The following is a 72,089-nucleotide window of genomic DNA, read 5'->3' as shown; positions in this document are numbered from 1 at the left end:
TTCCCTAGTAAGAAAAATAAAAGTGATTTATTAAACAGGGATGGGAAAGCTCTGGCCTTTCAGGTGCTGACAAAATCCAACTCCCCTCAGCAACTGGGACGATAAGAACTGTAGTATCACAACAACTGGAAGATCACAGGTTTTCCATCCCTGTTTAAAACACTGAGTGATGTGACCAGCAAGAGAGACAGAGACAGGGACAAACAGACACTGAGGATCTACACTTTAACATTTCACCTCTAAGTTATAATGACTCGGGACATGTGTCCCATAATAGTGGACCATGCATTGGAGACCAGCTTGTGTTCTTCATATTTCCAGCCTCCAGCCACTGCCTAGAGAAGTGAATGCCCACCCGGAATACATAATTTGGCCAAAAGAAATCTGCCTCAAAATTAAAGCTTTGGCACCAGAAGGGCAAAATAAATCCATACATCAGAAAACAGCCAGCCAGCCAACTTTACCTCCATTAATCCTGTTCGGTTGTGGCTCAAGAGGATTTTGGGCTTGAGGAGAGTAACACTGTTGCTGCGGATAATTGTTTGAGGGGAAATATGGGGAAGTCGGGCTTCTCCTGCAGTCCCGTATACTGGAAAAAGTCTGTGAATGGGGAATTCCTCTTTGGAAAGGGGAGCAGCGGGTCAACCGAGGCTGCGGAGGGGGCAGGTGGTCAAATTCTTCCTCTTCGTCCTCAAGGCTGTAGCGATCAAATTCCTGGTCGCTGCTTGTCCCTTTCTTGCTCGAATGGAGAGAGACGCTGGAGCTGTTTCTCGATACAGATGCTGAAGTAGACGCATAATCTTGTCTCAGACCTGTTAAGTGTAAGGAAAAGGCGAGGTGAGAGCCCCAAATGGCCAACATTTGTAATGAACATCACCCCTTCTGCAAGAGTCTGTTTTCGTATGGAAGGCATGGGTTCTGCAACTTACTCCCATGTCTACAAGATGCATGAAAACATAAGGCAAAATGTAAATGCATGCAAGTGGGAAGGAAAACTACGGAACACCAACTAGACATAGACTGATTTTCACATCCTATTCCAAAGAGGGGAATGAATATGAAGTTTTTAATGAAGGCAGAGCACTATATTTGAAGTGCATTATGAAGAGAGGCGGTCCTCAGACAGGCTGATTAAGCAAAGAACTAGCTCTGTGTGAAGATACAACGTAATTCAACATAGTCCTGTGAAATGCATTAATATGAGGGATAGACCAAAAACATTCTTCACACACCCGACATTCCTAGGCTCCCCCGCTGTGACACCCAGACTATGGAACTCCCTGCACTGAAAATCCTATATTCCAGAAGCAGGGAATCTCCAGACATCAAAGTGTTAGACTACAGCTTCTATCTTCCCTACCCATTAGCCATGCCGGCTGTTGCAGATGGTTGCAAAGAGCATACATATCTATTCTCTGCAAACAGCTCACTCAAAGCCATGTGCAAACTATGTCATAGTGAAAAGCTGCAGAAAATAAATCTAAAGAGCATCATTTGAAATTCTCCAGATGATCTGGTATTCTCGTTGTACCTTCTATCTATCTAAAGCCTGCAGGATACCTTAGTTAGTCAATAGAGGATGAGACTCTTAATCTCAAGGTTGTGAGTTTAAGCAAAAAGATTCCTGCATTGCGGGGGGTTTAACTAAATGACCCTTGTGGTTCCTCTCTACAATTCTATTAATCCAACCTCCTTGAAATCTCTCCCCCCCCTATTGCTCTGCTGCCTCCTCCTTAATGTCATTGGCTGATCTGCTGTGATGTCACAGCAAGCCTTTACAGACACGGGTATAGGTGTGATTCCTGCATTGAGGGGGCTGGGCTAGAAGACCCCTGAGGTCCCTTCCAACTCTACAGATATAGGATTGTGTGAAGGATCCCTCTGTAACCATCACCCCCTTACATGCCCTAATGTCACAGAAGACCTAGACAGCCTTGAGCAAAGTTGGTGAATTCTGAGGGGGAAACAGGAAAGCTTTGAATTCTGAGATTTTTAACAGCTTGTGCCAAATTAACCCCCTTCGTGTGTTTCCGTATGGCATGGGATTCTGAATGACAACTCCTTGACGCAGATCAGAGCCTTTCAAAGAAAATAAGATTTTCTCTTTGTGAACACAATTACCCCATAGCCCACTTAGCTCCCCCTCAAAAAAATAAATAAAAATTAGGCTCCTTTTCTTCACAATACTAAACATGATACATTACATTACTCAACTACATTTAAGACTTATTCATACTAGGAAATTTTTTTTGGAGGGGGAACATTCAAGTATAATAACTTGAAAGCCAAACCAAAACACCAACATGGTGTTGTTGTTGTTTTTAAAAATCCCATACAATAGCTTAGACATGCCTACAATCAAGTATTTTCCCTGAGGCATTAACATGCAGCTTTTAAAAGAAGTGGGGTGGGGGTGTGCGGGGGGCAGAGCAGAGGGAGAGGAAGGACAGCTAATGGCCTACTCTCTTCTTGCAGCCGAGCCATGATCTGGACGTCTGTGAGGTCTTGCAGTTTATATCCCATGGAGATGGAATCGTCTTCTAGTTCTGAGGTGCTCAGTTCACTGTCTATGGATGACTGGGGGCTGAGAGGGGAACTTCTAGAAACACAACCTGTAGAACAACAACACAGCAAACCCCTTAACTTCAAGCGACGTGCAAAAGCATCTACTTTTCAAGCAACGTTTCAAGTTTATATATTCAGCACTGCATATATAAACAGAACAGGCTTCATCAACTGGCACGATGCTACATTCCGTTATTTACTTTTACATTGTGAGGTTCTTTAAGTCTATTTAAAATGGTACTGTACTTTGGTGTTCCTGTTAGTATGGAAAAGAAGCAATTCTGCAGCATGAATCTACAGTAGAGGGAAGACTAGTGGGCTCAAGTGTACGATAACAAACATTAATAAACAAAAGTCTCAATGCAAATTCTGGTGTGTGAATTTGGAATTCCTGGAAGGAATTCACACACCAGATTATTATTTTTCCAATGCTTTTAGCCCTTATGTAGGTAAATCTGTAACGCACCCCCTAACCCGTGGATTTGCGCACCCTAACCCTAACCCCCAGATGTTGCGGCCGGTGCGGCCGGCCCCCCCTGCGCCCCCCACGCTACACCACTGAGGAATAGTAAGAATTTCCCTGTTACTTGGGAAACAACATGAAGACAAAAGTAAGAGGATGAAAGCAAATGTATCCACGAAGCAGAATTTTAAGTCTAGGTCATGGCATTGGCCCCAGTCCTGTAGGACCAAACTAGATGCAATGGGGACAACCATATAATAATAATATAATAATAATAATTTATATGAATTTAATAATAATAATGAGTTCATACTCATGTTTCCCTCATTCAGATACACCGTAAAGGAATGGGTAATTTTTTTTCTGAATGTGAAAAGCAGTGCATGCACGAAGGCAGCTAAATCCTTTCACTCTCCTTCCTTACTTCAATATTCTCCACCCCGCCCCCCGTATTTCCACCTGCCCCCCAATGTCTGCATTCAGAGCTGGGATGGGCAAAAAGCTGCTTCGAATCAAGGCAGGCTGTAGGTGGAGAGGTTGCAGAGTGCTATCCGATGTCCCAACCCATCAGTGGCATAGGCTAGCCAAGGTATTTGCAAGCCATTTTGGTTCCCCCAACAAAGAGGCACTGGGGAGGGATGTCAAAATAGCGGCTTCCTACCCACCTACCGCTGTTGCTCCATAAATCTGAGTCAAGATCAGGGGCAAGTAGGGAGGACCAACTCAAGTAATTGGAGGCCTTTCCCAGAGGCTCTTGACCAGTGTTTCCTAAACTTGGGTCTCCAGCTGTTGTGGGACTACAATCCCCATCATCCCTGACCACTGGTCCTGCTGGGGATGATGGGAGTTGTAGTCCAAAAACTGCCAGAGACCCAAGTTTGGGAAAACCTGCTCTCGACCTTCAGTGGTTGCCTCTCCATTCTTAGTATTGCCAGGAGCCCTGTTTCAAGCAGTGGAGCACAGAGAAGAAGGGCAGCAAATGTATATTCCATAGCTCCCCCTGTCATGCTTAGTTTGGCCTCTCAAAGCTACATATCTCAACACTGAACCAAAGTCAACAGGAACTGGTTAGGCCTTATTACAGTGCTATGTTAGTAAGAAAGCAAGCATTACCTGTTCTTTCAGGTGTTAATATTGCTTTATTGAAGGTTTTAGAGAAGGCAGGAGTGTTAAAGCCATTGCTATATGGAGTGAGCCTTGCAACAGGGCTATAGGGGAAAGCCAAGGAGACAGACGTAGAGAAGAGGCTCCGCCATCGACTAGCTGTTAACAGACATGGTAAAGGAAAAGATGAGGTTATATTTGGAGCAGACTCTTATCCATTAGGAAGTTAGGCATAAAAAGCTTAACAGCACAAATCTACACACATCTGCTCAGAAGCTAAGTCCTATTAAACACAACTTAGCCCCAGGTAAGTGTAGATATGATTGCAGTTTCAGCTGCAGTAGACGAGAGAGAGAAAACAGCAGGTGTTCAAAGACAAAATAAATAAAGGTTATTAAAGACAGGATGTGAATCTCCAGAAACAGATTTAGAGCGCTATGCTTCTAACTTTTCGCCTTTCCCAGTACACAGCACTATTGATTATGTCAGCTATCTCAAGGCTTAAGAGACAAGATTTCAAGTATTTCAAACACTAAAAAAATTCTAATGCAAGTTTGTATATAAAGAAAGTAAGAGGTTGTGAAAAGATTTTGATAATGGACAAAATCATGTTATTGTACATAGTAGAGCCAGAAATGGACAAAATTGGCACGCAATTAATTACAAATTGGAACTGCTCTTTTCCTTACTGAAATAGTAAATGCTACAGAACAGATGCTGAGCTCACTGTATTTGTTTCTAGAATCTTGACAAGGTATTGTTGTAGAACAGATTTTAACTCAATATTTCATTAAACTGCTTTAATATTGCATTTTAAATTGTTGTAGCCCACCCTGGCACCTTGGTTGAAAGAAGAGTAATAAATTGAATTAGTAAAGCTGGATCATTGTCTTGATTTTCTTTAAGTATATGGTGTAACAGATAATACATATGACATTTATTTGTACAAAATATTACTGGGTGTGGTTAATTGGGACATAACTGAACTGAGAGTTAAGCTACAGGGCACACAGTAAAGTACAGACTCCCTCATCAAGTGCTAAAAACAAACTTAATCCCCTTCATAAGCTTTTAAGCCATCAGACACAAATATTTCTTCCTTTTAACAACATGAAATTCCAAGTTACATAAGCATGAATATATTTAATGCATATCTGCACACTCTGAAGTAGACATCTCTCCCATATCTATCAAATATGCAACATCAGAAAGCCTCAGTAATCTCGCAGCCACATCCAGGGCGAAGCTTAAGGAATTTTTACATATACAGAAAATGATATTCAGAATAGGTTTCTTAAAAGTAGAATAAGATTTCTCTATGTATCTAAGAAAGCTACTAGTGTGGTGTAATGGGTACAGTGTCAGGCTAGGACCAGGGAGACAAGGGTTCAAGAACCAGGTATACCACTCTGGGGAGGAACAGCGAGATTAAAATGTAACAAAATAAAGGAAAGAAGAGCAGGGCAACATCTGTATTCTCTATGCCTCCAGACACTATCCTATAAGTTCAAAATGTCATACAAATCATGTCCCCCTTCGCAAGCAATCATGCTCTGCGACAGCATTACCACAACCTGCCATTAACTGAATCACAGCTGTTGTTGAGCAACAAAATATTAATATGAAATCCAAAGAGAGATGTAACATTCCAGGTGTGAGAATCCAAGTCTTACAACTTTTTTTTTAAAAAATATGTATCTTCTGTATTAGTGAACCTGATAGCACTTCTTCAAGCAAAATTTGGCAGGGCCACAGGGTTCAGATTTACAAGTAGTTGAATGTACTATTAATACCACCTATTATTAAAACAATAGGGTCAACCCCATGCATCAAATGTCAACATGCTATAAAAGACTCCTAGGACTTGCCACTGAAAGTTAAGTGATGTCCAAGAGTGTCAATCTCATATCATTTGGGTACCAATATTTTAAATGGGCATGCTTTCCTTTAAGTCCCACCTCATTCCAGGGCAGCAGACATCCCAGAATACACTGAGCATTCCCACTGTCAATACATTGCACTCAATGAACCATAGACAATGCAGATCTATGGAGTTCCTTGTTTTTTAAGCTTTGATGCGGCAATCCTGTAAATGAGACACATGATCAGTATAGCATTGGGCGCCACTTAGGTCTGCAATCTACGCATGTCAAGTCCCATCATGCTGAACAAAGCACATTAGCAATGAACAGCATCCAGCCAGGCCTGTTTTGAGGACTTGATCACAAGTTACAGAGGCCTCCTTTGCCAAAATCAAGCCCGGTCTATTAATTCATGAGCTTTAATGACTAAATGAATTTTCCATAAATGCAAAATATATTTTGGGAACAAGCAGACAGCTGCCACCTTAGAAGAAAGCTACAGTATACCTGTGATTTTAAAACCACTGGCAACATTTTGTACTTCTCATTATAAACCAGCAAAAGGAGGCAGACGTTAAAAGGCCTTTGTGATTCTCCTTTTAAACACAAGACAGTTTTGTAACAGCGTGGTCATTTGCCAGGGCCAATTAATGGTCTGCATGCTCTCACCCACAGATGCAGTCAACAACGCAAGTGTAAGCCGCATTCATTATTTTGCACAATAACTCCTGTGACAAGACTTGTCCTGAACAAAGCTACTGTTATTGCAGCTGTGACTCTTAAGAACCACATGAAGAACACAACGTTTGTCACTAAGGAAATGGATGAGAGAGGTGAAAATATATTCTACAGCCACCAGCTGTTCTTCAGAGAGGGGCAAGACCCATCCTTCCGTGGCACAGAAAGTGGGGAAAGAGTGCTCACCTCTTCTCATCCTTATAAATGCAACTGGAATAATTTGGCGGACTGTCAGCTCAGAAACACAGAGGCACACACATGCCAGATCACTAGCTTTACATGATAAGAGGTTTGCAGCCCCAAACAATTAGATTGGCCCATGTACTAGATATCTATGCCGAAAGGTGCCAACCTCTCTGCTTTGATAACAAGGATCCCTCTGTTCACCAATGCTACTCAAGTTCTTAGAAACTTCCCTGGGGATTGTTATATGGTGCAGTTAATCACCGCCAGATCCTGCATGTGTTTTGCAGGCCTCAAGACATGCCCACTGCCCCATACGTCAGTGGAGGCACCTGTCTCAGACTCAGTTCAGCACGTAACCCCAACTTTAACCACCTAAGAATCCTGGGCACTGCAGTTTGCGAAGGGTGCTGTGAGCTTTCTGAGAGACTCCTATTCCCCTCACAGAACTACAATTCCCAGAGTACCCTGGGGAAGAGGGATTAACTGTTAAACCACTCTGCAAATTGTAGCTCTGAGAGTGGAATAGTGGGCCACATAGCAATTCTCAGCACCCTTATAGTTATAACTACAGTTCCCAAGATTCTTTGGGGGAAGACAAGATTGTTTAAATGTGCAAATGGAGCCTGGAAATGAAGTGGCCTGAAATGCTACACAAGGGCAGGTTTTTTCTCCTGCCGAAATTCCTGGGCCGAAATTCCAACAGCTGCCCAGATCATATGAAGTCGTGGAGCATGGACCTCCCAGAAATCCCGAGATCTCCAGGTGCTTGTGATAGAATGGTTCTTTGCTCGCTCCACACTTTTGGGCAGGGCCTGATTGGCTAAAGAGGTGTGGCAGACAAGGTGAACCAGCTATGTGCTTTATACCTGATTGATCAATGGGTTGCCCAGAACAGCTATTGGTGAAATGATGGACATTCACAAGTGTTTTTTTCCCATGGAAACACTGAGTTGCTGAGATGCAGATGTCCCATTTGTGGGGTGCAGAGAAAATAACAAGGTGTGAAACTGTAAGCACTGAGTAATAAAGGTTGTGCTCTGGACTACGTTGCACTGTTGACTTTTTTCCAGGTAAAGATAGTGAAACTATCACTTCAGTTCCTCTGCATCACTTCCTTTTTTGCAAGCTAGTCTAGGAGCAAGGCAGGCTGCCCATGGATTTCACAAGGAGATGGGCAGGGAAATGAGGTTGTGTCCAGGAAGACTTAAGGCAGGAGGGACAGGCACACAGACACGGGAGAGAGTTCAATATGGAGCTGCTTCATCCTCCCATTTTTGTAGCCACACACAATAATGATCCTGCCATCATGATTTCAGAGTTTGGAAGTATACACAGGCCTCACTATGCGTTTCCAGGAAAACTTCCGTAAGGTTCGCATATCAAGGTGATGATTGCTATGATTTCCTGTAGGAACATATTTAATCCATCCTTTCTCCTTCCATGCTTTCTGGCTCAAACAGCTAAAGCCAATCACCAAACAAAGGAAAAATGGATTTGTCCAATCTCTCTCCCTCCCTCTATGGTTTTTGCCCTAAATAAACAGCCAGAGCTTGCCTGTTTGAATCATCCATTTGTGTAGCAAGGTTTGGTAAACCCAGCCAGATGGGTATAAATAATAAATTATTATCATTTGTGTTTGGATAACTGAGATTTCAGATAATGAGAGTTCCGATACTGGGACTTGTATGGGAAGCCACTGTTTGCAAACAGTATTTTGTACTAACTTCAAACCATGGTTTCACATCCTGGTTTTTAGGCCTCAAACAAACCATGGTTTGTAGGCAAGCTTGGGTTCAATCATGGGTTAGCTAAGCTAGGGATGAAGAACATGTAGCTGTCCAAATGTTGTTGGATTCCAAAGAGGGGTAATGGGACTTGGAGATCAACAACCCCTGCAAGACCACAAGTTCCTCAGTCCAAAACAAAAAAACCCATGCTTTCAAGTGACATTTTAACTGGGTCACAGTACGCCACAACCAGGGGTTTTAGACTACTTGCCATGGTTTTACGCCAAAGTGTGTTCTGCACTTATAAGGAAGATGCCCATTATCTAAACCCGGCTTCCTCAAACTCGGCCCTCCAGATGTTCTGACACTACAATTCCCATCACCCCTGACCACTGGTCCTGCTAGCTAGGGATCATGGGAGTTGTACGCCGAAAAGCATCTGGAGGGCCGAGTTTGAGGAAGCCTGATCTAAACCTTTCAGAATATGAACCATTTCTTCCTTGCAAGAACAAAATATAAGGGTTAAAGGCAAAACCATATTTCCACAATGTGTCATCCCCCCCCACACACATATACAGCAAAAGCGCAAATGCAGAAACAACAATTCCCCTCCAAGAGTAAGCACTGTTCAAGATGCACAGAAAACCCTGCTGCACCAACTTCTACCAAGTCAACATTTGATGAGAAGTGATGGTGCAGCTCAAGCGTGGAGGCTTAAAAAATGAAAATATAACTTACAGAGGCACTCGGGCCAGACAGAAACAAGAGAAAACAGATCAAGAGCCTTTCCTACTGTGTCTGGTATGATCTAGCTCTCATAGAAGAGTCGTTTCTCAAAGGAAGCACAAGTCACATGATTCCCTAAAGCACGTATGCATGTCACATAAGAACGTAAGGAGAGTATCAGGCCAATGGCCCATATAGTCCAACGTCCTGTTTTCATGGTGGCCAAACAGATGCCTATGGGACGCCTGCAAGCAGGGCGCAAGCACAAAAGCACCCACAGTCTCCAACAACTGTATGCTCTTTCTGTATGTGTGTATGTGCTATACTTTCCTTTAAAAAAGAACGAATTATGGGTTCTTGTTTGAAAATGGAAACCTATATAAGGATATTTTATTTTCCTTCCACTTGTCCTAGAATTTCAAATCCCTCTGAGTTGCTCAAATTGTTAGGCAATTGGGCAATTTTTTTTTTTTATACCCCTTCACTGATCAACTAAATTATATATATATTTCTTGTGAACTGCCCTGAGATCTTTTGATGAAGGGTGGTATATAAATCATCAGCACAAGCATTACTGCCTCCGAATGTGGAGGAAGAGCATGGCCTTCATGGCAAGTCGTGACCGATAGCATCATCCTCCATGACCAAATCCTCTTTTAAAGTCTTCCCAGTTGGTTGCCATTGCTGCTTCCTGCAGAAGTGAGTTCCCTAGTTTAACTAGGTGTGACATAGTGATTTATTTTACCTGTTCTGAATCTTCCAACATTCAGCTTCACAGAATGTTCACAAGCTCTAGTGTTCCAAGAGAGATCCCCTCCCATCCACTTTCTCCATTCAGTCAATCACGATATTTGGATGAACTGTGTCTGGACCTCCTCTGAACAAGAGTCCAGATGGTGGGACGACAAAGGACAGGGCAATAACTTCACACAAATAAGCAACCTCACAACAGCTGGAATTTACTATATGTCAGACCCATCCTACTATGATTAGGGGCCAGCAATCTGGCCTCCACAGAAGGACTACTCTTTTCTTCTGTTGCCAGTCCAGCAGATGGAAAAGGTGTGCGGAAAGCACAATCTGGGGAACATGACTTGCAGAATTTATTCCACCTCCCCCTCCTGATAAAATTAGCACTGACTTGTCAAGGGCAAGTTAGTCCCTAGGGCTGTTTCTTACTGGCACTTTCCTGGGTGCATCTTTTGAATGAGGAAGCAGAAGAGAAACAGCAAGCCATACCCAAGAGCAATTAGAGACAGTGATATATAGAAAGAGACTGTAAATGCGTGTGAAGCAGCTGAAATATGGATTTGTGCTGATGGCTTGTTGTTGTTGCTAGCGAGACAGCTGATGAAACCACTGCCATGGTTATGAAACCTCTGCACAAAAACTCAGTGAAACACAGTAAGAATGTGAATCACAGATTTGAGAAGTTGGAACGGACCCCTAGTCCAACCCTGCTATGCAGGAATAATGAAATAAACTTTCAATCAGTAAAAATAAGTCACAGAATAGGAATGGAAACATGTCCTTATAATCGTAAGAACATTAGACTACTGCCTCACCTACAGGTCCGCCTATTTGTCTGTCTTGACCCACTACTGTCCACTCAGCTAAGAAAAAATCCTTCAGGATGTCCAGAAGTCTCTTCCATCATCTACTACCTGCTCATTATGTGGAGACACCAGATATTGAACTCGGAACCTTGCATGTGTTCTACCACTGAGCTACAGCACCTCCATTTGTTTCTGCACTGCGTTTGGTTCTCCAAGAACTGTAGTTTCAGACAGAAGGTGCAGAAAGAAGAGTCTAGGTAGGCTGATGCAAACCATCAACTAACGACGACCGAGAGGACTTCCAAATATGCCCGGTAAGTTCCTTCATGATACTTTCCTTCACCAACTTTTGCTGTTTGCTTAGTGTGGCCAAAAATGCCCGCGTTATGTAACCTCATAGCTGCCTTTTCCAAAGAACATTTTTGTCAGAGGAACCAAATGCAGCAGAGACCTGCAGCCAAATGTCTTGGTGATTATTTCAAATCAATATGTTGAAATGCCGTACCTCCAGAGCTTGCATGACTCTTCAATCTTCCCCCCACCCCCAGACAGTACATGGTGTTTCTTCTCACTAGCTTGCCATTCTGCTTCTCAGTTATCTACTTCCTATAGGCCTTTATTTCTCAGTACTGTACTGCTCAATCTGTTCTGCTGCAGCTGCCCTGGAGGTCCTTATTCCTGAAACTTCCAACTCTGGGACCCTCTCCCCACTTGTACCCTTCTGCACATAGCAGTCAACCTTTCCCAGGGCTAGACCCCCGTGTGAGGTTTTAAACCTACACACTATAGCGTACCTCAAAGCAGACACATACTGTCAGCTCACTCACTGCTTAGAAAGAAAGGGTGGCTGGCAGGTACCAGACAAGATATTGTCTTGCTACGGATAGATACACAAAGGACAGGGTGCGCTTTCAAAGGACATGGAGCTGCGACCCAAGAGATCCTGAAATGGCTCAACAATTGCCATGTGCGACAGATATCACAGGGAAAACGACACTCTCACAAACACTGTAGTGGTACATGCTTGTTGCTTATAGCTACCTCCAGACTGTCAGTATTTTTGCAAGAGGGATTCAATCAACATAACAGAAATGTAGGTTTGTGCAATGAAAGCAACAGGCATTCCTTTTTATTCATTATCATTTGTGCTCATGATGGTGTTGGAGCTGTGCTGTGCAATCCTGCTTTCGATTCTGTTCCATGCCTGCTGCAGGTTTGGGGCAGACGTACGGCTTTGTTTCCAAATTGGGGCACATCCTGTCGATTCCTGTTAAAATTCTGTACTGTTTCAGACCATAAATGTCCAGGATGGGGCCGGGGTGTATGCATTGTTCTCCTTTCATTGCACATTATAGCAAAACAGTGCCCCACCAGAGGCATTAGGGAAGCACTGTAGAACAACTAAGAGAATGCAGTATAAAACCACTACGAATGCAGTATTATTTTATGAATGACACACTGCAGAATATATTGGCAAAAAAAGAAAGAAAAGAAAAGTCACCAGTCTGAAGGAGCCCAGACTCCTCCATGTGCTCAGTTCATTGGACCATTGCAGAATAAAATTAAGATACTATCATGCTCTCACACACAAAGCCACGTATTTGGCAAGTTTCATGCCAGAATATACTTTCAGTAACAAAAGCAAGCACTTGAATGGAGCATTTCCCCCTTTCTTAAAAACAAGTTCTCCAGAGATTAACATGTCCTCATCCCTCATTTGCTTCTGAAACCTCAGCATCCTGAGGCCAAAGTAAAACATAGACTGTGGAAATAAACATGACAGGGGAAACAGAAACTCGTAAGTGTTATTAACGCATATAATAGGTTTGGAACAGTTCTTTCAGATGCTGCAGAAAAACAAAGGAAACGCTAAACGAGAGATCAACTTTCACAGGGAATTTTGAAAGTGAACTGATCTCCAATTCATTGTAAAGATTCTTTCTGTCGGGAAATCTGGCCAGTTTTACTTAATGAACTCTTGTTTTATGAAGAGTTATGGCTATAAATTTGTTTAGCTCTTTTAGTGTTGCATGTGACTACAGTTGCAATCCTGTGTACACTTACCTGTGAATAAGTCTTACTTAACTCAGTGAGGCTTACTTCTGAGCAGATATGTATAGGCTGTAAAGAATAGGGTTTTGCAGTTTTCATTTTTAAAACAACCACCACCACCACAAAACTAATAATAAACCCACTGACATTTTCGGTACCAGCATTTCCTCATGATGGTGACACATGATCACACACAAAGACACACACATACTAGGGATATTCTGATATGCCAGCATGTGTATTTATTTTTATTAAAATTATCTATATTCTACTTTTTAGGGTAATTTACCACCCGCACCAAAGAAACCCTTTATTTAAAAAACAAATACCAATTCAATAAGGGGAATCAGATTAAAACATACACAAAGTCAGCAGTAAAAAAAAAATCAATACAATGTTGTAGCTTTGTCAGTGCAGATATGATAAACCCACCTTCTCCCTAATTTACTTTCAGTGAGGCAGGGGTGTCTGGGTGGTGGGCAGCTGGTATCTGAACCCAGACACTCATGTACAAGCTCATTGAGGGTATAAGAACAGAGGTGTACATGCAAATGTACATCACACTGAAAGCAAAGAAGCACATCCTTATTTAGATGTGAATCTGATTTTAGGACATAAATCCTCAAACAAAGAAATCTGGGACACTGCAGAGCTCCCATAAATATTTGAGACTGTGGGGCAGAAAGCCCTGAAGAAAAACAGCACTTGGTTTCAAACATCCCTACTTCAGCAGTTTTCAATGTGTAGGCCACAGAAATACAGAACACCTTGAACACAGACAACTCAACTGGACTAGCCTAAAACCAGTAGGAACAGATTCTCTGAGAAAGCAATGGAAACACAATGAATAAAAAACCCAAAGCTACCTTGTTCCAACCTGAAGCAGAGAGAGCGTTTTGCAGCTTCCATCTCAGGGCTTGGATTATCTAGAACATGGCGACACCACTGCAAAGGGGTCAGTGATTTTTCTTGGGGTACGATGCTCTTTGTTGGTGCAACATACAACCTAAATAGAATCAAAGAAAAGCTTTAGCACAACACATAAATTTGATGCTTCTAACGGAAGATGTACAGAACTACAAAAGCAGAGACGGTGGCATATCTCAAATTGAGATTAATAATAAATAATAATAATAATAAAATGTATTCTCATTCTAATTGGTTTATAATTACTATGTTTGGAGTGCACAGCCTTGAAGGCAAGCCTCAAACAGGTCCGGAACTGTATCTAAAATAAATAGCTTTCAGAACAAACTACAGTCCTATTTAGTGGTCACATACATAAAGTTAAACAACCCTTCCCCAACATGGTACCTTCCAGATGTTGTTAGAATTCCCATCATCTCCAACCATTGGCCATGCTGTCTGAGGCTGTCTGAGAGTGGAGTACAATGTCATCTAGAGGGCACCAGGGTTGGGAAGGAAGGTTGAGCCACAGTGAAATCCAGTTTTCGGCTAAGCACATAAAACATGTTGGTATGAACTCTCAGATTATAGCTCGTCTAGTCATATTCTTCTGAGTGAAGAGTTCCTTGTTAAGGATTTCAACATAGGTAAGCAGACAGAAGCTTTTTAATACCTTGGGTGCCATCCAGAGAAAGTTAAGCACTCTTAACTCAGACAAAAACAAGTTAAGCACTCATCAAGAGTCTTTGTACAGATTACCACATGGCCATAAGCCCAGGTTCATGTCCAAGAATATACTAGACAGGGAGCTGCAGCCAATCTTAACTCAGAGAGGTTAAAGAATCACATGGCTAGAAGGGAAAGGTCATCTAATTTAACCCCCATGCAGGGAATTCCACTTCTACAGCACCCCTGTCAGAGGCCAAGGCCTCTACTTCAAAAACCTCTAATGTGTAAGAGTCTACCATCTTCTGAAGACAGTCTGTTCCATGTTGAACAACTTGTAGCCCAGGAAGTTTCTGCTAACATTTGGTGGAAATCCTCTTTCCTTGTAAATTGGACCTGTTGGTTTGGGTCCTACTTTCTGAAGCAACACACACACACACACACACACACACACTCCATCCATGTGAAAGCCCATCAAATATCACATCACCCCTCAATTGAATCGTGATTTTGCCACCCTAGATTAAAGTCAACTTCATCCTGCCATCTTTTTGTAGGGTGGTTTTGGGATAGGTGGGTGGGTTCAGAGGAAGATTCCCCTCTTCCATGAACCATACAACTGGGTGTTACAAACAATGAAGGAAAGGGCTTCAGTTAAGAAAACTAACGCTTTAAGAATGAAGGTAAAAAGTGGCCCTCCAGGAATCTCTGTCCTAACTCCTGCCTGGCGCTGTTTTGCACACTCCTTGAGCGTTTTTGCCAGGCTAGAACGCACGTTGGAACTCCACTGGCAGCTGTCATAAGGATATTTGGAATGAGGCATCAGTAATATGTGGATGACACCCAGCTGTCTCTCCAATCCATTGGAATAAGGAGAGGAGGTTGAAGTGCTAGACTGCTCCTTACAGGCAGTAATGGGCCGGGTACAGGCCAATGAACTGAAGGGGAATCTTGAAGAGGCAGAGGGGTTCTGCGTTCCAAGTTCTTGAGTCCAGGAGGAAGATGGCTTCTCCTGGGCAGGTTACACTCCCCTGGATGGAGCAGGTTCATAGCTTGGGGTGCTTCTGGATCCAACCTGTTGCTGGAGACTGGGCAGGCTCAGTGGCTAAGCACACCTGTTTCCATCTCCAGCTGGTTTGCCAGCTACAGAGATTGTCACTGTTCTCCATGCTCTGATAATCTACAGACTGGACTATTACAATGCAATTGGACCTCCAAGGACGTACTCTACAGGGAGCTGACTTCAGGAACCAGGTTCATTGGCAGACCAACTGTGTTGCAACATTAATATTGCAATGTGGGAATCCTTTGCAGATGACTGTAGTGCCTGGAGACAACCAGTTAGGTTGTGTATCTGTGAGCAGAGGAGGAATGACTGTTGGGAGGAGCACAGCAAGAATAAATGTCATGGTACATCTGTAGCAGCAAAACTAGACATCTTCATTTGCCCCAGATGCAACAAAACATGTCTCTCCCATAGCAGTCTTTACAGCCACAGCTGGTGCTGAAACTCAACAATGGTTTGACTTCACCCCTGAAGCCACACTCTTCCGCTGTCTCCTGAGGCAAACGGATGTCAACCATTAACCCCAAGGTTCATTCCCCCATGGCTATCCCTCCACTCCCCACAGACACTGCCCACCCCCCACAGCAATTTGAAAGGCCAAATGTTAAACAGAAAAAGTGATGCAAAACTAACCATATTATCTATTTTACATAAATCATTTTTAAGAAATCAACCACATACACAGCTTGGCTTTTCTTTTTTAAGATGAATGCACAAAGCCCAAAGAAATCAGAAATAATTGTTGTTTAGTCGTGTCCGACTCTTCGTGACCCCATGGACCAGAATACGCCAGGCACTCCTGTCTTCCACTGCCTCCCACAGTTTCGTCAAACTCATGCTGGTAGCTTCGACAAACTGTCCAACCATATCATCCTCTGTCGTCCCCTTCTCCCCAGACAAATGCCCCACATTGAGAAGGTTATTATGTGGGAGGGAAAGGAAGGGGCAGGCTACCTTGGGAGATTAATAGTAAACTTCAGCTGCAGCCACAGGATGGAAGTCCATAGGTTTTGAATGTCTGATGTTCTATTGTGTTTCTATATTTTGCTGGAAGCTGCCCTGAGTGTCTAGGGCAACCCAGTCAGATGGGTGGCTAATAATAATAATAATAATAATAATAATAATAATAATAATAATAATAATGGCTTGCACCAACTTAGCATCCACTAGGCTCAGATCAGTAAGGTGGGTCCTGGGCTGAGCCAGAATGGGAGAGCATATCTCCAGCAAAGCCAAGGATGTGGGAGTTAAGCTGGCCTGGCTGTGCCAGGAACCTTCTGGCTTAGCTGGAGATCCACTGGATCCTAATCCACTCACCCCAGCAGAGCTTGCTACAGAATTGCTCTCTAAACAATGCAGCCTTTGATTTATCTCAGAAAAAAAACCTGATCTATTCTACTGCAAGCCTCGCTGAAATCTACAGGCCAGTTGCCAGTACAGTCTAGAGTCCTTTGTAGACATCTCTGTGCTTCAGTCTTCAAACGAAGAAATACAGATATGTTTTCTGGACAAACAGTTAGCGATATGCAACTGCCAACAAGTCTTCAAGATCAAAGTTTTAATGCCAAGAGCTAAAGGCAGAACCCGACCGGAATTCGGAATAGCAGCCCTTGGAGACTATTTTTAAGCAAAACAGGAGTTTCACAGTATGAGCCTATGCATGATTACTGAGAAGCAAGTCTCACTTAGTTCAATAGGACTTATTACCTAGCCAAGGTCTAGCCTAGCAATATAGCAAAGACAGCTCTCCTGTGGCAGAGAATCCTCCTTATTCAACACTTTCTCAAGTCTAGAACAATTTGCAATTAACACCTGTTCACCCTCCAGCTCCATGAGAGAGAACGGGTGATGGTTACAAGTTATTATTTGTAATAACCTTGAAATATGCCTACTATTAAGTATGAGCTGGTGTTTGCATAGTTATTTCCAGAATCTCATAAAAGTTAACCGACCTCACTGCTAATTACGTTGTAAAAAAAGGACATCTATATACCAATACTGATTTGAGTCTTTCTGTGCACATACCACTTTACTGATGCATTAGAGATACAGGCAGACTTTAGGATTAACAATACCCCTTAAGAACACATTCCACCAATACTCAATGGCATGGAGCCATCAAGGGACTGAGGTCAGAGAAAAATAGATACGCAAGTTCAGAAAGAACCAGTTCCTGATCTGGATAGATCACATCCTTGTGAACACTTAGGAGCTGGTTTTTCCCCCAGTGTCCCCAGGGGCTGAGGGGAGAGCTGTCCGTACACATCAGTAGAAAAAATTAATAGAGAACGAGTGCAGCACCTCACTGCTCTGCCATCCATGAACGAGAATGGAGAGTTGTGAATCTACAAATAGCCCACCTGAGGACTGAGCCAGGGGCTAGTCTTAATATTAAGCAGAATACGTCGGCAATCTCAATTAGCTGGCTTTGAGTGCCACAAAAGGGAAGCAAACTGGTAATTGTTTAAGTAAGTAAACAACTATTATTCCAACTTTTCTCTTGGGAAGTGGTACCTGCAGGATTTTTCTGCCTTCAGTGCCAAAACAACTCGGCTGGCCTCTGACACAATGCACTTTGTCTGGTGGAGGTGGGTCAGAGATGCCAGGAAGCCAAAGGTCCCAGGCCAGTTCTGGTCCGAGCAGAACAGTTGGAAGAGAGAGAACTGAATGCCTGTTAAGGTAAGGTTACCAGATTTTTTCCAATGAATCCGGGGACACTTTTCAACTTCAATGGATTTTGTATGGGGATTTGTAAATCCGGGGACTGTCCCTGGGAAACGGGGACGTCCAGTTATGTTAAGGTGGGGTGTGGAGGAGAGTGAGAAAGATGGAAGAAAAACCAGGAGAGGAAGTGCAAACTGAGAAAAAGTTCCCGAACAGAAGCACTCCACAAGGCAACGTCTTGTTGCGGGACCCCAGCTGCTGACCTTTAATTGTCACTGTACTCTTGTTTTCCTCCATATAGTAAAAGTAAAAACTGACTATATAACCACAGTTACAGCCCAATCCAGGGTATGTGTATTAATAAGGAATGCCCTTTGACATCAGCTGCTACAACCCTCACTCATCCTGGCTAGGACAAAAGGTGGAGAGGCAGTAGAAAAGACAACTTAGAGCTGGCATATCAGATCGGAATTGAGCCCCATGTCATCAACTGATGTCAGAGGGGGCAGTTCAGGATCCAGCAGATCCCAGGCTAGCTCAACCCCTTCCCATCCCACCACCAAAACACCAGGGAAGCCCACCAGCAAGAAGAATGGTATCTTTATTCTTTCTCCTCTGGAACTTGGATCATTGCCCCATTTAATTCCTGACCGGTAGCAGTTCTGCGGGGTCTTTGCCAGTTCTGTTATCTGAAATTTGTTAACTGGAATGATTGATCCCGGTGCCTTCCGCATGCAATGTGTCAGCCACCTGAAAGTCATCTCTGGAAAATCACCAGGGGGTGAGGAAGAACCACCAATTACCTTCAAATTTCAAAATATTTGCTGCCTGCTCGCCAGGGGTGATTATTACTTACTGCAGGCAACCAGGGGCACAGCCCCACATGCCTATTTACAAAGAGTAAACTATGATTACTTGGTGGTGAGAAAAATACACTCTGTATATGTTCAGATGTGCTTCACATTTTCCATGACTGAGCCTTGATTTTTATTTTTATGTGCATCTGAGCTCTCCCTAGTTACCACTAACTCAAGTCCATTTGCAGGTCAGTTACCGCTGTGGGTTAAAGCCTCAGCGCCTAGGACTTGCTGATCGAAAGGTCGGCGGTTCGAATCCCTGCTGCGGGGTGCGCTCCCGCTGCTCGGTCCCAGCGCCTGCCAACCTAGCAGTTCGAAAGCACCTCCGGGTGCAAGTAGATAAATAGGGACCGCTTACCAGCGGGAAGGTAGCCAGATGCAGCTTTGTCACACTGGCCATGTGACCCGGAAGTGTCTCCGGACAGCGCTGGCCCCTGGTCTCTTAAGTGAGATGGGCGCACAACCCCAGAGTCTGTCAAGACTGGCCCGTACGGGCAGGGGTACCTTTACCTTTACCTTTTTTTACCTTAGAAATGCAGCCTTAAATCAAGGCACTTTGCAGCACGGAAAGCACACACCCCATTGAATTTTGGGGAATGCTCCTTTCTGTCTTCATATATAACTGCAACTAGTTAATTTCCACCAGTCCTATTGCCAGTTACAGTTACTCTACAAAATTGTATGTAGCCCCCTGGAATTAAAAATCATGAATGCATCTATTAACCACACTGGATGTGAGCCAGTTAGAATTAAATACATGTAAATGCCACTGATTATAATGGGGCAGAGAGAGAATGAGGCAACTGCTGCCTCATTCTCTCCTATCAAAATCAGTAGGATTTAAATGTGTTCAGCTTCATGTGGATTGACATCCATTCACAAGAGCAGATGTGTGTTTTGTGCGTGTGCAAACAGAAATCATTTGCATTGACATATATTCTATACTATATACTTTGAAAAAAATGAGGCACATCAAGCTTGGGACAATTATGAAGTATTATTCTCCGTACTTTGAAAAAGTGGTATAGAATTTAATTTAATTTTTTTTAAAAAAAGAAAAGAAAATGTAACATTAACACAATTCCTTCCTACAATGCATCAGTCTTCAACTGGTGGGTTGAAATGTGATGTACAACTATGTCACAACTAGAGTCAAGGTGACTAACATTTTGGGTTTTTTTGAATTTTTAAGAAAAGGAGCAGGAAACTGATAGGGAGAGCACAGAATGACCAGAGTAGAAGAGAAAGACAGATTACCAGAAAGGGCTATATTATACGTGAATGTATTTAAACCCTAACAGCTGCTTCTTCTAGCAGAAAAGAGGATTTGGAAGGAGGCAATTTTGAGTGAATAAGCTGTTTTGCACCTGTGATTGAGCATGCATGTTCACACTTAGCCCTTCTTCCACCTGACACTTTGTTCGCAGCTCTCCCCACCCCACTCCTGCAAGGGTTCCAGACGCATTTTTGAGAAGCAAACATGCATTACAGAACCCACTGGGGAGGCGGCATCTTGGGGTGAGGGGAAATTGTGGTGGTAGGAAACTGGCGAAGGAAGGAATACTCAAGCATTCCTCCCCCCACGCTTCCCTGGAAGAAGCAGCCATCAAGATTTGAATATACAAACATTTTTGTTTAGCATATAGCTTGCCCCAGAGAGAAATGAGAAACAGAGATATTGAAGAATCCACAACAAGAAATAAAATGAGAGTGGATTTCTGTTGCAGACAGGAATTAAAACAAGGGTCTGAAAAGACGGAAGGTTGCTGCTACCATCTCTGCAGTATTTTTTTAACAATGGGAGGGGGCGGTTTGCAGGCTACTTCGACTGTCACACTTTACACAGTTTGCTGCAGCTGTATAAATCACTGGTGCTACCTCCATTTTCATTCTGCTTCCAGAGCTACTCGCAGCTTCGCTTCACAAAGCATCCATTCAGGAGCAAGCAGCAGCCCTCGCCGATAAGGGTTGCTGACCACAGTCCTGAAATCCCTTGTGATCTTTTCAAAGCAATGGGATCTCAAGCTTCCACAGAGGCATCAGTACTAACGAAGCGTCGTTTTCAAGGCATTCCCCATTATCTTCATTGCCATTTATGACATGCATAAAATGCTAATTCATAAGATGCATCAAATAAGCCCCACTGATTGCCTTTGGGGGTTAACTAATTGGATGCAAGCTTTGAACAAAACCACATTTTTTGCATGTCAGGTTTCCCTCCCCCTCCAAACTGGCAGAGCGGCGTTTAAATGTAGTATCTCAGCAGCACTGCTCAACAAACGCTAAGGTGCTCAACCAAGAAAAAAAGGAGAAAAGAATGAAAAACATGTTCAGTTCAAGCCACTGACTCCATTCTGACTTCCTTTTCAGACTATAAACTATTACTTGGCTGCTGCCCCCACCCGTTTTCAGCGATAATCCTGGAATTCTATATTAAATGAACATCAAAAAGGCTTGTGGTAGCCAAGAATTTTCCGTGGGTGCAATGAAAGCTTATAACCATTCTAAAATTTGCTCAGGTGTCAGAAGACCTCGGTTTGGTTTTGCTGCAACCAACGGCTTACCCCTCTGGAAATCACATTAAATGAGAACATGCCATTGCCTTTGAGTGTGATCTACTTGATCAGCTCAATGCAAGAAGACAACAACTCCATTCTTAACACCCGAGTCATTAGGCCGAAGCGTTTCTGAAGGATTCGGGGTGGGGTGGGACCCCATAAATTTAAGCATGCAGCAAGGGCAGGATATTCCTAAACAAGCAGGATCAAGGAGGCAAACCCTGGGCTTGTGGGAAGCAGAAAGCGACAATACGAGTCCCCCTTGGCGGGGGAAGGAGTTAATAATGATGACCGAGGAGACGTTAAGGGGGTGAAAAAGGCTGATTTAAATCGCTGCGAAACAGGATCAAGGGGGATTGCGGAGCTAATGCTAATAAGGCAGCCTTGAAAAGCGCCAGCTGGGGAGAGAGGAGGGGGCTTTCCTTGGAAGGGCCCCGGGCGATGAGCAGGGGAGGGAGGGGGAACCCTTTCCTTCGGTGAGGATGGAAGCAATAATATTTTTATTATTATTTATATGCCGCCCATCTGGGCTGCCCCACTCTGGCTGGGGGGGGGGGGTCTGGATCTGGAGCCTGCCTAGAAATGCACCCACCACGTCTCGTCGTCGTCGTCGTCCTCCGGATCGCAGCACTCGACCCCCTGCAGATCCAGCACCTCCACTTCATCCAGGACGGTGTCGGCTGGGGGAGAGGCTTCGGGGCCTCCGGGGCGGCAGCTTCCTCCTGCCTCTCCTCCTCCTCCGGGGGGCGACGGCTTGAAGTAGACGAAGGGCTCGGCTTGGCACAGGAGCGCGGGCACCGGGCTGGGCATGCAGGCCGTCGGGGAGGCGCTGGGGGTGGCGGCGGGGAGCAGCAGGAGCGCGCCGGCGGCGGCGCTTCCCGGCGAGGCGGGCGAGGTGGCGGCCGCCCGGCTGCGCAGCTGCTCGTTCTGCTTCTCCAGCTTGCGCACCAGCTCCTGCAGCTTCTTCACCTCCAGCTCGGCGCTGACGGCGCCCGGCTTCACCTCGGCCACCAGGGGCTTCAGCACAGCAGCCTCCATCCCTCCGCCGAGGCGGCTGCCTGCCTGCCTGCCTGCCGCCTCCGAGACGCGCCTGGCCGGAGACGCGCCTGGCGCGCAGCGGCTGCGGCGCTCGCTCGCTCGCCTCCCCGCCCTCCGCCGGGCCGAGCGAGGCGCACAATGGGAACAAAGCAGGGCGGGGAGAGGCTAATGAGCGGCGCGCGGGGCTCTGGGCCTGCGCGGAGGGAAGGGGAGCGCGCGCGCGCGCGAGGAGCTGGGAAGGGGGGCGGGGGGACGGGCAGACGCCGCCCCCGTGGAGGGAAATGGTTCCCCCCACGTCTACATTCGCTCCATTAGGAAAGGGGTCGTGGAAGTCCGGCTGAGAGGGGTGGGTGCCGAGGCACGTTCACACGTCCAGTTCTAAGAAGAGAATGGGCGGGAAGGGGCACGTGCTGAGGGCGAGTTAGTTCTAATGGCGACGTTTCCTAGCAGGGGGGACACGGCAAAGTTTGTGGGAAGAAATGCCGTTTTTTTATTTTGAGGTATTTTTTAAGGCGCCAGCTTGTTGGGGAAATATGATAGCGGTCATTTTTAAATTACATTTCTATTCCACCCAAAGCTGTGCGGGATTTAGGGCAGTGCGGGTGATTCCCTCACAGAGGGCGCTGAATTGAAGAGGTGCATAATAATAATAATAATAATAATAATAATAATAATACCTATATTTATCTGTATAAAGTTCCATTAAAAAAGCAATGCCAAAAGGAATCATTGTGAAACCAAGGGTTATAGGGCAGTATATAAATTCAGTTAATAATAATAATAATGAGGGGGGAGGACAAATTTTGTCCTCTCTCAAGGTGCCATGTTACCAAAGTCTGCCCCCACCCAAAGGAGTCCATGGTGGAAAATATATTAAGCAATAAAATAATTGAAACATCTAAGATCTTTAATACACTCATAAAATATGAGGTAGCTGACCAACACTGAATCAAACTGGATTATCTGAAAACACTTGGATATTATTAGTGATTGTTTAACCCACGCTGTACAGGAGGGTAATGGACTGTGGCTGAAATCTCAGGGAAACAAATGGGGTGGAGGTAAATTTTATGCGGTGGGGATTGCAAGCCCTGGCTAACCCTTGGCATTGTCCCTGCTTCTCAGCAGACCTGTGAGCCTCCTGAGGCAAGAAAGCTGCTCATCCGCTGAGCCACTGTTTGGAAATGGCCTTAAAGCAGGACGGGGTGTCAGTTGTGCACCTCTAGCCAAGCAGCACACCATGCTCTCTGGCAACTGAATGGAGCAGTAATTCTGGGCTCGGTGTGCATCGTGATCACCTTCCTACTACACAGTAAGTGCCCTTGACGTGGAAGGTTGGCAACTCTCCCTGCCACCAACAGCGATCTTTGGGCTGCTCACCACAGCCTGGTATTCTGATGTTGAGAACAGGCAAAGTGGTTCCTAGCATGGAGATCAAGTGATGGGGGAAGCAGCCTGTGCTTAATGCCTGTATGCTGAAATTGCAGAAGCAGGGTCTCTGCAAAAGCAAAGTGACCCAACATCATCATCATCAACCTTTTATTCGACCGTCAGTCAGAAAAAAAAATACATTTGTCAATATACAGTTAAACATCCAGGAAGATTTTTGAGCTTAGCCAACACTAAAAAGGGCTAAAAAGATAGCCCCATATCAATACAGTCAATTATAGTCTTGTGACGCTTAAAGGCTAAAAAAAGAAATTTGGCCACCAAGGAAGGTATAGCTCTAGTGACATTATTCAGCAAGTATAAAACCTGGTTTTCTCCGGGTAGGAAGCTAAATTGACATAGGAGTGGGTCTATAAAATTTTGTCTAAGCTCTGCATAAAAAGGGCAAGTCAGGAGAATGTGTTTGGTGGACCCAAAAGTTTAGATTAGGTTGCAACTTTAGTTGATATCCAGTGCTAGTTATCTACAGAGCAGGACCCAATGAAATTCATTGATTCCAGTGAATCTGCTTGGCTAGCTTATGCCCACTTGCCACCTGGGAGTAAGCCCCAGCTGAGCTCAATGACTTTGAGTAGCCATGTCTAGGATTTGCACGTCGTTTCTGGTGAAATATGATAGCTGTGACTAACTCATCCCACTGATTTCAGCTGGAATGAACTGTTACTTAGGCTGCAATCCTGTACAACCTTACCTGGGAACAAGCACCATCTCACTCTCAAAGGCACATACTTCTGAGTAGACATTATAGGATTGTGCCTTTAGTCTGGATACAACCCACAGTAAAATCAGAGTTCAGAAATTATCCCATTCACAAGTGTTTCTAACAATCATTTGGTAGCAAGGTATACTGGCATAAAACTGTGGGAAGCTGGGATGTTGAGTTTTCTTTGCTTAGTCTCTGGGACAAGACTTACTCAGATGTATGGAAGCTTTGGCCCTCAATATGCTGCTAAACTACAGTACCCATCACCCCTGGCCATGCTTGGTGGGGCTGAAGGGAGTTGTTGTTCAGCAACATCATGAAGGCCTAAGGTGCCCCATGCCTGGACTGGATGGCCTTCAGAAACAGTACTGAAAACTATTGATCCAAATGCACCACAAAAATGTAGGCTTATATCCATTGCTGAATTAGGAAGCTCCCAGAATTACGTTCCTTCAAAAAGGGGGAGAAAAGATAACAAACCATATAATTAGAAGCTGAAACTGCTAATTTCAGGGTTGTAATTATGCAAATGTAACATTGCTGAAACACAAATCACCAATATAGGTTGATTGTTTTAAACGACTGGTAACCTAAAGGGAAGCTGCACGTGTGCTTTCTATACCCAATCATTTGGAGGGAAGAGGTCCTCTTAATTCATATGTATTAACATGCAATGATTCCATTGTAGATGCACTGTAGACAAAGAAACACTGGAAAGATAAAAGTTTCATGTTCTAAGACTTCGTTTTCATGAGCAAAACGCTAACATTGGGAATAGAATGAACATTGTTAGGATGGTAATTAAATTGCATTTACAAAATGCTTTTTTGTTTAAAAATACACAAAACATACAATAAATCAAATAAAGGATTTGATTTCTATAGAGCTAACTCAACCAAATGTATCTTTCTTATAAATGAATAGTTTTGCACCACGATTGCAATTTACTCAGAACTGTTCATTGGAGTTGTCCTGAGGGTTATGAAGTCCGGGTCATCCAGACTCAGTGGACATCATGCTGTAATTTATTTTCACAGTACAGTTGTACCTCGTGTTACATACGCTTTAGGTTACAGACTCCACTAACCCAGAAATAGTGCTTCAGGTTAAGAACTTTGCTTCAGGATAAGAACAGAAATCGGGCTCCGGCGGCGCAGCAGCAGCAGGAAGCCCCATTAGCTAAACTGGTGCTTCAGGTTAAGAACAGTTTCAGGTTAAGAACGGACCTCCACTGTACAGTACTTTGCAGATAAAATTGCACGCCTCCACCTCAGTCTGAAAGCCAGCTTTGTTGCAACTAAGTTGCTGGCTACTACTCTGAAGGCATCTTGTTTGCGTTCAGCGGATCAAGATACTGTTTTTAATCCTGTAACAGGCCCTGGGACCTTATGGTGAAGGGCGGAAAATCAATCAAATCATGTCCATAAAGTGCATGTTTATCATTCTTTGCTGGGGGAAGATGTCCATATAGGTCTGGAAGTTACTAATGCCTCTTTAAGAGATAAGATGGTCCCAGCTGCTTGGACCACTCCACAAGAAATTCTCTGAAAACCTGAAAGTTGTTCTAATTGTTGGCTAGTCTCAACTCTCCACATTTTGGTTAAAAGTTCCCAGACACTTTTGAAGGACACATTATGTGGATCCATTTCAGTCTGGCATCTGGCCTGGGTTTAGTCCTGAAACTACATTGGGAGAAAAAGGAGAACCATGGTGACCTTACTAATTCCTCTGGGCATCTCAGTGGTTTTCGATATCATGGGCCAAGGTATCTTTCTGGACTGTCTAGGTTAGCGATTGGGAGTATAGAAAGCACCCGTGCAGCATACAGATGTGAAGCTATGGGCAATCCTAACTTGTTGGATAACTTTGGCTCAACCCAGGAGGAAAATACGCACACAACTTTTGTGGTAGCAAATACCAGAAGACACGCAAGAGCTGTGCGCCATGGCATTTATGCTATGCAATACAGAAGGACCAAATATTGTCTTCTGTGCTATTTCACATCTACCTCATGGTTGGGGAACCTTCAACCCATGAGCCAAAGTTATCCAACGAGTTCAGATTGCCCATAGCTAGACCTTTGTATGCATTCACTCTAGTCTTTTCCTTTTCTATCCTATCTGGGATCAGTTCTCATAGGGCAGAAGAATCTATTCAGCATATCCTGAGAGGTGTGGTGGCAATGGTGGGACTCAAATGTTCTCATTATTTCAATATTTATTATTACCATGTCCATAATAAAACCAACCCGTATGTTACGCCGTATTTAAATAATGCATTATCTTGCATTCTTGCTATTCGATTATTGCGAATGTATCTGTCATTATGGACACTTATGTGTTGCTTAATGGGTAGTTTGGGATTTGACAGGATAACTCCATAATGTCCCTTTAATGACTGTTTGTTTCCTCCGTGAGTTGGTTTGCTTTATTGTCTTGATTAGCCGTTTGAGCTTCAGGAGTAAGTGCTGGCAGTATGGGGGCTGAAGGCTGATATTCCTGCCAGAAGTAGCACAGCTGCAGAAATTATTAACCATGCTGGCCCCTATTAGCTATTACACCTGGCAGGTGATATAACATCCTTCACACCCTCCCAATAACTGATGGAACAGGTGTGAGGCATTTGGTCTAAGGTATACACAGTTCCCTGATGGGGCCTGACCTTCTGACATAACAGGAGGGGGAAGCAATTTATCTTGCTTGTGCTATGTTATTCTGCTTAACGACTGCTCCACTGCTTTTTATTATGTATTCAAGCCTGCTACTTAATAAAAGCACTGAACTTCTTTCCGCTAGAGGCGTTATTGTACCCAAATCCAAAAGAACTATTGCATTTGGCAAAACAACATCTTGTTCTGCCTCAGGTCTCTTGGCCTCAGTCAGGTTGTGAAGCTCACTGGGTGACCTTAGCTAGTCACTGTTTCTCAGCATCTACTGTCTCACTGGATTTGTGAGAGGACAGAATTTGGTTTAGTCTGACATATACCAGCCTGAGCTCTTCCAAAGCAAATGGAATAAAAGACAGACACACCCAACGTACGAAGCACAAAATGCCACAATGGGCCAAACATGCAACACGTAAAACCTAGCATATAGAATAACTTCATCACCAACACCAGCTTCACAAATGAGTGCGTTAGTAGTGTAGAACCATGCTCTGCTTTTTTTAAGTTAGGACCATCCTCTCTCCACACAGGAAAAACCCAGGCAGGGGAGAGAGTGGCAAAATGAATGGCCTTTTTTCTGTTCTGATTGATTCCTTTCCTTTTGGAATTGTGCCTTGATTAGTAAAATAAAGAAGTAGTTTCATTATGTGAATGGGAAAATGGACTTGATGAGTCACAGATATCCCTATAATTTATGAGAGCATTCTTCAATGTGGCTAATTTAATCTGTTATTGAAGAAAAACCATTCGTTAAAACAGCTGCCAGCAAACCATTCCTTTGAGGACTCCATCATAAAAACATCCAAAGAAAAATGAAAGCCTCAAGGCAAGTGATATGTAAAACAGATGTAAAAAGAACTCCTGGGTTGTGGGGTTTTTTTACATCAGCATTGAAATGGTACCCCCCCCATTTTTATTTTTATTTTAAATAAGAGATTGTGTACATCCTATATATGTGTATATATGTGTATATATACACATTCCAGAATATATATATGTGTATATATACACATTCCAGAATCCATTAAAGCACCCTTTATTTCATGGCTCAGTTATTAGATAACCTATAATAAGAGCAATAAAACACAACATGGTGCAGTTACCACAGCTGCTTAGCAAGGATTCGTAAGTGTGAACCAGCCCTTATTGTTCATGCCTTGCTGTGTTCTTGTGAAAAAATAAGCCATAGCCGGCTTATGGTGTCAATGGTCTTTGATCAAAACCTTGCAGAACAGATGCTCCCAAACAAATTTAATTTTTGAATCACTGGAAGGGCAAAAGAGCTCACGTTCTTTCTCAATGGCCTAGTGAAAACACTGGATGCAGTTCTCCTCCAAAGCCTACATTCACCAAGGATGCCAAAATAAAATGTCATCCAGTTGAGATCAGGCTTTAGAGAGAGATTTTTATTGCTAGGGGGAGAAAGGCTTACAGTGTGTTAGGTCCTACACAGTATGTGATTTTGACGTAACCAATTAGCCATGCTTAGAAGCCGTGCAACGTAGAATCAGTTAGAAAAGGTGCTTGTGTAGATTGCATGTAAGAGGCTACACACATTGAAGGGGCTGCTCTCCCTGACATCCACACACTGGACAGGGAACATGCATAGTCTTCCACAATAACTAGAACTCCAATGGCACAGATTTCCAGCTTGCACGGAAAGTCTACAGGCATTGAGATTTGAATGCATGGGGTTTCCATACATGGTCTGTGGACATCTGTGTTGCAGTTCAGTGAAGTGCTGGGGGCAGCCCAGCAATGCAGCCCTGCTGTGGCCTAAGTTGTCCAGAAATGGCTGTGGTCCTGAGGAATGACAACATTTCTTAAATACAGAGGCAGGGAAATCTCTGAAAAGGTATCTCTGCCTGACAGAACACAATGCATGCCTGGTTGACTGTGTGCAGCAAAGTACATATAATAAAATATCACCTTCTGATGTGGTTTTCGTTATTCTGACTATTTTTACCCATCCTTGTTGAATTATGTTTCACTTTTAAAAGAGCTTCTAATTGGCTTTCCTCCTTCCCCACTGCTGAGAAATCTCCCCAGAGCAGTCTGTTATGTACATACTTTGAAATTCGGCGCTTCCTTTGAAAAATATATTATTCCCTAGTCACACTTGATCTTTAGTAATCTTTATTGGAAAGATTCAGGGGAAAATCAATTTCAAACAACATTGATATGAGAGACAAGTAACAAATAAAATAACTGTACAACCACTTCTTTTTCCAGTGTCACTGAAACACTATTCTATATGGATTATTTTTAGGATTGTATATGAACTAATAGGTTTTACTATGCACTAAATTGTAATTTTAATGGCTGCATCGCAATAAACCTCAAGCTCACACACTTCCACCCCCAGAACAATCATGGAGAAACTGGAAAACTTTACTTCCATTTTTGGAACCACCAGGGTTTAGCATTCTTTCCAAACCCTAAACTTTGGTTAATTTTAACTATGGCCTGTGAAGGAAAGCCAGTTCCATAGCCCATGCTATTAATTTGGCTTGTTTCAAACAAACAATAGTTTGGGTTCATGGCAATTTGTCTGGTTCACATGAAACAAGCTGCACTTAATCAAAAATGGAAGCAAGAGCATACAGTCTCCTTTGTTCTAATCACAACCATGGTTTATCTTAGAATGTCTGAATTCAACCAGGATCTTATTTTTAAAATCTTTTATATCTTTAATTTAATAAGTTCTACATAACTGAACTTTCTCTACTCTTTATCACTAGTGGATTTAAGCTGTTTGCATGCACTAAGACTGACGAAAGGAAGAGCGAGAGAAAAGAATTCATGTTTACAATTCTATACAATTGTAAATCCATGAGTTTTAAATAAAACACAGTGCAAGCTGAGTCCCAATCCTTAGAATATTTATCTCTCATATGTGGAGGATGAGTGTTTGCAGGATCATTGTATCGGCAGTAGATTTTAATGGAGATGGGCTGAAACTTTCCAAGCCAAATATATGTATGTATCCACCAGGGTGTCCAGTCCCTGCTGCTGCTTCTCTCACAATCACCACCTTAGCTCACATTAGCATTTATTTCAGCTGCCATACTACTCTATGCAGAGGTCCTGCCTAAAGCATAACTCATTCATTGCCTACTCAGCCCAGTGATTACCGGAAGACCTCTATCCCACGGGTGAGCAACCTAGAACCCTCAACCTCATTTTGTGCACTCCATCACTTCCTAAAATCCCTTTCTGCCATCCCATTAGACTTCCTTCCTGTTTGTTTCCTTCTTACTTTCCCTGATTTTTTTTTAAAGTGTTTCCTCCCGATTCCTTTCATTGCAGGTTCAGTACAATTGGAAGGGGAATATAATTTGATAAGAATAAACTGATGCCTTAAAAAATGGTTTGTCCTGGTTGTATGGTTTAAGGAAAATACCTTCCCTTCCCTGCTGCCATGGGTTTGCATAGGGCACCCATGTCAAAAGGGAATTACTTGCACTTGCTTTCCGGAATAGGAGCTGTATCAATTACTGTGTTTAATAATAATAATAATAAAATGTACTCATTTGAAAGTAACCCCATCAAACTCAGTGGAGCTTACTTCTGAGTAGAGCGGAATAGGATTGGGAATTCTGAGACAGCCACAGAAGCAGAGCAGTCTTCATTCTTGATTAGTTAACCCAGGACATTTTTGTCTCTCTCTGCCCATCATTGGTTCTGTCCATGCTCCCCGCAGGAATGTGGCCTCCCCCTGCCCCCTGACAGATTACCTCTGAGCAACTGTGGCCCTGGAAAGAAAATAGTTTGCTAACCCCTGATCTAGCTTGTGATGCTGCAGACTGTGTTGACATGACCACTGTCTCCTCCTCTGTGTGTCTGGGGAGAGGATGTGGTTGCCTGGTAGAATTCTGTGGATGCCCCCAATCTGTCCCATGATCAATCCATCATTGCTTTATTTACATTTCTTTTAATTGCCTGGGAACTGCAGAAGGTCAATATGCAGACCTGTCCACGTTGCCATTAGGCCGAATAAGATGGTTGGCTTTGGACACAATTGAAAGAGTACCACTCACACACAGATACCCAAACAATATTGTACCTTCTGCCTCACCTAGTGCTGCTCCTATTACTTCCAGTGTAGCAGTAAAATGATGAAAGGGAGTAGAGGAAGCCCTTATGTGGTAACTGTCTCATGTTTTCGGTTCTGACCAACTGATTCCCATGGGACTTAAAACACAACTCAAGTTATCTGGACTGGACCCACTGAGCTGAGATGTTGTCTTAGTTCTATAATGACTCATTTACAGACACAAGTATTCGGATTTTAAGCACGGGTGTGTGAATTGTTTCAGAATGAACAGGAAGCAGTGGAACCGCAGTCAAGAATAGCCCAGATACACTTTCACTACAATCCTATGCGTGTTTACTCAGAAAAATAAGCTGTACTGTTTTCAGTGAGACTCACTCCTAAGTAAGCAGACAGAGGACTGCAGTCTTAGACGTTGTTTTCTTACTGATAATGCACACACATATATTCTAGGCAGAAGCCACTATGCGCTTCCTTCTTTTTAGAAGTAGTGTTATAGTTTCATTTTTTCACATCTTCAAATGTCTACCATTTTTTATTATTCTTGGAGTTCTTTACTCATCCTAAAAAGCATATGATTTTCAAAGATAAACGAATGCAGCTGATCCATCGACCTGAACTGTCTTCAGTCAAAATTAGTAGGCCCATGATGCTGTAAGGGAAAGAAAATGCCCATTAGAGACTGAAAATGTGCACAGCCTTATCAAGCCAACCATTTCAGACCAATGTGTTAAGTTTCTCTAAATACAGAGCTATTTCAGCTCCATATTATTTGAGGTATTCCAGATACTGATTGTCTTTTAAATGTGGTTCTTAACATTCACTGGTGTTCAGGGATGGAAGGATCTGTCAGTTTCAGATCTCTCAGTTTATCATTTTCCCAATCTTAAATTCAGTTCAGCAGTTTGTACCTTAAAATTATCATGACAATTTGCCAGCATTTTACTGTGAATTTTTCATAATTCACACATTTTTGCACAGTTGTGACTAACGTACCCAAATTTTGCAAGCCATTCCCCCTAAAATAATGCATGTTAATATGTTATCTTAACTAATGCATTCATTTTAATGTGCATTTTTACCCAGTATATGCATTTTGTAAACACTGGCTAGAGAACTGTATCACAAAATTTGGATAAGTGTGAATTTAGACGGGTAACTGTGTCTTGGTTTGCATATTGTTTCAGAAAGCATGAGTTTGATATATTTCTCTTTACACGCAAAGTGAACTGAATTTTATCGCTATACCTACCAGTGTTATGACTATCAAGCAGGGAAACATATTTGGACATTCAAGAAATGCATTTTGGACTTCTGCATTCACCAAATCCTGCAATCTACAGCACCATAAACAGGAACTGAACTGAAGTGTTTCAGAGGTACTTTGAACCCCATGCCTCCCTGGTTATTGTTAACAATTGAACCTTCAAGCAGGTGTCCTCCAGTACAACTTACATTTAACGTTGGAATAGCATGGTTCACAATGCACCGTGTTCTTGTAAATCCAAATGCTATCTCCCGCCTTCACGTTTTCCAAAGGTGCTTTGCAGATTTCGCACTAGGAACACACAGAGTTAAACAAAAACCTTTAGTTGTTGTTATTATTTATTTCATCAGTTCTGAGTCAGATACCAACCAGGATAAAGGCATTAGAAAGCTTGTTGAAAAAGTGTGAGCACCTTTAGCTAGTGCCAGAAAGACAACAGAGAAGGTGCCTGCCTGATATGAAGTGGGAGGGAGTTCCAAAGGGCAGGTGCGGGACACACCTCCTGACAAGGTGGCATCTGCAGGATATATTTGCTTGCAGAGCAGAGTGACCACCTGGACATGCAGGAAATGATGCAATCTTTTAGGCATCTTGTTCCCAAAGCTCTGCAAGGCTTTGTACACCAAGACCTTGAATCCAGTCCAGTAGCTAATCAGCAGCCGTGTTACGAAAATGCCTGATAGCGAGTCATCTTTAATATACGTTACGGTGTGCAAAGCATGGAAGACTCACTAACATTTCAGTACAACTGAACTTAAGATCTCAGAGAAATTCCGCCTCAGGGTTGTTTTCCCCCTGTACAAATATAGTTTTCTTTATTCTTTGGCTGTCATAAGGAGAATGCAGGATCTGTTTAAATGCCATATTCCCATGTTTTTCCCCCTTCGCCACTGCACACCGATGCTACATTCTCTTACAACTTGGTTCTACAGAAGGAAAATCAGTGTAGCAGCTTCAGGGCTAGTATACTCCCTCTGCTGTTCTGGGTGCTTCCTCCAATCTGTCCCATGATGACTCCATTGTCATCTCCACAAGAGTACCAGTAGTAGAGCAACAAGAGCAGTGAATATTTCCACCCTTTCCATGAGACAAAGAGGGAGATCTGCCCTATCCTATCATCCTTGGGATGCCCTTCCAGGGACCATGGGGTTGCTCTCTAATTTGATTTTAAACCCGGTGCTTTGATCAAAATTCACAATCGTCATACTACAAATCCATGCATATTTAACGATAGTTGGGTGAAAGACATGTTCCTACCTTGAAGCAAGTTGCATGACAGCAAATCTGCAAGGCATCAAGAATCATCTTTGTGTCTGTGCCCAAGGGCTTCCGGCAGTAAGTGCACATTTCTTTTTCAATAACGGCCCTGTGTAAGAACAGGATTCATTGAGTGCATACTGTACTACAGTACTGGAAGGTTTCACTGTGCAAATATTCTCACTTTTCCATGCCTGCGTGAAGCTGTGACCTTCTCACCATGGCTCGATGTGCAAAGAGCGGGCTAGAACCGGTTTCAAGATTGGGTTGTCTGAAGGCATAAGGCGCAAGTCACCTGGGCAAACCCATGAAGGGGAGCTGCATAACTGCACTGCTAAGCTCTTGCACAGCTCTCATTCATTCAGCAAGGTAGCCAAAGCACAGATAAACAGATCACTTGGAAGAGCTGTTGCTAAACAGTGAATCTCCCAAGGCAGGTATGGGGAACCTGTGGACCTCCAGATATTGATGGAATCTGACCCATCAGCCTCAGCTAGCATGGTCCATTGTTTAGGGATAATGGCAGCTGCGGTACAGTAACATCAAGCGACAACTTAAATGTATGAATGGACTGACACTAACACTACAGACAAATTTTCATATTCACTGACATCATCTTAGTAGTCATACCTTTTCAGTGAAATCAATTCACCCACTCTACTGCTAACAATCTAGCATACAGTGTAGAGAAATCAAGTGAAGAATGTGGACATGTGAACGGGAAAAGCTTTCAGGTAATAAGTGTAAAAACTTGGGTATGGGACAAAACAGACAAGATGTTTCTCACTTTAATGTAAAGAGACAGTAGGAACATTCTACCATATGTGGTGGCCTTGTAGGATTATTAAAGACTACTGGGAATTGATCCATAACGAACTGAAAAAAATGTTTAAAAGATCCTTTACTAAAAACCCAGAAGCTTATCTTCTGGGTATAATAACGTCAGAAGTCTCAAAAGAAGCAGCAGCAAGTGAGTCTATTGCAACTGCAGCCATGTGGATTTTACTTGCACAAAAGTGGAGAACAGACGCAGTTCCAACAAAGGAGGAGGGGCATCATAAACTGCTGGAATATGCGGAATTAGCGGGTATGACTAATAGAATAAGAAACAGAGGTTTAAAAGAACTTAAAGAGGATTGGATGTTATCTATAGAATATATGAAAAAGTATTATAGTAAGACAATGAACCTAGCGGGATGAGTATAATTCAGCAGCCTAAGTTATAACATGAGATAAAGAGAAGGAGAGAGGAAAATTTAGAACAAGACAATGCAGATAGGTTGGGAACAGAGAGGAAACTTGGGGAAGGGAAGTATATGAAAAGAAGTTTTCTTATCATTCTTTTTTGAACGCAACCGTTGTACTAATGTGGATCTACTAATGAAGAACTGCAGCAGAAAAGCAAATAATAGATGATAGATAAATGATTGATAGATAGATTAGATAGATAGATGATAGATAGATGATAGATAGATAGATAGATAGATAAATAGATAGATGATAGCTAGCTAGATAGCTAGATAGATGATAGATAGATGATAGATAGATAGATGATAGATAGATAGATTAGATAGATAGATAGATAGATAGATAGATAGATGGATGATAGATAGATAGATAGAGATAGATAGATAGATAGATAGATAGATGATAGATATAGATAGATGATATAGATGATAGATAGATGGATAGATAAATAGATAGATGATGATAGATAGATAGATAGATAGATAGATAGATAGATAGATAGATAGATAGATAGATGATAGATATAGATAGATGATATAGATGATAGATAGATGGATAGATAAATAGATAGATGATAGATAGATAGATAGATAGATAGATAGATGATAGATAGATAGATGATAGATATAGACAGATGAGATAGATAGATAGATAGATAGATAGATAGATAGATGATAGATATAGATAGATGAGATAGATAGATAGATAGATAGATGATAGATAGATAGATAGATGATAGATATAGATAGATGATATAGATAGATGATAGATAGATAGATAGATAGATAGATAGATAGATAGATGATAGATGATAGATAGATAGATAGATGATAGATAGATGTTTCTTTCTTTGCTTTCTTCCTCTGTATTTCTTCATTCTACAGTGTTCAGTATATATACCCACCTATCAGAAGTAGAGTAAACAGTTTTGATAGATTTTCCAGGGATGTTGTCTTCATAAGCATCATGGGGAAATCTGCTGTGATACAAGGATACAAGTGATGAACAATAGGGTTGTTGTTGTTGTTTTTTAAAAAAATACTTTTCAAGTTTGCACTCCGAGAAAGAGAGTGTATCATCAATCAACATCAAAGCCACCCACAGAGACTTGAGGGCAGACTTCAAAAATATACAGATATAGAAGAAACAGTTTTAAAAGAACAGTTGGGGGAGGAGGGCAAGATGAGACTTGTATTGCATTATACAAAAAGGGCACAAAACTTGCTTTTGCATGGCTCCCATTATTCAGCAGGGCTCATGCAGAATGAGGATTTTGCCCCCAAGGGGCTTATATCTTAAGAGCATGCTTAAGCACTTGATATTTTAGAAGTAATGGATTTCTAAAATAACAGAAAAGCACACAATAGTGTCAGATAGAGATGTCATATGTGAAACCATTCAGCAGAATGAAGACAGATAAGGCACAAGGTGAAATAAGAAAACATAAAAATGTGCTATTTTATGTTTTGCAACACTGTTCATTTATGACTCTCAGAAATTTATTGCAGGGCCAGAAAAGAGTCAATAGAAACACTGCAATCATTGTTTACATGTTTGCAGTCCCAGCCAGGCCAGCAAAACTAGGAGATTTATGATACCCCGATGGGTTCAACAAACATGACTGCATTCATCTTTGTAGGTCAATGCATGTCTCCCTCCATAAATCCTAACTATTATCTGGTGTTTACATGCATGTATACATTCTCTCTCTCTCTCTCCACATAGATCCCAGCATCAGGCATGCTAAACCTCTATTGGAATCAATGAGCTGAGCTGTGTATTGTACTGTGGCTGTAGCCTGGTAGTATCAATAGCCCTTTCCAGCCATTTTGTTTTAATCCCTTATCACTTGCATTTAATTTCGCATTTTATTCTGGGATGACATAAAACCATATATTGTATTAGATTATCATTCATTCTATGCGTTCAAGAAACCAGAAAGTTAGCCATGCCATAGCTGGGGGTGGGGAGAAATAACATTGTTTGTGTTTAAACAAATCATGTTTAAACTGTTATTTTTGGAATTAGTACACGAGGAAGTATTTGTGGAAAAATACGACGTGTATTTTTCAGGTACCTATTCTCATATGTCCTTGTGTACACAATTGTGTCCTTTGGACTTGAATAACTGCTTGAGGCAATACAGCTGAAACACATACAAAAAATGAGGAGAATTTCATTCTCTAAAAATAAACATACAAAGGCGGTAAGAAGAAGCAATGTCATAAGAACAGAACAAGAGATCCCTGATGCATCGAGCCAGAGGCCTGTCTTGTTCCAGCACCCTGGTTCAGAGTGCCCAACCTGATTTAGTTGGACAGGGACACAATAGCTCTCTCCTGCCATTATTTTCAGCAACTGGGGTTTGGAGGGGGTAGCTTATAACCACTGTGACTAGTTGCCATTGCCTCAGCCTTTAAACTTGCTGGACATCACCAAATCCTGGGTAGCAAATTCCATAATTAACACTGCATGGTGTCAAGAACTGCAATTCCATTTGTCTGGCCCAAATCTCCTGCTATTCCATTTCAGTGGATGGCCCCAGGATTATTAAGAGAAAGGGAGAAAAGCTTCTCTCCAACCACCTTCATGACGCCACCTGCAAAATACTACAGGTTCCATTGTTCACTGTTTAGGCCCTGTTCTTGACCACATTTTTGAAACACTGGATTGATACTGACAGATGTTTAACAAATGATAACTTAACCCAGGGCACACATATTAGTTTAGAAAGCTGTTCCTGTTTCAGGTTTTACCTGATGGAGAGAAGTTGGTTTTTTTAAAATCACAATTCTGTGTAGGATCACGGGCGAATATAATCCTAAACTCATTGGAACAAGGCAAGACTACAGAGTTCCAAGGTGGTAGAATGGACGGTAACACTTCATACTGTGGCCAGAAAGAACTATGGGAAAGGGGAGTTTCTGAGAGAAGCAGTTTGTTCTCCGATGCCTGCCCAAGCTGTTTTTCTAAATAAAGGGGGTAGTTTGTACATGCAGAACACTTCTCTTCCCTGAAATTTACAGACGGGCAAAGCTACGTGTGTGTGTTACCCACATTGAACTTCCCCACCTGTACCCAGAAAGAGTTGCTGGACTGGGAAAGCTGAATTTCTTCTAACACATTTTCCTTGGTAGGGGTTTATAGGAGAGAGAGCCTTTTGCAGCTGGGAAAAAAGGAAAAACACTAAATTTATTGGCTTAAGAATACTGTACAGTACCTGGATCCTCTGGTGTCCTGGTATAAATGGTTCATTTCTGACGGACCACCTGGAATACTGCCAGATTCATGGTCCTGCTCTGGTGCCCTGTGGAGGAAAAGGATGGAGTAAGAAAAAGAAGTCTAGCCATGATTTATCTTCCCCACCATTTCTCTATTCTTCTACTATGCATGTAGTGAAGGAGGGGGATTTAAAAATATTAAAAGGGGAAAGAGGAGGGTGGGAACTTAAGAGGGAAAACTCTCAGAGGGAATGCATTCATCAAACACTGGCTACTCTGCCTTTATTTTGAATGCCTGTTGTTTTTGTGCCAGAGCCTTAAGCTCTGCTAAATGAATAGCCATCAGTGCCAAGCACTGTTTTATATGCAGAACATGTAGCCTGAGAGAGGGCCTCTCCGCCGTTCTTCCAATCTAAAGCAATGAGGCTGATCTGAGAGCAGAGAACGGAGCTCATTCTTCACATACAATCTTTGGCTGCAGTCCTACTCTTGCTTGAGCTGACTCTGAAATTAGAGAGGTTTCACCTTGCCACCATTCCACCAAACGCTTCTTTAAAAAAAAAAATCAGCCAGCAGACTAAGGGGTTTACCAGACCCCAGAGAAGCGTCTGCAGTGGTGAATGGAGAAAGGAAGGGGGAAAGGCAACATTGTATACTCATACCAAGTCATACTGGTGAGGAAATGGAAAGTGTGGGATGACATTGGCTTGACGCTTCATCTGACCTCCCCACAAACAAATCAGAACAAATGCACAATAAACAAGTCCTTTCAATTAATAAACAAGTGACATGAATTAACCTCTACAGGACTGCCATGGTTATAAGAAGATTTAAGACTCACCTCTTTTTGTTTTGATCCTCAAGTGAGGATTTTACTACAATGAGATCATCTAGTTCTTGGCTTCTGTCAAAGATAAAGAGCAGAGCCTGATGACCATAAAATACTGGACGTTTTACTGGACATTTTAAAAAAATGCAAACACGAATGTTACTTAATCAAGTCATCAATGATTTCTGTGAGGCAGGATCTGTTTTAATTTTTATATCAGATTCAAGCACCAGACAAAAAGTATGAAGCATTATCTGCTGTGAAGAAATATGGCCCCTTCATTGCAAATCAAGACATTTGACTTCATGTCCCATAAGCTGATCCTGTGGTTATTCATGAAGACATAAAAACTACTGTATCTAATAGGACTTGGTCCCAAGTCCTTACACATTATTGCAGTAACTTCTTAGAAAGTAAGTGTGCTTACGACCATCCCACTAATCACACCTACAGCTCACCAAGCCCTAATTCCATGTATCAGTCATTTATTCATTTTTGAAGAGGCTTGCTTAGTTAAACGTTTGGAGCATAGCAGCCTACTGCCCCTCATCCAGCAGACTTTACAGGAAGGAGTCCATTCCAGAGCTTCGTGTTCACAATGATGCACACACAACTCTTTCCTGACCTGCAGGACCCCACATGCTCCTATCCTCCTGGTCTCCAATCACTGCCATCTTCTAGGCCCCATTTCCTGTCCCTCTCAAGCTATCCTTTTCCATGTTCCCTCCCATGGAGGAAGGGAAAATTCTGGACATGCATTTGATACAGAGGTAGTGCTGCATGGGCAAGGAAACCATGTGCTCACAGCTACACATATGTGGGATGTAGCCAATGTTAGTTCTACTCAAGGGTAGACCCACTGAAATTAATGGCCATGACTAACTTAGGTCTGTTAATTCCACTCATACTCTGAGGAGAACTTAGTTGGCTACAAACCCTCCCTGCATTTTTAACTCAAGCCACAGGTAACAGATTTTCTATAGTGCAGGAGATATAAAATTTAAAAGGATTGCCTTTTGTTTTCCTGTGCAGTGTTATTTACAGCGATGAGGTCATCTAGGTCTCTTCCTCTGTGAGAAAAGCAAAGAAACAGAAAAAATGGACTGGTTACTTTTGCAAGAAAGGAACCGCTGATCACAAATACTCTCAGGGAAGAGTGAGGGGGAGAACTTAACGCATTAGGTAATTGTCAACTCATACGGATATTCATTATAGCTAATAATTCCACCAAAATGTTTTCCTTCCAAGATTTAAATATACTAAAATTATTCTGAGATTTGTTTCTCTTTTCCTGATTAAGCGACATGATCAAAACTAAGCTTCCTGAAGAACTCAAATGCCAGCACATAAACCTACCCTGATATAATGCACCCATTTATGTCAATGTAAAGGAAATGCCGTCTGAATTGGAGGGAAGGAAACATCACTAATTTCATGTCATTTGCAGACTGAAAGCAGCAACAACAGTGAATATCAATGGTATTCGCTGAATTGATTATGGTTCCAGACCTAGAACAAATAAGCCATTTCTACTCCTGCTCCTGTTTTCATTGGAATTCTCTGCACAAACTGGCCTTGTTCACGGGTCATGATAAGTTAGATTAGCCTCAACCAGAGCCAGGGCCTTTTCAACATTGGCTCCAGCCTGGTGCAATGCTCTGTCTCATGAGACCAGGGCCCTGCGGGATCTGATTTCTTTCTGCAGGGCCTGTAAGACAGAGTTGTTCCACCTGAGTTGTTCCCGCCCTCCCCCTCTTTCTTTTTCCTTTCTCCTCCTGTGAAGAGGCTGCATCCTGATGTTTTAATGTTGTATCTTAATCTTTTAAATTGTATTTTAATCAACTTGTTGTTATTATTGGTTGGTAGCCGCCCTGAGCGCAGTCTTGGCTGGGGAGGGTGGGGTATAAATAAAATTATTATTATTATTATTATTATTATTATTATTATTATTATTATCCAGGCTAACCACATGCCGTAACACAGGTTGGTCCTTCCCTGTCCAGTATTTATCTCCCCTCAGCTACTCTCCCACAGGTGCTTTTATCTCGGTCAGGCTCACTATTGGAATTGGGAGCTCAGGTGAGGGACAAATGATGTCAGCAGGGAAATTGAAGGGAAGGAAGTAGCAGGCAGGTGCCGGCAAGATCCTGTGCTCACTCACACATCCCTTTTGCTCTTAAAAATCAGACTCCTTATCCACACCGGATCCACTTTCTTCTACCTGACTGCAGCCAATTCAGGTTTGACCATTGGAGCCTGCTCCCATCAAATGCAGCTCTTGCTGTTTGCTCAAGTAGCTGACACTTTGGTGCTAAGTATTTTGAATCTCTAGGCAGCCACCGGAACGTTGACTTGAGGATAAACGTAGATACTTCCGATGCTAAGCAGCTTGCATTAGCGCACCATGTCTCAAGACATAAAAATGAAATGCGCTGTCTTCTTAATACAGCTATTAATATAAGCATTTCATAACCTTCCTGTTGTTCAAGAATTATGCTTATAGCCAAACCATAAACAAACTGCAGCGCAATAAATATAACATTAGTTCGGGAATTCTGTTGGAGCAGAGGATTTTATTTTTTCTGGAGCAGAGTTATGAGTCATATATTTTAGGGGGAGTTTTATTTTATCTATTTTCTTACAGGTACATTCTGCCTTTTTTGTACCATAAGAGGTCCCTAAGCAGTTTCCCATTCAACTACTGACCAGACCCAAACCTGCTTAGTTTCACCAACGTGGTGGCCTCCTATAACTTCAAACCAGACCCTGGGACATTATAGGGAAATGAGCATCTCTGAAGACTTCCTCATTAATAAAAACAGACCAACCTAGTCTTCTAATGTCAACAGAATCAATGTGGTTGCCTAGTGGTTAGGGCACTGGACTCTGAACTCAACTCTCTATTTGGCTACAAAGCTTACTGAATGGCCTGGGTTCAGTTAGTTGTAAGTTGCCTTGAGCTGCCTTTGGCAAGAAAAAGCAACCAATAAATTTAGTAATAATAATGTACCACATTTGAGCAGCCTTTACTCTTCAAGGAGTTGCTGTGAGGGCAAAAGCTCTGATTTATTTATTTTATACATCCATATATATATATATATATATATATATATATATATATATATATATCACACACACACACACACACAGAGAGAGAGAGAGAGAGAGAGAGAGTACCGTATTTTTCGCCCTATAGGACGCACATTTTCCCCTCCAAAAATGAAGGGGAAATGTGTGTGCGTCCTATGGGGTGAATGCAGGCTTTCGCTGAAGCCTGGAGAGCCCCACCGCCAGCCCCACAAGCTCGGGGGACAGCGGGGAGGCGGAACGCTGCCATCCCGCTGTCTCCCGACGTCCTTTGGAGGCTGGCAGCAGGGAGAAGCCTGCTTCTCCCTGCCGCCAGCCCCGCAAGTGCCTGGGGGGAAAAAATACCCCCCCTTTATTTCCCCCCCAAAATTAGGTGTGTCCTATGGGCCGGTGCGTCCTATAGGGCAAAAAATACAGTATATCTATATCTCTATATATCTATATCTATAGACAGACAGACAAGACAGACAGATATATGCTTCCCTTCAAATGAATTTGCATCAAAAGCTGGCTCATGGAAAAAATAAAAGACAATAGCATGAAAACAGAAACAGAACATTTGCAAACATTCTAAACAAATTCAGGAAACATCCTAAAATGAGGGTCAGACACATAACCCGCCTGCCATCAGTAAGACAAATGGTTGATAGAACAGGAACATTTTAATCAGTTGGTGGGAAACAGTAAGAGAGTGGTCCAAATGGATCTGCCAGGGAAACCCCCACCCCAGGAATTGCTTATTAAATAAATAATATCTCCATGCTCTCAAAATGTAACATAAATGAATGCATACATCTAAAATCATGGTACAAATAGTGCCAAACTGATAGCTAACAAAATGAGGAAAGGGATGGAATTCTCACCGGTCTTTGGGGATTTCTGCAGTAAGTGCCAAGCCCATCACGCCCACCAAACGTTCTGGATAGCTCAAGCACAACAGCTGGCTCTTATGCTACAGGTGAAAGCCCAGCCCTTTTGTACCAAACATGTTTACAGCCATTCGGAACACGTGCAGATATAGTCTTACAACTGGAAAATCCTGCTCCTCGCCTAAACATTGTTTTGACCAATCCTTGGCAACGTGTGTTATTTTCCCTGCTTCTAATACCTCCAAAAGCTTTCCATTAAATGCCACCTTCTCTGGTCCAGTCTTTTAAGAATGCAATTCTAACTTTCCCCCAGCCCAGCAGGGCAGGGTCATTGCTGCCTCTGCAGTCATGCCAGAAGGTGGGGACAGAGGCAGTTTTAGGGTAGCGTATGGTTACCAGACATCCCTGTTTCCCGGGGACAGTCCCCGGATTTACAAATCTGTCCCTGGACAAAATCCGTCCCCGGAATGTCCCTGGATTTCATTTAATGTCACTTAATTTATATTTTATTTTAATAAATTTTCATTTGATTTATATTTTAAGTATTGTAGATTTATGAGTAGGGAATGAATGTTGTGTGATTGGTTCAACAGCACAAGACACATCATATAGGGACTTCTGGTGAGGCAAAATGGCGAGCACCACAGCAGTGAGCAGCTCCTGAAGCCAGCCAGAACCAACTGCTCTACTAGGCTGGCTCCGGGCCGCTGAGACTGCTGCTGCTGCTACCACTGCTGAGGGGGAACCGGGGACGCCTGGCACGTCAACAGGGGGAACCACTGACACACACAAACACACCCGTGACCCAAATGGAGCTGGGAGTGAGAGCGCCTGGCTGACTGCCCAGCGGCACTCTGGGGCCAGTAAAAACCCTTGAGCCGACACAAGGCAAAGGAGGAGAGGAGGAAGAGAAGGAAGAGAGAGAAAGAAGAGGAAAGAGGGGGGCCCGTGCTTGCTACGTCGCTGCCGCCACTGAGGAAGAGAGGTAGGAGAGCACCAGGAAGGCAACGGCACATGACCAAGCCCAGGCCCAACCCAAGCCTACTCCACGGTAGCTAACACTCCAAGAGAGTAGGCCAGGGCTCAGAGGAAGGCCACGCGACAGAGGAGACCACAGAATATATTATTTCTTTTTTTAAAAAATAAAAAAATAATTTTAATAGCTATTTTTTTCTCTTTTCAAAAAAAAAAGTGTCCCCAGATTCTTTGAAAAAAGTCTGGTAATCTTAGGGTAGCGCAACCAGTTAGGTCATATTTATTCAGGAAGCGCTGCAGCAATGTTGCAGAATGGAGCACGAGAGGTGGAGGGCACGGAATTTTAGTGGTGCACAGGGCGCTGCTGAAATTTGAGAGCCCAAAGTCTACCATTGGCGGGGGTAAGCGGATAGCTGAGACAGCCTGGCGCTGACTCAGGCCTGAAGCGCCCTAACCGTGTTTATTCAGTAAGCTCTGCTGAAGTCAGTGGGGTTTATTCCCACTTGGAGACAATCAGTCAGGTTGTGTATCCACAAGACTGACCAGAGGAGAAATGACCTCTGGGAACAGTGCAGACAGAGGAAACACCATGGTACACCTTTTAAGTTAGTCATGACTACAAGTTTCATTGATTTCAACCTACTCTGTGCATTACTGAGTCTGGATTAAATGATGCACAATGAGGAACCTGTGTGGGAAATGTCTGGCATAAACAGGGATTTCCATGAATACAACTACCATTCTTGTTCCGATTTCTTTAATTCTCCGGGTCGTGAGAATTGTCCCTGAGAAACAATGGTGGTATCTGTGGTTCATATGAGACACTCTCTATCTACAGGGTCAAAACTGGCAACATAGACCAGCCCAAATAGTTTTGTGGGAAGATACCACCCACGCTTTTGATAGGGAGTTAGATTCACCTGCTTGTTATGTTTTCCTACTATTCTGTGGTTTTATGACCATACAGGCTATTTTCACATGTGGATTTTTTTTTAAAGAGGCATTCCATCTAATCCTACCTTAGAAAACTAATCTTTGGATGCCTTTTCTCTTTTTATTGTCAACTCCTTACACCTGCGAAAAGGAGATCTTGCTGATATAAGGAGAAAACTCTGCTATATTTAAATTATGTTGCCTTCCTTTGATTTTGTGCAGTTACACAGCACTTGAGCTGGGAGGTGGGGGAGTTAACTACAGGCATGTCTCTCTGACAAATTTAAACAATCGCTTAACTGTTTCAGTTCCCAACTAAGAAATCATGGAAATTCTAGTTCAATTAAGGAGCTATCAATTGCCTTAAATCTCTTACAAAACCAACATTTGCAAAGTTGGGTGGGGTAAGGAAACATTAGAAGTCACACTGTGAAAACCAAAAACCAAAACCAGATTAAGCCTTCAATGCATGTAGATGTGGAGCTCGATGAGAAGACTCACCCCTTGGCATGTCCATTAGATGTACGGTTCACTTTGATGAAATCATCAAGATCTTGGTGTCTTAAAGAGGAAAGAAACACAAAGGAAGGTTATGGTCAATGTACCGGACCTTTTAGGTAGCGTAGGGACCAAGGAGGAAGGAGAGGAACCACCACAGGTCCCTTGCATCACATTCAAAACTTTAGGACCTAAATGCCATGGATTCAACCACAGCCACCTGACACCAGCTCAACTTTGCACGAGTAAGAAAGTGCAACAGAAGGGGACCAATAGTGATTTCTCAGAAAATGCTCTGTCCCACTTGGCCTTGCATAATCTTCAACTTTGCTTCTTGCAGTGCAGGCCTCCCTTAGAATTAGACTGCCCCACAAACCATGGACTTGCTTTGAACCACAGACTTGAAACAAGAGTTTGTATGACAGGGGCAGGGAGATTTATATGAATGTAGTATTTCTCAGTCTTGATCCAATGGCTTTCCAGGGTCTGGAATATATGCCAGAGGGTCCTGCTTCTCTTGGACCTCCTCTGAGGAGACCTCAGGTTCAACATCTGGATGGGACTGGGCAGTTACTAACCTCAGCATGTTACAGATTCTGGGAGCAGATTGGCAGGGTAGGGGGGAGAATTGTTGGAAGAGAATTTCATAGCATTGGATCATTCCTCCTTTGCTTGGAATCCAGTGTTTCCCTTCTAATTGATTAAACTGCTTTATGAAATCGTTCTTGGCATCTATCCCGTGCCCTCTCCACAGCTTCAACTTCGGAAATAAATTAAGTGGTAAAGAAACTTCCAAGACTTACCCTTTATCACCTTTATCGCTTTTAGTTTTGACTTGGATGAGATTGTCCAGCTCTTGACTTCTTTAAACAAAATCAGTGGGAACAAGTACAGAGATATTTCATTTCTTAACGATGATTTTGACATCAAAACTAAATAAACCACACAGAATATCTTACAGCTGGAGTATATCCATGGCAATTTATAATTAAGATAGATTTGATTTTAGGCAACAACAACAAAAAAGTCTCTCAACTGGAACCTTTTGCTTCATAATGTCCTGCATAAATAAATACTATGTCTTGTTCCTTAATAGACTATTTATCACATTTGTATCTCGCCCTTCCTCCACAGAATTTGAGACAACAAGGTCCTCAACTTCTACAGGTCTGATGACATCCAACTTTAAGACTAGGGCAATGGCATTTCACCAAGGGAGATCCAAGATGGGGTGATGGATCTACTGTGTAGTGATCTTAGGTCAAGGGATGGCTGGAGTCCAATTCTCACATACCACCTATGCATCCTTTGAAGATTGGAGATTGCATGTCAACTCATTCCCAGCAGCTAGCTTAACAACTATACCCCACTCCCAGGTGAGCATTGTAGGTGCTCACAGATGGTCAAGGTAATTAGCTCTCTTGGACATCCTTTCCACTCAGGTACCCCAGGAGGTAGCTCTTCTGTCAGCAGATGGGCTGCCAGTTCCTCCCTGACCATGTGTACCAAAATTCATGTAACCTGATTAAACCAATTTTTCTAGGTTTGCATGAAAGAGATGCCTTCTGCCATTCCGAACCCTGACCTTCAGCTTTGCGTCAGTCAGCAACCCAGGTATTTACATAGTGACCCTAGTGACACATCAGTACCTACAGGGTTTTTCATGTTTGCACTTAGCTGGCCAGCTGATTGGGTCTTTCTCTTTGTCCTGAGCCCACAAGTCTTGGAGGATTCACACTGCCTTGCCTAGAGTCTCGTGGTTTGCTAATAAACTACCAGAGGAGCCATCTGGAAGCCTTTCTGGACACTCTGCAGGACCAGGTCTTATTGCTGGAGGAGAAAACTTAGAAGCTGTACTGGAAAACAAGCAAACTTAGTGTCCTTCATTGTTTCGGTGTCATGGACTAAGCACATGAGCTGGGCCTTATGATTCTATGCATTATTACCTTTCTTGCTATCATTCCCATGCCTTCCCTGCTATGGTCACAATCCATGCCCTCTCCATCGCTTTATTGAAGCCATAGAGCCTTTCAAGACTTACCCCTGGTTACTCTTATTGCCTTTGGTTTTGACATCAATGAGATCATCCAGTTCTTGGCCTCTTCAGAGATTAAGCAAAATCAGTGGAAGAAAGTACAGAGATATTTCAATAGTCAGCTAGAATTTGACATTCAAAGCAAATAAACCACATGAAATGAGACTAAGCCTTCTGCTTCATGCTGTCCTGTATAAATAAGCGCTGTGCATCATGTCATGTTAGCATATTTACTATATCTGTAGCCCAGCTTCCCTCCACAGAGCTCAGGACAGCATATACAGGCTCCTTTCTTGACAACAGCCTTGTAAGGTTAGTTATGGTGAGATATTCACCAAGCCCAATCAATGAGCTGCCTAGCTAACTGGGAATTTGAACCCTGGTTCCTTGAACTCACGTCTCCCTACTTCATGTTCACGTTCCACAGTCTGCATAGCGTGGAACAACTAGGCTGAACACAACTTCAAACATCACTCTTTAATATCACACATCCTTCTTGCTGGCTTTTGAAGTCACAGACTGTCAAACAAATACAAAGACTTCTCAGGTGACTTCCCTAGTGAGCTGTTATACATGGCCAGTGAGCTGCATTTAGCTTGATGGGTCAGAAGTTGTACAGGTCAGTGGCAACAGAAGTTGTACAGGTCAGTGGCAACTGACCCAGTTGCCACTGACAGTTGTAAATAAAATGCATCCTATCCTCCTTCAAAGAAGCTCAGAACATCAAACATGTTTATCCCACTTTATCCTCAGAACAAGCCTACATGAGGTGCTTAGGATGTAGTTCACACAGTTAGCTCTCATTCTGAAAATGACAGATCAAACACAATAGGGCCTACCTCCCAGCTCTCTCTTTTGTCATGGTTTTGTTAGCATCTGATTCACTGGGTTTTGCTGTGGCTATCTGCCTAAAAAACAGAGAAAATGGGTTCATCTAAATAAGTTGTGTTGTGCATGTTCAATTATTCAGCTTGCCCAGATTAAGGAGAGAAACCAAAATGATATTCCAGGGAAGATAGAAAGATTCATCTTGACACAGTTCATACTCTGACAATACAAGCAACTGCTTGGATATGTGCAGCACAAATGTCTCACTCTGAGAGTTGCTAGTTGTCTAGTGGTTCTCGCAGTGCAGTAAGTTTGGACTGTGCAGTGAAGCTTGAATATCAAAGGAATAGCTAAAAGAAGTTATTGTTGTGATGTAACCAGGTCAAAATGAAGTGATTATGAGAGAGAACTAAATAGCATCTTCTTCTGCAGGTACCTATTATAATAATCCACCATAGCTTCTACGGAAATGCTAAGAAGCATTTATCACAAGTTAAACACACACATTATTATTTATTATTATTAAATTTGTATACCACCTTCAGCTCTCAGAGTGGTTCACAGGATAAAATCGGAATATAAAATACATAATCAAAATAAAAACAAGAACAACCCAAGAACCTCTAATAGGGACCAGAAAGGAATGCAAAAACTACAAGTGATCCCTGCCATTCTCACATGCCTGTCTTGCAGTTTTATTTATATAACTACTTATAAGAGTTAACCCAAAAGCTAATACTTTGAAAGAGGAGGTTGCATCATTGGATGTTGTGTCTCAAGAGAATATTTTTAGAAAAGGCATTGTAAAGGGCAGATCAGGCTGCTCTCTCCGAGATAAGGCTATACTGAGTTCTGATCAAACCAGGTCAGTAGCAAACATCTAAATGAGATATTGCCAGGTTTGTTTGGTGGGTTCAAGGAGATGTTAGATATAAAACAAAACATTTCCCCCAAACTCTTTTGACAAAGACTGCGTAAGCAATGCAAATTGCACTCTCAAGCTACTTCATGGAAAAGCACTTTGAGACATTTAATATAATGAGATGCATTCAACTAAGTAGTCCCATGCCTGCCAGAAGAAACCTACACAAGCACAATAAGGCTTCCCTCCCTCCTCCATGAAACTGGCTCTGGGGGTGTCAGAAGACCCCCCCCCCGAACAGCACACAGGGGGAGAAGAGAGCAGATCATTCCATCAAGCAAGAAGAATCTGCTTAGCACTACATTGAACCCCACCCATTAGGAACAGGCAGAAGCAGGGGAGACAAAAATGTAGAGATGTTCAGTGTTTAGTTTCATACAGTGAGGAAATAACACACAAAAACCCTCCAGGCTTCTATAGAACCCTAAATGTAAACAAGGGCCTGTGTACATAAATTTGTGCAATATGTGTTGTGATCTGCCCACCATTAAAAAGTATTGGGTGGGTTGCATGAACAGGGTTTGTGTAGACCAGTGTTTCCCAACCTTTTTTGGGCCAAGGCACACTTTTTTCATGAAAAAAATCTCGAGGCACACCACCATTAGAAAATGTTTAAAAAATTAACTCTGTGCCTATATTGACTATATATAAAGTAACTCTCTTTAATAGGAATCAAATAAACACAAAGAAAGTATTTTATAATTACATTATTATGAAATAGTAAGTAAACAGAAATATGAAAAATTATAAAATACTTTATTCAGTGCGCAACCTGGGCCTGTTTGGCTGAACACAAAGCTGATATTCTGGCTGGAATCAAAGAAAGACACACACGTAGCTCTTCGTCAACAGCTCTCAGTCTCTCTCTGTATTTAGTTTTTATAGCAATCATGCTTGAAAAGCTCAACTCACAGAGATATGTACTGGAAAATGGGAGCAATGGCAAAATAGCTTTGTTTGCCAGAAGGGGGAACTCCTTGGCAGTTTCCAACCAAAAACTGTCCAAAGGTAGATCAGCAAATCTCAGCTTGAAACCACGATTTTGGTTAGGTGCTTGTAAAACTAGCTTGTAAAAAAGGCTTAGGTGCTTGTAAAACTAAATTCCTCCAAACTTTTGACAGCACCGAATCTCAAACTTGGAAAAGGCAAGAACAGCAGAGCCAATCAGAGAGCAGTTGGCAAGGCTGTCATGAGAGAGAGAGAGAGAGAAACCCTCTTAAGTACTTGACTTCAGAGGAACTCTTGTACTGTCTTCCAGAGTAGAACTGCCGGATTCACTTCTTGGTGCACAAAACACGCACGCAGCAGGAATGCTATTTCTACTTCTACAACCTCCTTGCCACCTTTTGATTTAAAAGAGCAGCAACACTTGGCTGAGAGAAGACAACTTTCAGCTTTGATTTCTGCTTGCTCACTCACTTCCTCCTGCCCCCCCCCGCTCCAAATGCTGTCTGCCAAAAGTCACTCGCCACCCAAATCTCTCCATGCTCCTGAATGCACTCAGCCCTTCATTTCTAGGGAGGAAAAAAACTAAATAATAATAATTTATTATTTGTACCCCACCCATCTGGCTCAGTTTCCCCGGCCACTCTGGGCGGCTTGCAACAAAACACTAAAATACAATAACCTATTAAACATGAAAAGCTTCCCTAAACAGGGCTGCCTTCAGATGTCTTCTGAAAGTTTGGTAGTTATTTTTCTCTTTGACATCTGGTGGGAAGGCCGCCTGCGAGGTCTTGCCCTTGCACCCTGCGCAAGACCCACCTCGCCACCTATGAACAACCACGAAAAACCCCCGACTAAGTGCAAGGTGCATTTATTTTCCTTGGTGCCGCCAAGACATTCCCGGAGAGAAACTGGCGCCGTAACCACAGCAGCCCCTTTTTGCTCCCACCTCTTGGGAAAATCTAAATTTGACTCCTGCCGCCCCCAAACAACCGAGAAGCGGCATGGGCTCGAGTTCGCGTGAGAAGAAGAAACACTCTGCACGTGCCCAGAGGCACTCCGCTTTTCTTTCTGAGCCCGCCGCGATGCACTCTGTACATGCTCGCGGGCGCGCCTGCCTGTCTTTCCAGCCCCCGCAGGGCCCCCCCGGCTCACCTGAGGCCCCGCCGCGCTTCTGCTGCCTGCGGTGGTCGCTCTCGTAGAAGCCGAGCGTCTCGGCGGTGCGCTGCTGCTGCTGCTTCCCGGGGCCGGGCGACGGCGGGCTGGAGGCGGGCGGCGCGGAGCGAGCCGGGGACGGCTGAGGGGAGCGGCACTCGCCGCCCGTGAAGCTGCTCCGCCGCTGCTGCCCGGAGCCCGGCAGGAGCAGGGAGAGCTCCGGGGGGCCGCCGCCGCCGCCCCCCCACCGCCCGCCTTCCCCGCTCCCGGCGGAGGCGGCATCGGCGACGCCCGCCATCTTCACGTGAGCGGCAGCCACAAACTCCGCTCCGCGCGGCGGAGGCTGCTGCTGAGGGAAGCCTCCGCTGGCCCGCCGGAGCACGTCATTGCCGCGCGACAAGGAGCGCACCAGACGGGCCCACCTCTCCAGCGCGCGCGAGCGGCGAGCGGTCCTGGCGGCCATCTTGACGGAGGCAGGAGGGGCGTTGCCATAGCAACCGCCCCCGCGCGGCCTGCTGCTGCTTCTCCTCCTCCTGTCGCCCAGCCCGAAGCCTCACAGCGACGACGCGGAGGGTGGGCGGGAGCGAAGGGAAGCGGGCCCAGCCTCCTCTGGCAGAGTTTCAGCCCGAATAACACCACCACTGCCGCCGCCCCGCCTCTCGCCGCCCGACTCGCCCGCCTCCCTCCCACGGCACACTAGGCAACCTCTCGCGGCACACTAGTGTGCCGCGGCACACCGGTTGGGAAACACTGGTGTAGACCATGGGTAGGCAAACTAAGGCCTGGGGGCTGGATGCTGCCAAATTGCCTTATTTATTGTTGTTAGCCGCCCTGAGCCCGGCTTCGGCTGGGGAGGGCGGGATAGAAATAAAATCTATTATTATTATTATTGTTGTTGTTGTTGTTGTTGTTGTTGTTGTTGTTATTATTATTATTAATCCGGCCCGCGGATAGTCCAGGAATCAGCATTTATTTACATGAGTAGAATGTGTCCTTTTATTTAAAATGCATCTCTGGAGTATTTGTGGGGCATAGGAATTCGTTCATTTTTTCCTTCAAAATATAGTCCGGCCCCCCACAAGGTCTGAGGGACAGTGGACTGGCCTTCTGCTAGGAAATCGTTTGCTGACCCCTGTAGACTCTACACTGTATATAGCATTTGCACAGAAAGGCTGAGTTCCCATAAAAGTTTAGAAGGGTGAGAGACAGTCTAGAGCTCAAGACTTGCTTTCTCACCTTGTAACATGTATGACCCCTTTGCATTAGAACTATGTGTCAATCGGCTCAGTGACTGAAACATCTAGTGGTGATCTCAAGCCGCAAGCAAGATCAGATTTTCCATGGAAGCCGTTTACCATTTCTGCAGGATGAATCACTAAGTGATATATGTGAATGTTCACTCCAGCCATCACAACATCTAACCCAGCCAACTCAGGATGAAACACTGCCACTTTCCAGGCTTTTCTGATTTGTCCAATAAATCAATGCCCCTCTTTTCCTCGTGGATAAAACTTAATGCTGATTGAGTTGGCTACAAGTCAGATCCCCATGCAGAAACTGCAACACAAGATGCCAAGAATATTTAAATAGGATTTCAGACACAGGAACATCTCACAGGAGTCCAATGGCTAAGAGAACTAATAGTAAGTGCTTAGGATATGAACAGTTGCAGCCACATGTCAAAATTATGATATTACACTGGAATTTCAGGAACAAAACCCCATCATCTACAGGTATGACAGATGAACATTTGAGACTCTGACACCAGTATCATTAGAGCAGGAAGTACATGAACCATGGTTACAAAATGTGGTTTAGGGGAGAGGCATGTTTACTTTCAAAACCACCAGTGTACTCAAATACTGCTAGCTTTGATAGGACCCCTGACCATTAGGTCCAGTCGTGACCGACTCTGGGGTTGCGGGGCTCATCTCGCTTTATTGGCCGAGGGAACCGGCGTACAGCTTCTGGGTCATGTGGCCAGCATGACTAAGCCGCTTCTGGCGAACCAGAGCAGCGCACGGAAACGCCTTTTACCTTCCCACCGGAGCGGTACCTATTTATCTACTTGCACTTTGACGTGCTTTCAAACTGCTAGGTTGGCAGGGGCTGGGACCGAGCAACAGGAGCTCACCCCGTTGCGGGGATTCGAACCACCAACCTTCTGATCAACAAGTCCTAGGCTCTGTGGTTTAACCCACAGCGCCACCTGGACCTAGTGCAGCATCCTATACATATCTCCTCAGAAGGAATTCTCATTAAGTTCAATTGGATTCACTCCCAGCAGGTAAGTATAAAACATGTTTACCATGGAGCAAGCACCAATGGGGACAGGGTGATAACCTGCAGCACATTTGTCTCCCAACGCTACTGCCAGGGCTTTGAAAAAATGAAGAACCTGAAATGAAGAACATGGGCAGAACCTTTCCTCTTCCTGCATGTTCCTTTTATAGATAACAACAACCCAATTCCAAACGTCTAGTGTCACCGGCCACAATAAATATTCAACCTGACCCTTCTGTGCAAGGCACCTGCTGATCTTATGTCTGCACACACAAGGCTCTCTAGTTTACTCCAACATGCCCACACAACTTCCCTGATGCTGCAGTTAGCCCATACTAAGTGCCGGACAATTTGTATGGAGGAATTAGCTTAAGCTATAAAACAACCGGCAATAACTATCTATTCCTGTGCGGGAGTTGGCAGTGAAAAGGGTAATCGGTCACAATAGAAATCTGTGGCCTCAGCAAAAGAGGATTGCCTTCGAACACGGTGTCAAGAGTGCATCGGTAATGTCTAGATTTGATAGGCCAGGGCTATTTGTGTCCAGGACGGCCCTCACTCACAGGGCAATTTGTAAGCTAGCCAGCAAATGAGGTTGATACAGGAATAGCATTTGTTCCGATTCAGGACGTCGTTTTCATCTCTGCCAAGACATTGACCAGACAGTGCCAGGCTGATTTAAATTCACCTCACTGAAGGCTGGACCACAAAGAGTTGCCAAGAATTAAGAAACTAAAGAGCACTGTAGCAAACCATGAGAGCACATTTACAGCCTGCCAAAAATACCCCGAGCTGCTGAGTACAGTAATTTTCAGAATTAAACGGTGGGGAAGAAGCTGTCTTTCAGGATGTTTTGAGAAGTAGCATGAGCAAACAATTACTGGGAAAGTAACGCCAACTTGCTCAGCTATGCTTTCAGAATAAACATAGCCTTCTAAGCTCTCTATTGACTTCACAACTATAAAAAGCACACATCTGAGTACTCCGTAGCAATTCCATAAAACGTAAAACAATTAGATTATTCATACAGAGAAGTCCTTAAAGATGGAACATTTGGCTGCAAAGGTGAACCAGGTGGCGTGCTGGCTTCAAGTTAATTCAAAGAACTATTTTCCCTTGCGTTAGAATGCAACCCACAGGCCAAGAACCATTTATTTGCAGGATCAAAAGGCAGGGAGGGAGTCATAGGAACAAAGGAAGCTGCCATATACTGAGTCAGAACATTTGCCCATCTTGCTCAGTGCTGAATACACTAACTGGCTTGAAAACAGTACTGCATGTTTCCCTCCACTGCTCCAAATTACACACAGCACCATTTCCCCAAGAGCTTGCATCATTGGATCCTACTTCGCTCTGCCCAGCCTGATAATTTTCCCTAGCGTTCATCATGTTGGATGAATAGGATAGGTAGGCTGGGATGGAATCTACCTTTGATAGCAGGTTCAGACTGATAACCAAAGTATTTCCATAAAATACTGCAGGTTATCAGAGGGACAACTGACCTATTTAACAATCAGGTTGTGCAAATCATTCATTAGTGCTGGTGTGAGCGAAAGGAAGGTAGAGTTAGCATTAATTTCACAGAAAGGACAAAACTTCGGTTTTTGCATTTCCCCCCGTGCAAATGGATAATACATTTTCTGCATCTCCTTCACATCTCTTCTGACATTACTACACTAAGTTGGGTTTTAATTAAAAAAACCCTTTAAAATAAGTAAATGAATTTAGTGGGTTTAAAGCAAAACAAAAAGAAGTTGTTTCTCTTGACAACAATTAATATGGATGAATCTTTCTGGTGTCATCAGTTGGATTTTTGAGCCCCACCTTCCCAGGTGTCAGATTTGCTCCCCTCCCCCGCTGCCTGGGGGCCAAATTCAAGGATGTTGCACCACAATCATGTCTCCCAATTAAGCTTCTCAAGCTGCTTATGGTTTAGATACTGACACAAAATAGCCATATAGCACGGTTACTATAGCAACTTGTAGCTCAGTCAAATACTGTTACCGCAGCTCTCTACCAATGGTGAAACCGGAGCAGAATGCTTGATATGCTAATAAAAACCACGGAGGAGAGTGAATATGAAATGAGTGAGGAAGGGGATTAGGAAAAGGCTTGAACAAGCCTTTGTAAGTGGGGAGCGACAGCAGCTTTTCCCAGTTAATTTGCCGATGTTTTATTCTCTAAGATCTCCAGATCTGACAGCAGAAATCTTTAATCAACATATTGTTTCCTTCCTGGAAATATTTCATGACTCAAACTCTTTCAAGAGGGGAGATCCCATTGTATTCCAGTACGTGCCGTGGGATTTATTAAAGACGTCTGGCTATGCACTTTAGACTAGGAATGCACACAACGAGGCCAGAAATAATCTCTTAAAATGTGACCCAAGTAAATGAAGACTAGAGTTGCTAGGTTGGAACCCAGAGATTACCACTGTAAACAGACTTTAAGTCTGATGCTGGGATAAGCTGTCAGTTGAATGTTTTCCTCAGACACAGTTGTTTTTGGTCAGATGCTTTCACAGTATAAATCAGCCTCGGCCAACCTGGTATCTTGTAGCATATTGTTGGACTACAACTCCCATCATACTTAATGATTGGCCATGCTGGCTGGGCTCATGGGAGTTGGAGTCCAACACCACCTAGAGAGCAGTGGATTGTGGAAAGATGGTATAATTAAACTAAGTTGCATTATGATGATATACTGAATCTGTATTTGCCCACTGTGTTTCAGCTGCCTCATATGTTTGTATGGTATTCTTTCTCTAAACATCATCTCTCTCAACTTTGACTTTTTCTCTTTCAAAATGTCAATCTTAATGTCAATCTTCATACGTATCTACAGTTCTCTCTCTTGGCATCCCTCACCTTTCCTCAACTTCCTTACATTTCATGGCTAGTTTCTAAAAAGAAGCCAGAGCTCAGATCTGCTGGGAATCCTGTTCTTGTCCATCTGGGCTGGGCTGTAGCTACTCTGGGCTGCTTTGTAAGAAAACACATGAATGTATATTGCAGCAAAACTGTGTATCGTTACATATATGAAGTGGATGGCATTTCTTCTGTGACGAACAAGCATTTCTGTGGCTTGTCTTTGCAGGACCAGGGCCAAATTGAATAATATAACTTTACCATCAAAGCCAAATATTGAACTACAAATTACACCGAAAGGGGCAGAATCAAATCCCAAAGGTTCCTTCTAAGGAAAGCACCTTCAGAAGAATACCACCTTCATGGGTGAAGTACTGGAGAAAGGGAAACTTCACCCTTTTCCCCACCACCACTCTCACACTGGAAATGTCCCCAATTGACCCCTTCCCACATGGTGTTCCAGCTGCATGTTTGCAAGGTATCCCCAGAATGTGAATTATAACTGGATAGGGTAAGAGTTATGCACTTTCCCCTTCCCACTGTTTTTCTTTTGCCAAATCCCCCCTCCAAAAGCTACATTGCCTAGAACAGGCATAGGCAAACTCGGCCCTCCAGATGTTTTGGGACTACAATTCCCATCACCCCTAGCTAACAGGACCAGTGGTCAGGGATGATGGGAGTCGTAGTCCCAAAACATCTGGAGGGCCGAGTTTGCCTATGCCTGGCCTAGAAGAAGCAGAATAAGGTTTTGCTGCAATTTTCTTACATGAAGTTTGCCCTGGATTTTGGGGGCACAGGTCACAGGGGATGTATAAAACATTTCAAAGCTGTTACTGCTACTTTCCTGGCTTACATCTCTGCCACTGAAATCAGCGGGGCTTATAAGTGTTTTGCTTTGCACCCATCATTGGTTATTGTGTCATCACATAAAACACCAATCATTAATCACATCACTTTATGTTACCTAGTTCTGGCTGGATCACTCACGACAGCATTAGACTTTGGAGATGTAATTGGTTCCGATGAATAGATAGTCCTGCAGAATGAAAAGGAAAATTCATTTTTTTTGCAGGACCCCACAATGCAGTGTGTGAGGAACCTGTGCTCCTCCAGATATTGTTGGGCTATAATTCCCACCAACCTATGCTGGTTGGGGCTGTAATAATAATAATAATAATAATAATAATAATAATAATAATAATTTATTATTTATCCCCTGCCCATCTGGCTGGGTTTTCCCAGCCACTCTGGCGGCTTCCAACAAAACACTAAAATACAATAACCTATTAAGGAGTTGGAATCCAACCACATCTGGAAGGCCAAAGCTTTTAGAGGAACACACACAAAAATGTCAACACACAAAAATGTCAACATGGTAATGGCAGTAAATGCCGTCCCAATCTCAAACATTGCTGCTGCTTTTGCTGTGATTCACAATTTGATCAGTGAAGCCAAAAGATGACAAACAGAATCATTCAGCAACCACATGCCCCCACAAGGTAGACCAGTCTTCTCAATACCCTTGCAAAGTAATGTTTGTCTTTCTTCTCTTTTCTCTTTCTTTCTTTCTTTCTTTCTTTCTTTCTTTCTTTCTTTCTTTCTTTCTTTGGATAACTATGAAATAAACTACAAATAACAGATGCTGGCCTGTACACTATTTCCAAGTTTAAACTCTAAATACTAGAAATGAAAATACATACATCTTTGGTCCTCCTCCTTTGTTTGAAGTACCAGTAGTTGAAACTCTGAAGCAACAAACAGACAGACAGACAGACAGACAGACAGACAGACAGACAGACAGACAAACCTCTGGTTAGAAATCATATATACTTTATGACTTCTATGATTATATAATGGATACTTTCCAAATTCCCTTTACAGGCAGGGATCATCACAATATGGAGTAATTCCAGGACTGAATAAACAGCAATGAGAATCTTGATTTCTTTTTGTGGTGCAGTCATTCAATAGATGCAAGCCAGAAACTGATAACAAGGAAGCCCTACCTTTTCTACTATGGGGTTGTATCTCATACCATATGGTTGCAATGCACAGAAATTATGAGTCATATCTCTGACATCCCTCAGAAAATAAGTGTTTTTTTTAATTGCATCCCTGCTGGCTGCCCTTGCTGATTGTCTGTGGAAGAATGTAAGCAAATTTAACAGAACGAAAATCTCAGGAATAAAGCCCAAGCTTTGAGCACTTTTAACACTCCTGTGGGGAGGAAAAGGCATGCCTATAACATGGCCCTCTTGGTAGTTTGGTAGTTTCCACTCAGAAATTTGGGTGGGGGAGCCTGGGAAAGAGGATTCTCTGGGTCAGCCCCCTATATTGTGGGATTTCCTCCCCACAGAGGGAAGCAGAAGAACACACCTATTTATACTGGCCGTTGACACCTGAGATAGAGATTTTTAGGACCCACTACATTCTCTTCACTGTAGTTTGTGTTTAAATGATTTTAATATATATTTTTTAAAGTGCTGGAATCTTATGGTGAAAGCCGGGGAAAAAAGGAAGGTAATGGAAATAATAGTCAAAGAAATTATATTTGAGGGTATCAGAAAGTAGATGCTACTTTTCTCCCTTTTGCCTGGTGGAGAATAAGTTCAGGGAAATTTTTTCAGAGTTAGGGATGGCTGGAGTCCTATGGGTTATTTATAAGATCTATTTACAAAGCAACAAGGGGAGATGGGATAGTATGAAAACAGTAGTCAGTTTATTAAGAAGAAGAAGATTTCTATGCCACCGTTCACCCAAGGATCACGGGGCAGTTTTACAATATAAAAGCACAAAAGATATAACATAATAACACACAAAAACAAGGCACCCCTATTTCAAAAGGCAATAGATTGTATTATTATATTGTGTAGACAGTGTTAGGCTCAAAGAGCCTCAGCATCCACCTAGCTTACAGGTAAGGAGGATCTGTGCACCTCTCCTTCGAATGACCTTACGCGATGAGCTTTCTCTTGCCTTGACTCACTCTCACTCAAGCCTTCTCTATTTGCACCTATCATTAATGCTCAAAGGCATTCAAAGTCCATCTATTTCATAGATGACATGGCAGCAAAGCCAAGTTTGCCACCAAGTGTGCACTCAACGAGGGAATGAAAACCACTCAGTCTCCCTAAATATGCTGGAATGATCTACATGTTTGCAAACGAACATTTCACGAAATTTTAGAATTGAAGAGTTGGAAGGGACCGCAAGGGTCATCTGGTCCAACCCCCTGCAGGGCAGGAAGGTTTTGCCCTACATGGGGCTCGAATCTACATCTCTGAGATTAAGAGTCTCATGCTCTGACTGAGACTCATTCACACCTTACATTATTAGATAAAGGTAAAGGTAAAGGGACCCCTGACCATTAGATCCAGTCGTGACCGACTCTGGGGTTGCAGCGCTCATCTCGCTTTATTGGCTGAGGGAGCCGGCGTACAGCTTCCGGGTCATGTGGCCAGCATGACTAAGCCGCTTCTGGTGAACCAGAGCAGAGCATGGAAACACCATTTACCTTCCCTTCGGAGTGGTACCTATTTATCTACTTGCACTTTGACATGCTTTTGAACTGCTAGGTTGGCAGGAGCAGGGACCGAGCAACGGGAGCTCACCCCATCATGGGAATTCGAACCGCCGACCTTCTGATCAGCAAGCCCTAGGCTCTGTGGTTTAACCCACAGCGCCACCTAGATGCACACACTTAAAAAATGAGACACATGAAAACGTAACATATGAAGAAGTCCCGCATTATGTTCTTTAAAAACAGCATAACCCAATAAGCACTGTATACTTACGGTTTGTTATTGGTGGCTACAGCTGTAGTTGTATTTTGTGAGGTCCAGGAATGCCTGCGTGATGGAACAAAATTGCTGAATTAATTTGTGTCTTGAACATGCGTAGTTAAAATGTGTACCCCCAGAAAAAAGCACTGCTGCTTGTGTAGCGTTTTGAAGCACATGAATCTTATTTTGGGGCAGTTTGTAACCCTGTTTAACTTACTAAATGTGTGGTCTTTTTTCTATGTCATGGGAAGAGAGAAACTTTGGAACTCACTTTAAAGGGCCTGTTTTAAAGGTCCAGCAACCTATATTCCCACACTTGCTAACCTTGCTGCATATATTTTTATTTTAAATCTCTGCTGGTGTTCTCTCACTAAAGGGTACCTGCCCCAAACCTGGATCTTGGCATCCAGGAATATTCTCTCCCTCCTTCCCTCTCTCTATATATCCCTGAACCAACAGAAAATGGGAGCACAGGTACATGTGAGTGGATTCAGACATTATTGCATCGTTTTTCCTTATTATAATGCTAGTGTCGTGATCCCAGACCTAATGTTCCTTTTACACTGCATTACCTATTGAATTGTGGAACAGGAACTTTTTGATCAATGTACCACCATGACTCTGGGGTTGCAGCGCTCATCTTGCTTTATTGGCTGAGGGAGCCGGCATACAGCTTCCAGGTCATGTGGCCAGCATGACTAAGCCGCTTCTGGTGAACCAGAGCAGCGCACGGAAACACCGTTTACCTTCCCGCCGGAGTGGTACCTATTTATCTACTTGCACTTTGATGTGCTTTCGAACTGCCAGGTTGTCAGGAGCAGGGACCGAGCAACAGGAGCTCACCCCATCGCAGGGATTTGAACCGCCAACCTTCTGACTAGCAAGCTCTAGGCTCTGTGGTTTAACCCACAGTGCCACCCGCGCCATACTACATTTAAAATTGCAGGAAAGATCTGTATGCCCCGGTGAAATTAAAATGCAAAACTCCCATGATTTTTGCAACTCATACAAACAAGTTTATTTTTCTGGAAGCGAAAAAGCATGGAAATGAGCACTAAACTTCCATGAGAAAGAGGACAGAAGCAATGGTTGAGTGAATGTGGTCTGTCCCTGGGCAGATGGTGAAGAGCTCAGTTTTTTCAATAGAGGGAGATATTTTACCATGCACTGCCAAGGTTTACAAGAATTATTCTGCTGATGTGCAGGAAAATGTTTACCCACGCTGAAAAACCATGACATGGCTATGTGGTGAAGAAACCACAACACCTCAAGTCCACACACCAGCAATTCACATTGAAGATCACTTTACTTTCAAGGTTGTGTTTCTCTGTGTACATTCTTGCAAGCTAAAATATTATTTTCAGGTAGCATGGATGCCATACATTGTGGCAGAGCACTTCCTTTTCATGCATACAGTGAGTCTCAGGTCCAGTCATTTGCATCTGCAGCTAAAAGGTCTCCAATAGCAGGACTGGGAAAGACCCCAGGATCTTGCAGAGCAACTTACAGTCAAAGGAGAAAGGGTTTGCCTAGATGAGCCATTGGACTGACTCCATGTAAGGCAGCTCCTTATATCTGTCCATAAGGGTGTATTACATTCAAAACCAGCCAAACCAAAGCCCAAACCACTTTACACCACAGTCATAAACATTTCTACTCAACTTTTCAATAAGGTTACTCCCAAGTAAATGCACAGAGGTTTAAAATTCCAGCATCTAATTGATTTCGATGGGAAAGTAAAACATGAACTCTCTTGAAATCACACATAACCGTCAGCCAAATCATGGCTTAGCAAAGATAATAGCTTTTGCTGCCAACATGCTAATTTGGCCAAACCATTGTTTGGCTTCATATTGCCCAGACTTGTGGTTTAGAATCCCCAAATAAACCATGAGTAGTAAAAACAAACCTTGGTTACAGCTTGTGGTTTGTTTAGAGTGAGATAAACCATGAGCCCAGGTTTGGACATAATGCTAAAACAAACCATAGTTTAACTCCAGGCAGCACAACCAGGGGAGGAGCTTAGCAGCCATTGTCTTCATTCCAGGAATCTGCAAGCTGACTTGTTTGCACCCAGCTATGGTTTGGCTTAGCTGCACACGCAGTCTGGGTTACTAGGGCTTAACTTTGCCTGGATCTTACTCAAGATATGGATTTTATTTACGGTAATTTGACATTTTTATCCCACAGTGTTTAGCTACCCAGAGGCTCTCATCATGGCAGACAAGCTTAGAATATTTCAGGATGCAATTCTGAAAAGAATTAATAGGAAGTAAGCTTCCATGAATATAATGGGTCTTTCTTTTGAGCACTGTCACAGATTTTTTCAAGTTTGTATCTAAAATTAGAACAATGATGTGGGCTAGATATTCCTCAAAAACTCAACCAAAGCTGTCAACATAACAACCAAAGAGAAATTCTTTTGAAGCATTTCCTAACATTTGAGAGCTGAACATAACTTGGATAAAATTCAAATTCTTACCTTTTGTGTTGTTCATCATCTATGGTGACCTTCTGACTGGAGACTGGGGGAGGCATCCATGACTGCCTAATAATGTACAACCATATAGTTCATTTTACAGGTCTTTTGTATTTGGACCCAAAGTCTAAGAAGTTTATGCTGCCTGTTATCAACTTAAATCCCATTGTTTAAATCCTAATTAAAATTAAGCACTCAACTGTGGCTTGATCTTGCTTATAGTGATGTTCATTAATACGAACTGCAAAGCTGTCACTGTATAATTCCGCATTTTTGTCTCCCACTGAGAATTGCTGGGAATAAATTTATTTTTTGATGTGTCTAATGTTTCCTATCTCAGGAATAAGGCTGCCACTTCTCTTAAGAACAGAGGAAAGCCCATAGCTATTGCTTGTTTGTGTATGCAGAGATTCCTAGAAAGACTTCCCATCCTTTGCTTGCAGAAGATTTTAGGTTCAATCCCGGCTAACTTCAGATGGCAAGAGTGGGAAAGAACATACTGTAGTTATAATTTTCCTGCAAATGGAAGCAGCTGCTAATCATATTCTCACTTCCAGGGGAAAAAAAACCACCTTTCAAACTATTAAATACCTAAAAGATCTACCCTATGCCTGTCATATGAAAAAAAAAATTGTGTTACTAACTCAAATCAGCCTGGAACTATCCTTGGCAGTAACAGGGTCCCATACTCTCCCATCCCCCATAAAAACATTTGCCAAGTATATAGTAGCATAGGGACCAACACTTATGAGTCACTACTACTTAGTCTCAATGAGGTTTCCTCAGTGTAAGTGCTCTTCAAATCCATCTTTTACTTGTATGTTTCACTTAAATTTCTCTTTTAAAGGATGAGCAGAGCAGTCCTAATGAGGGGTTGGGGAGGCACAGATTTGCCACAGCACCCAAAGTCCTGCCAGTTCCTGCTGAAAGGTGGGCAGAGGAGCCATTTCTTTTCCTACTACTTTAGCTCCAGACTGGTGCAGCTGAAAGGCCTGAGGATTAGACCCTTCAAGGGATATGTGGGTCTTCAAATCCGGCTGATGCAAAGTCTCTGGTGCCCTGCTGCTGCCCCCAATATCCTTTCTGCTGGCTATCCTTGATGGGAGAACCACTGGTGGAAGCTTGGGACTTCTGCCATAACACAGGTCTCCCACAGCGATTTTCTACTGTGTTGGTGGAGGTTGGCAAACCGGTAACAGTACACCATCCTAACCCCTTCCCCAAGACATCAACATCAGGGGATTATGAGGGCTCCACTCTCGGAGTAATTCTTAGAATCAATTTCTATATTAGATAGATAGCTTTTGCGAAAACGTTGATATCTACAGTAAAAATGAAGAAGGTCTTGAATACCTTTTCTTCTTCACAGGCGATGTGGTGTTGCCAGTGTTGATAGATGCATCAAGCTCCTTCCTGGAAAAATTATAAACCAAAGTTTAAAGTTTTGTCGTTTCAGTTAACCATACTTAAGGATAACTTCTTTTTCAATGGTTAGAGACGACAAACTGTGTTTAATCAAAAACAGAAGTACTGTAAAGGTTGTTGTTGTTTTTCACTTTTTACTCCTCACATCTGCACTAAAAGAGGAGAGGGGTGTGCGGAGATATCGATCTTCCCTTGATCGATGGGGCCGCGACCGGGGACAGCTTTACGATCCCAATCAGCAGTTTATAACGGGTCCGGCACACTTCTTCACAGCTGCGCCACTGTTGCTCCCTTCAGGTCACGGCTTAGCAGAGTTGAACAGCGTGTAAAGCAGTCTTGCTTCTTGTAAGCACACATAGACAGGTGTGTCTATTTACAGCTCTTTATTAAAACATTACAGCATTAAAGTCCGTCACTCTTGGCCGCCATTACTCTCTCTCAGATACACAGAGAGAAGTGAAAGTACAGGGAAAAACTCCTCCTTCTTAGCTTCTAAAAGCTTCTGTCTCCGCCCAGCTTCTGTAAGCTGACGTTAGCAGGTGACACACACCAGGGGAATTTAACCAGATAAATTCTGAACCATCACACCCCCCCTTGTGTCCCTGCGTGATACCTGTGCAACATCTTCAGTAACACCTTGTGAGATCGATCCCTTCCCCAATGCCTTGTGCCCTCCCTTGGCAAACCTGTTTGGCATTTGTGGAACCACCTCACAACTCTCAGAATCGCACTGTGCGAAACTTACCCACGCACCTGTGGTCTGATACCTCTCTGGTGGGATACCTTTCGTCGTGCGACTGGACCTCCTAGGCACAAACTCAGGTGTTTCCTCTGACTCACTTTGATCAGCAGGTGTATCCTCTGCATCATGGGATTCACTCTCTGACTTAAAGCGTCTTCGAATCCTCTCCATTACACTCACAGGAGAACTAGGCGCACTCTTGGGCAGTCTCATAACAGCTTGTGGAGATGCCACATCCTGCTCTTGACCCTGGTCAGTGACCTGGTCATCATCAGCAGCCTCAGCCTCTTCTTCCGCCTCATCAGAACTGTCTTCTGGGTCAGAGAGACATTCTGAGAGAACATCACGCCTGACAGGAGTCTTTGACTTTACACCCTCCTCTAAGAACTCAGCGTGTTTACTGATCAGCACCTTACTCTGATCACCTGACGGGTAAGCAAAACGCCATGCACGGGCTTCTGGCTCATACCCACAGACTGCATGCTTGGACTTCTAACAATAAACCATTCTATCTGAATGAGGCCACTGTGGTTTGTGTACAAAGCACTGACAAGTGACTCTTAGAATCAAGAGTTGTTGCTCTTACACAAGGTGTGATTCACCCTTCCTCCATAACCAGCTCCAACAGTATATCAATAACTTCTGAAGATCTGTATCCTAGATCTACAGTAAAGTATGTGATCTGCTAGGTCCCACACCAGCACCAGTGGCTCCAAGGAAGGAAGGATTCCTATAGAGATCCACCCACTTGATTTGTACTAAACCTGAGGTGCACCCTAAACGGATGACTATGAAGTACGGCTTACACATACCTGCTACTTGGCTTGCCATCCAAGGTGGGAAGCTTATTTGCTTTGTCAGCATCACTGTTGCCAGGAATCCTAAAAAAATAGCAAAACGAGCTTTCACCAACAGTAGAAATTAGCTTTTCTTAAAAAAAAAGAAAAAGATTGCCTGAATTAAAATGTCAACATCTAATATTTCCTAGCAAGGCAGAAAAAGCTTCCCGTAGCTTCGGCACACACTTCTACAGTGATAATGAGACCAGCATACTAGCTGACTCAATATAACGTTAGTGCTTATTAGTTTTAAAAAGTTTTTCGGCTTGCTGAAAGAGTATTTTAATTAAGTCTTAGAAAACCAATGAATTATTAAATGTCCAGAGATTATTACACGCTCTTCTTTAAACGAGTAGTGAAAAACAGCAAATCCTTTGAGAAGCCCCTTAAATAAAGAACTAAAATGCATCTTCAGTCAAAACAGCTCATTGTCACTCCCTATATATTGTTGCTCACCCCCCACCACCAAGTGTTTCCGGAGATCAATATGATTTGAAGTTGCCCATTGTGTATAATTCCTTGTGGAGCACAGCCGTTGCATCAAACCAAGAAGGCCAGGGTAGCTGTGCTTACCATTGATTTCATTAAGCCATTAGATTTACATTAAAGAAAAAGCACATGCACTTTCCTGGCCTTTATGGATTTCAAGGTCACTGCTGGAAAACCTTTTCCTGACTTCCACTTAAATGGAAGGCTCCTGCTGTCGGAGCTGAATTAACCGTTTAAGGTAGCAATGCCATTTATATCTGCCACAAAGTGGTGCTTCTGAAGGATCTCATGCTGAAGAATGAGCAACATGGAGGCAATGCAACAGATCTGGGGACAGATTGCGGCTCACAAAACAATTGTTGTGCTACAAAAGCGTAAGCTGAGTGAGCATTTTGCATCCTATGAGCTTTGGAGCTATGAAGCTGGATTTTACTCAAAAAGGCCTTTTATTTGACTGTGATGCCCCCAATATGGGTTTGAGGAATTTCAGAAACCCAACTCCAGTGAAAGGGAGGCATGCTGTTATAATAATGTGGTAGACTGGGGGCAGTTATGATTCCTTGTACTTCTAGACGTGGGCAATATCCCGTGGTTTTCTCTAAGTCACTCCTTCCTACAGTTTTGTAAGGTAGACGAGGTTGCTGCACCTAGCTGAGGAAACCTAGCTGATGTTTCATCATCAGCAAACACGTGACCACATCTCTCCTGTGAGAAAATGCTTGCTGTGAAGGCAGCAGGCTGGTTTTGAGGAGGAATGTCCTTAAGAAAAGTCATGGGGTTGTTACAAGACACACAGGAATCCCAAAGATCTCTGGAGTTCACAAGAGCTCTGTAATTTACTATCTTGCCCATTATCTAGTTATATTTGATGTGATGCGAGACACTGTGCAAGCAATAAACTAAAGGACAATCTGAGCTGATCTTTGTAATATGATTTTACTGTATCCAGGGTAGCATTCGCTGCAGAAACTAGTGGTTATCAATTGACTCACTCGATGTCTTATTATCATTATGACTAAATGCTGAAATTTCACTGTCTATAACGAACCAACCAAGGGTATCCAACACATTCAACTTTCTCTTTTCAAACAGACTTTTATTAAAGGCTGAGCTACATGTTACCACAGGGCCATCCCACTGAAGCAAAATGAGACTATTGCCTCAGGTGACGGACACGGGAGAACAGCAACACGGTGTCTTCCTGCCCCTCCCTCCCTCACGGCAAAATGGATCTCTGTGGAAATTATGTGAGGCTAATCTCCTCCAAGCTGCCTCAGTCTGAGAACGGGCTTTGAGGGGGGTCCATCTTCAGAGCAAGGCATGCCGGGCCTTGTTGTGGTAGCTAGAAGTTCTGCTGAGGTGAAAATCTAAAGTCAAAAGATGGCTCTCGCCCAGCAGAGTGCCTCACTCGGACGAAGGACCCTCTCGGCCCTTTTGCAGAGCAAGGCAGGGAGTACAGGAAGGGGAAGGGCAATGGCAACAGTGGGTGAGAGGAGGTGGCTCCTGTTACACACCTCAGGCAGAATGGCCCTGTGTTACAATAAGTATAGCGATATTACTAAAAAAGGCAGCCCCATGCCAGGTTCTCTGCTAATATGTACAGCCGTACTTCAGACGTCGAACAGAATCCATTCCAGAAGTCCGTTCGACTTCCAAAGTGTTCAGAAACCAAAGCACGGCTTCCAAAGCCCTGTCAGACGTTCGGGTTCCAAGAACATTCGCAAACCAGAACAGTCACTTCCAGGTTTGCGGCGTTCGGGAGCCAAAACATTTGACTCTCAAGGCATTCGAGGTCCAAGGTACGACTGTATTATATACTGCTCTGTGTCTGGAGTATTTTACGATACTGTATATTTATTGTTGTTATTAATATCATCATTAATTTATTAATTGGAGGGCCATAACAGCTTTGTGGGGAACCTAAGGGAGCAGTCAATATTTTTTCAAATTAAATTAATTAACAAATAAAATTGGGGGAGCCCCCCGCAAAAAATACATTTTAGCGTTATGACTCACAGTGGGGGACCCATAAGAACAGTCAATTTATGACAACTTTGGGGAAACTCACTTAGGGGTCCATATGCAACACACAGGTTAGCCACCTCTGCTGAATTAAAATTCACAAAAAATGAATTCCACTAGCATTGCTAGGTGGGAAAGTCCCATTCCAGGAGGAGAACAGATGTTAGGATCCAAGCCAAAGCGTCTCTTAAGACAAGAATGGGAAACCTGTGGCTCTGAAGACGCTGCAGAACTCCAAATCACAGCAGCCTCAGCTAGCCAGGCCAGTAGTCAGGGGTGATGGGAGTTGTAGCCAGAAACATCTGAAAGGCCACAGGTTCCCCTTCACTGTCTTAAGGCAGATATTCAATTTAATTATCAAATGTGTGCCCCATCCTTCTTCAAAAGAGCTCTGGATACATAAAATGATATCATTTTATTCTTGTGAGGTAGGTTAGGCTATGTGACAGCAACTTTGTAAAGGCAACTTTCTCATCTATCCACAACACTATTTGTTACACCAAACCACAGTCTCCCCACAACACAGTAATAACATCTGAATCACATTATAAGCGTAGCAGGATTTTGTAGCTGGGTACAAAAGCCCGAGAGCATCCAAACTTTATAATACAAAACAATAAAGCCATCTATATAAAACTCTTACCTGTCTAAAGTTGTATCGGATCTATATCGGCTAAGCAAAGCTTTTTGATCATCCTTTTCATCGGTGCTCCTGACATTAAGAAAGATTAATTAATTATAGTAATTGAGGGTTAGTAATGACTTTAAAGAAAATTTTCAGTCACTAAAGTATCCAAATTAGATCTGTTAGATGATTAACCTCTGCAATTTAACAAATGATCTTTTGAGATAAGAAATAAATTGAAATATTCCAATATCACAGTTGAGGTGATCATTTCAAGATACTTAATAAATATTTCGATTCTCTTGACTAAATTGAACAAAAAAAAAGTTGAGAAATTATCTTCACACTTCCACAGAATCTAGTATCATGTGAATACATGGCAATATCCTCAATAGTCAATATCCTTTCACGGCTGTCTAATTATGTTACCTATCTCTTAAAAACTTTGTTGGAGTTATCACATATTACAAATCCATTTTCCATCTTCTCGTTTTTAAAAGCAGTGGATGAGAGGAGGTGGATGGGTAGATGCAGCACATTTTTAACTTGAATCACTTATATACCGGTATGTAATTTGCAAGGGGAATATTGCATTGCAATCAAATACATAGACTTTGCTGAACCAATAAAGCAAATTCTTCAGATATTAGTCTCCAACTCCTATCTGTCCCAACCAGCATTGCCAATGATCAGGACTGATGTGAGTTACAACAACACCTAGAAGATCTCAAGTTTCTCAGCCCTGCTATAGGTTATTAATGAGAACAAACAACCATGGCCTGCATATATTTCCATAGTTGGGAAAAAGTGGAGGAAACTTATAGAGATTAATAGGCTACTGTACCTGTGTAAACCATCTTGTGATTTGTATTGATTAAGGACCACTCTACCATAGTTTTCATCAGCGCTGCAATAAACCAAATATTTCATATTATTTTCATTTATATAGTGCCTATAAACTAATGATGCTGTCTGAAAGAAGTGTGTCAATGTAGGAAGAGGCTGACAAAGGGAAAATACTCACGGGGCCATACACTTTTCTACTGATTCTACTTCTAAATGTAGCATATATTGGTAATGTAATCAGATAAAAGCCCTGGGCAGCTGTTCAGATGCAGCTCCTCATTTTTACACGATTTATGAACGAGTGTGGATCCTTTCTGGTCCATAAATTGCTATAAACCTTTCACCAAGACACACACACACACACACACACACTGAAGCTACAGCATATGAAGATACACTCAGCTTTTATATAGCTATCCATATGATTTCTTGGAAGTTATAATTCTGAAGCAACAATGCACAAATCATGGAGCTATCGAGCTTTCTTGAGTTTCAAGTTATTAATGTAATACAAATAAATGAATTCTGTTGCCAGAGCACAAAAGATTGATTCTTATAATGGAGTTAAGGCCTTCATCTTGAGTTAAATATGGAAGGACCCAATGCCAAGATGTGTGGCAAAGTTCACATACTTTAATCATCAGGCTTTGTTTGCTGAGCTTTTCCCTTGCTCTACAGATAACTCTTCTGCAAAATACTGTTTGATTCCTTTCAGCTCTCACCTTCTGGCTATTATAAACTAGATCAGGTATAGGCAAACCCAGCCCTCCAGATGTTTTGGGACTGCAGCTCCCATCATCCCTGACCACTGGTCCTGTTAGCTAGGGATGATGGGCATTGTAGTCCCAAAACATCTGGAGGGCCGAGTTTGCCTATGCCTGAACTAGATGACCATACACCCTATTCTTCCATTATGAAAGCAAAACCAGGAATTTTTGAATTTTCAAAACTTGAGGGAACCCCTTCCAGTCAGATCTGTTGGTCAAAGGAGTTCTGCACACCTGCCCTATAACTCCTGCATCTACAATGTCCAGATTTGGAGTACATGGGTCAGTCTGTTTCCAGTCTCTGTTGGTTTTGCATGTGGTCATTTATAAATCCATTCCATCCCATTTTCACATTAATTTGCAAATTTGTGCTATCACAAAATACTCATTTAAATATGTATTATTTCAATCAATGCATTTCAAAACATATACATGTGCAATCCCCCCCCCCTTTTTGGTAATTTTTTTTGAGCTAAGAAACTTTGGGAAAGTGCAAAATCTGAAGGATAATTAGCTGCTAATCCATGTATTTGCCTGGGAGGTGTGAATTAGGTCGGTTTGCTTAAAAACGAGTATGGAACAAAATTCTGTTCCAGATTTGAGAGACGACAAAGGTGTTAATTTCAAGATATTTAATAAACATTTTGATTCTCTTGACTAAATTTAGCAGTTGCATCAAAGGAGGAATTTCAGCAGTTGTTGATTATAATACAGTGGTGCCCCGCAAGACGAAATTAATTCGTTCCGCAATTTTTGTCGTCTAGCAAATTTTTCGTCTTGCGAAGCACGAAATCCCATAGGAATGCATTGAAAATCAATTAATGCGTTCCTATGGTCAAAAAAAGTCTAAACAAAGCCAAATTTGGTACAACAACAGTTTATTAACTGCTCTTTAAAGTCACACATACTGTAAAGAGCAGTTCAAAAACTGAAGGGAAAATAAATTAACTTTATAAACAAAACATGTCTTTGTTTTTAGACGTCGCGAGACGTTTTCGTCTTGCGAAGCAAGCCCATAGGGGAAATTCGTCTTGCGAGGCAAATCGAAAACGGAAAAACCTTTCGTCTAGCGAGTTTTTGTCTTGCGAGGCATTCGTCTTGCGAGGTACCACTGTATTGTAGCTGTAGTCTATATGTGCAGAGCAGAGAATTCTGGGAAGTGTATGCTGTCCATAGTCAGTTCATGCAAGGTACTGACCAGGATATTTGGACCTCACCATTACACAATGTTTACAGATAATGTGCTTTA

The 72,089-nt window shown here is 42.9% G+C and overlaps 2 protein-coding genes across 4 annotated transcripts in view; both read right to left on the bottom strand.

Annotated features, from left to right (window-relative positions):
- SLAIN1 (SLAIN motif family member 1) overlaps positions 1-22,811 on the bottom strand; it is a 34,199-nt gene extending 11,388 nt beyond the window's left edge. The window contains exons 1-5 of one of the 3 annotated variants that reach the window (XM_081907320.1): positions 22,289-22,811; positions 13,846-13,985; positions 4,142-4,291; positions 2,463-2,612; positions 465-812 (exon numbers count right to left, since the gene is read on the bottom strand). In XM_081907320.1, the coding sequence (XP_081763446.1) occupies positions 465-812; positions 2,463-2,612; positions 4,142-4,291; positions 13,846-13,985; positions 22,289-22,734 (1,234 nt within the window). In that variant the 5' untranslated portion in view covers positions 22,735-22,811. The remainder of the gene's footprint in view (positions 1-464; positions 813-2,462; positions 2,613-4,141; positions 4,292-13,845; positions 13,986-22,288) is intronic. The other 2 variants (XM_081907321.1, XM_081907322.1) reach the window with 2 other exon arrangements.
- Positions 22,812-29,670: 6,859 nt separating this feature from the next.
- SCEL (sciellin) lies at positions 29,671-70,172 on the bottom strand. The gene is made up of 20 exons (XM_081909115.1): positions 70,072-70,172; positions 69,246-69,314; positions 66,065-66,133; positions 64,439-64,498; positions 63,089-63,154; positions 60,619-60,672; positions 58,525-58,569; positions 57,789-57,860; positions 48,664-48,732; positions 47,831-47,890; positions 46,593-46,652; positions 45,793-45,852; positions 40,429-40,497; positions 39,440-39,589; positions 38,598-38,684; positions 37,455-37,523; positions 36,282-36,356; positions 34,130-34,238; positions 33,061-33,163; positions 29,671-32,257 (listed from the first exon to the last, which is right to left on the bottom strand). Exons 1-20 carry the CDS (start codon positions 70,155-70,157, stop codon positions 32,241-32,243), a joined length of 1,449 nt encoding a protein of 482 aa, XP_081765241.1. The 5' UTR covers positions 70,158-70,172; the 3' UTR covers positions 29,671-32,240.
- Between the last annotated feature and the right edge of the window lie 1,917 nt (positions 70,173-72,089).

This window comes from Podarcis melisellensis (assembly GCF_964234715.1).
Source record: "Podarcis melisellensis genome assembly, chromosome: 4".
Classification (NCBI taxonomy): domain Eukaryota; kingdom Metazoa; phylum Chordata; class Lepidosauria; order Squamata; family Lacertidae; genus Podarcis; species Podarcis melisellensis.
The sequence above is the reverse complement of the archived record's forward strand: the minus strand, read 5'-3'. Positions and strand labels throughout refer to the sequence as shown.

Coding starts and splice junctions, on each gene's coding strand:
- SCEL (XM_081909115.1), bottom strand. CDS start 70,157: ATGAAATATTTGGTTTATTGCAGCGCTGATGAAAACTATGGTAGAGTG. Junction 57,861..58,524: donor AAAGGAGGAGGACCAAAGAT/GTATGTATTTTC, acceptor TTCATTCTGCAG/GACTATCTATTCATCGGAAC. Junction 40,498..45,792: donor TCTAATGGACATGCCAAGGG/GTGAGTCTTCTC, acceptor CTTTTCTCACAG/AGGAAGAGACCTAGATGACC.